Source organism: Balaenoptera ricei, chromosome 5, assembly GCF_028023285.1.
Source record: "Balaenoptera ricei isolate mBalRic1 chromosome 5, mBalRic1.hap2, whole genome shotgun sequence".
Lineage (NCBI taxonomy): Eukaryota > Metazoa > Chordata > Mammalia > Artiodactyla > Balaenopteridae > Balaenoptera > Balaenoptera ricei.
Window position 1 is genome coordinate 82,848,310 of NC_082643.1, and position 72,089 is coordinate 82,920,398.

The following is a 72,089-nucleotide window of genomic DNA, read 5'->3' on the forward strand; positions in this document are numbered from 1 at the left end:
GCAAATATTTCCTCCCATTCTATAGGTTGTCTTTTTGTTTTGTTTATGGTTTCCTTTGCTATGCAAAAGCTGTTAATTAGATCCCATTTGTTTATTTTTTGTTTTTGTTTCCATTATTCTAGGAGACAGATCCAAAAAATATTGCTGAAATTTATGTCAAAAAGTTTTCTGCCTATGTTTTCCTCTAGGAGTTTTATAGTATCCAGTCTTACATTTAGGTCTTTAATCCAGAACATTCTCTAACACCATACAGTTAAACAGTCTTTGAACTCCATTTTAGGCTCTGTATACTGCGGTGCCTACTATTGGTTTGAATTCATTAAAGGACATTTACCTACCAGTATTATTTGTAGTGTTATTAGTAATAATAGCAAAATGGAAACAATTCAGGGGAAAAAAAACTTTTCAAGAAACTTTTAACACCTTTCTGAAATGATAATAAATTATGATTAGCTAATAGCTTTTGAATTCACAACTACTCAATCTTTCATTTTGGTGATAAAGTTCTAAGGTAAAAATGATAAACTTTTATAGAAATGTGAAAACACTTTCTGTAGGCAATTTTGATAAGTGTTTGAAAAGCAATGGGTAGCTTGAAATATAATATTTTTTAGTTCTGCATCTGGCTACACAAAATACCCACCTATGAACTCAGAAATATGAAATCACATCTAGACAAAAGTTACAAACACTTTGGCTATATGTTTTGCTAGATGTTTCTCTAGAGGAAAGAGATATTCATTTCTGTCAATGAAAGTTAATTGTTTCTTTGGCAGAAATAGAAATAATTGTACCTATAGATGTTAAAACACAACAATATTTTGTTCCATTCATGTTACGTAACTAAATGATAAAAATAATTTCATTCTTTGCAAATTTTAAAATTTTTATAGATTAGTCGTATGGATGAATGATGATAAGTTTTTTGTTGAAGGAGTAACTATTCTTATTTGAAGCACATTTATACATGTTTCTTTGTCATATCTTTCAAAAGTCATTAGACATAATGGTTAACCCCAGGACTTCCCATTAGGCTATCTGAAGAATTCTGTGGCAATTCTTAATATCTGTAACCATGGTCATTAATATATAAAACTAAAGGTGGAACTCCTGAGTTATAACACAAAAACCATCATCTTAAAAGCAACATTCAATTCATCTGGTTATGTTCAATTCATCTAGTTACTCTAGAAAGATTTAAAATGTGTGAATAAAAAGTGTCTTTTTTAATACATCAGACACTAAGTAAAAAACAAAGGTGACTAAAACCAAATATTATTTTCTCATAAATAAGCTCATCATGCCAGGTCAAATGAGTTGTATCAAGCCTGTTTTCAAGAAGAGGAAATTTATCCATGTAAGTTCAGGAAGAAATTTGTAACTTAGAATTGGATTAAATGGATAGTGGTTAAGAAAAGTGCCATTGAAACTCGAAAGGCAAATTTGAATATAGCAAAAAGAATTTGTTTTAGTGAAGGAGAGAAAATATCTTAAGGGAAAGCCCCCTGATATATTTATATTTATAATAGAAATGGCAACAGATATACCTAAACCACATTTTTACTCAAGAAATCACATTCAAAGGAATGATCTGGCTTTAATTAGAGTTAGTCAATTTTCCCATCACATCTATACCAGATACAGGTAATTTATCAGAATTATAACCAATCTAGGAAAATAGACACATCACTTCTTATATTCAATATTTTTTTAACAAAGCCTTGCATGTGGTAGCTAATGCATAAGTATTTGTTGAATATATAAGTATTCTGAAGACAATAATAAAAACTTGAAATATTGTTACTGTAATGCAAGAAGTTTACAATATATCATTTTAAATGACTTATGAAAAAGTAATGACTCAAACTGAAAAACCAAACAAGGAAAAGAAATAAATTTTTAAGAAGATCAGAATGATCTTAGAGAAACCAGTAAATATAGAGATAAGCAAAGAGGGGACAACATGTGCATAATGGAAAGCTACAAGTTAGGAAATTAAATCTAGAGGACAAATGTGCAATTATATACTCTTGTGTATTTAAGAGAACTTGGCCTTTTAGAATAACTGCCTTGTAATTAAAACTTTATATGTGAATAATTGATTTAACATTATGCTTTATCTTAAAATCTTATTAAATGTATGCATGACACTACAGCATGGAAGAGAAGTTAGGTTCACTCTATTTGTAAATTTCATTTATTATATTTATAAGAATTATTTAGGTACCTAGAAGATGGCTAAATCTGAAAATCGAATTCTAAAAAATAAATAAAATATATTGAATATATAAATTTTGTTTTGAGTCTGGTTTGTAGATGGGAACAAAATTTCTCAAAGCTTGTTAAAATTTTCTAGATATGTGCATAGTCTCCCGAGATTTGCAAGCTGAGTTTAAAAGTCTAAGACGGAGGTCAAGTTTTGGAACAGCAACTTTCATAAATTGAATGCTAATTGCTTAAGTTGCTTAATAGACTTATCTACATTCAAAAACCATCCATGAGGACAACGACAAAAAGTGCACCAGTAGGCTTGTGGAGTTTTAGTTTTTAGGACATAATTACACCCAAGAAATTATAGATGTGGCTTGTCTGGGAGGCTTTCCTAGAAGGTGGTCACTTATCTTCATTATTAAAATAAAAAAAGAGCACTTGCACATTGTAGAAAGTTTTTTTTTTCCCTTTTGCTGTAACTTCCTGTGATAAGTTGTCTGTGAAACATGCCTACTGCTTAGCAAAAGGTCCACAGCTCTAACTTTCATTCTGCACTGTAGAGGTGGTACAGTACTGAGAGAGGAAGCAGAGTTCAGAACATTGGGGCCAGAGGCCATGAGCCTGCATCATTAGCACCTCAATGGATCACTCTAAAGGAATTAGCATCAATTTGAATGATGTCTGCAGTGCCCTGTTCTCTGGGAGCAACTGCTCCACTTTCCCCTTTTTCGAACTACTTACTTGAAAGAGACAACTATTCTTAAGAGGTGATTGGAGGAGCCAGGACAGACTCCCACAGCAAGAAACCTGTGAGGGAGGAGTGATAACTTACTTTTCAAGGAATGTGCTTTTTTCTCACAAACATACACATATACTGATAGACACTGGTATTTCAATATGCAAATATGTATGTTTTCCTTAATCCAGGGAGTACACTGTTGATTAGAAAAAAGATTTCAAATCTAAAGCTCAAACAAAGGGGAACAATTCAGAATGTTAAATCCGAAAAAAAACTTCAAAGATTATTGACGCTCGTTCTCTCATTTTAGAGTCTGTAGCACAAAAAAGTTAAATAAAATTTCCAATTTTATACCTAACACCCTGTTAGTCTGGGAGAGATATGTTTAGCTTCCAGTTCAGTGTTTATTTGTATTTAGCAACTATAGAGCTAAGATTAAGCTGTTTCTCTGAATACACACAAATTAGATGACAAATGTATAATATCTTACTGGCTTTACTCTCAGGAACCCTATTTGGAGTGTGTCTGTAGAAACTGCACCATCACTGTTACACTTCTTCCTCTTATGTAACTAGATTCATGTTTCCACTAAATTTACAAGTAATGTGTGTGCCTTTCTCGCCTACTGTCCTGTTGCACATAGACTTGTCCTCATTTAATTTATTCTGATATACAGGATTTTTTTAAAAAAATATTTATTTATTTATTTGGCTGAGCCGTGTCTTAGTTGCAGCACATGGGATCTTCGTTGCTGCATGCAGCATCTTTAGTTGCAGCATGCGGGATCTTTTAGTTGTGGTATGTGGGCTCTTACTTGCAGCATGCATGCGGGATCTAGTTCCCTAACCAAGGATCGAACCCGGGCCTCCTGCATTGGGAGCACAGAGTCTTAACCACTGGATCACCAGGGAAGTCCCAGATATACAGGATTTAAAGTTGAGCTTTGCCTGATGTATGTGCATGGGTGATGGGGATATGGATCATAGAATAGAGAACACTGAGCATACCCAAAGCAAGAAAATATGATCTCTGTGCTGTCTTCTTTAGCTCTAGGGGGAAATCCTATTCTTTTCCCAAATCTCTTCCTCCTGACAGAAAGAACCAGGCAATTATGCAACTGATCCATGCCCTCAGTCATTCAGGTGACTTCCCCCTCTGATAAGATCTACGTCTGGCTCATAAGAGTTGGACCAACTAAGAATAAAGAACAATGGGAATTCAGACCAGATTGGCCTATAGGGTTTTCAACATAGCAGAGAGCTTTGTCCTTTTCACAAAAGAACCTCTTTCCCCACTCTCCATCCTGTCAAGCTATTCCTGTAGGACCTTGTTCCCAGTGAATTTCATAAATTATGGCCTTTAAATTTATGTGTGGATAGACCAAGAAAAGCTGTTCTTTTAAAATTTAGTGAGTGAAAGGTCAAAACACTTTGGTTATATGAGGAAAAGACTATGTATGTAAGGTCATGGGTTGCTTCTTGGATTTTGGGCAATGCTATTTTATTCAAGGATGTTGCTTTATTCAATTTGTAAGCAACAATCATGGAATGGCTATATAATCTTCAGTTTAGATAGGTCAGTAATTGGAGAATTTAAGGACCAGGAATCCCTTGGAAGGCCTCTGAAGACTTTTTTTTAGCCAGAAACTCTTAAGGGAATCCCACTGTGGTTTTCAATATGTCATTTCTATATTTTGCAAAGTGAAAATACAGGTGAAAAAATAAACATTAAAATTATTAAAAATTGATATTATTGATTAATAGAAAATTTGTCTTATAGTGTACAAATATTATCAAAGAAACTCTTATTCTTAGAAATAAAGAGTGCTTAAATTATTTTGTTACTTTTAAATAATACTGATAGAAAAACAATCACATCTAATGTTTGCCTATGTCCTTAATTAATTCCTCAGGATCAGTTCCTATAAATAAAAGTGTTGAACCTAATATAAATCACATTTTAAGATTTTAGTGCATATAAGTAATTTTCCCTTAAGAATTATCATTGATTCATGATTCCCAGAATAGTGTATGAAGAGCCCTGAGGAGCCCCTTTACCCTCCCAAATGCAAATGACCCTTAAACAATACAGGAGTTAGGGGCACAGATCCCTGCACAGTCATGTAACTTTACAGTCAGCCTTCTGTATCAGCAGTTCTGTGGCCATGGATCCTACCATTCATGGATAATGTAGTACTGTGTTACTCTTTATTGAAAAAAATGCAAGAAGACCTCAGACTTCCCAAAAGGCAAGAAACTCCCCACGTACCTGGGTAGGGCAAAAGAAAAAAGAAAAAACACAGACAAAAGAATAGGGATGGAACCTGCACCTCGGGGAGGGAACTGTGAAGGAGGAAAAGTTTCCACACACTAGGAAGCCCCTTTGCGGGCAGAGACAGGGAGTGGGCGGTGGGGAAGCTTTGGAGCCACGGAGGAGAGCGCAGCAACAGGGGTGCGGAGGGCAAAGCAGAGGGATTCTGCACAGAGGACCGGTGCCGACCAGCACTCACCAGCCCAAGAGGCTTGTATGCTCACCTGCCGGGGCGGGCGGGGGCTGGGAGCTGAGGCTCAGGCTTCGGAGGTCAGATCCCAGGGAGATGACTGGGGTTGGCTGCATGAACACAGGCTGAAGGGAGCTAGTGTGCCACAGCTAGCCAGGAGGGAGTCTGGGAGAAAGTCTGGAACTGCCTGAGAGGCAAGAGTCCATTGTTTCCTGGTGCATGAGGAGAGGGGATTCAGAGCACCGCCTAAACGAGCTCCAGAGATGGGCACGAGCCGTGGCTATCAGCACAGACACCAGAGATGGGCATGAAATGCTAAGGCTGCTGCTGCAGCCGCCAAGAAGCCTCTGTGCAAGCACAGGTCACTATCCACACCTCCCCTCCCAGGAGCCTGTGCAGCCCGCCACTGCCAGGGTCCCGTGATCCAGGGACAACTTCCCCAGGAGAACACACAGCACACCTCAGGCTATTGCAACATCATGGTGTCCTCTGCCACCGCAGGCTCGCCCTGCATTCCGTACCCCTCTCTCCCCCCAGCCTGAGTGAGCCAGAGCCCCCTAATCAGCTGCTACTTTAACCCTGTCCTGTCTGAGTGAAGAGCAAATGCCCTTAGGCGACCTACACATAGAGGCAGGGCCAAATCCAAAGCTTAACCCCAGGAGCTGTGCTAACAAAGAAGAGAAAGGGCAATCTCTCCCAGCAGCCTCAGGAGCAGTGGATTAAATCTCCACAATCAACTTGATGTACCCTGCATCTGTGGAATACCTGAATAGACAATGAATCATCCCAAAATTGAGGCAGTGGACTTTGGAAGCAACTGTAGACTTGGGGTTTGCTTTCTGTATCTAATTTATTTCTGGTTTTATGTTTATCTTAGTTTAGTATTTAGGGCTTATTATCATTGGTAGATTTGTTTATTGATTTGGTTGCTCTCTTCCTTTTTTTAATATATATATTTTTTTCCTTTTTCTCTTTTACTTAGTGGGTATGTGTGTGCTTTTTTGTGTGATTTTGTCTGTATAGCTTTGCTTTTACCATTTGTCCTAGGGTTCTGTCTGTCCTTTTTTTTTTTTTTAGTATAGTTTTTAGCGCTTATTATCATTGGTGGATATGTTTTTGGTTTGGTTGCTCTCTTCTTTCTTTTTTTTTTTTCCTCCCTTTTCTTCTGAGCCTTGTGGCTGAAAGGGTCTTAGTGCTCTGGCCGGGTATCAGGCCTGAGCCTCTGAGGTGGGAGAGCCAAGTTCAGCACATTGGTCCACCAGAGACCTCCCGGCCCCACGTAATATCAAACAGTGAAAGCTCTCCCAGAGATCTCCATCTCAAAGCTAAGACCCAGCTCCACTCAACGACCAGCAAACTATAGTGCTGTTTATCCTATGCCAAACAACTAGCAAGACAGGAACACAACACCACGCATTAGCAGAGAGGCTGCCTAAAATCTTAATGGTTCACAGACACCAAAAAACACACCACCGGACGTGGTCCTGCCCACCAGAAAGACAAGATCCAGCCTCATCCTCCAGAACATAGGCATCAGTCCCCTCCTCCAGGAAGCCTACACAACCCACTGAACCAACCTTACCCACTGGGGGCAGACACCCAAAAAAATGGGAACTACAAACCTGCAGCCTGCGAAAAGGAGACCCCAAACACAGTAACTTAAACAAAATGAGAAGACAGAGATATATGCAGCAGATGAAGGAGCAAGGTAAAAACCCACCAGACCAAACAAATGAAGAGGAAATAGGCAGTCTGCCTGGAAAAGAACTCAGAGTAATGATAGTAAAGATGATCCAAAATCCTGGAAATAGAGTGGAGACAATACAAAAACGTTTAACAAGGACCTAGAAGAACTAAAGAGCAAACAAACAAGGATGAACAACACAATAAATGAAATTAAAAATTCAATAGGAATCAATAGCAGAAGGAATCAATAGCAGAATAACTGAGGCAGAAGAACGGATAAGTGACCTGGAAGATAAAATAGTGGAAATAACTACCACAGAGGAGAATAAAGATAAAAGAATGAATAAAAATTGAGGACAGTCTCAGAGACCTCTGACACAACATTAAATGTACCAACATTCGAATTATAGGGGTCACAGAAGAAGAAGAGAAATAAAAGGGACTGAGAAAATATTTGAAAAGATTATAGTTGAAAACTTCCCTAATATGCAAAAGGAAATAGTAATTCAAGTCCATGAAACACAGAGAGTCCCATACAGGATAAATCCAAGGAGAAACATGCCCAGGCACATATTAACCAACTATCAAAAATTAAATACAAAGAAAACATATTAAAAGCACCAAGGAGACAAGAGACCTGTATGCAGAAAACTGTAAGACACTGATGAAAGAAATTAAAGATGATACAAACAGATGGAGAGATACACCATGTTCTTGGATTGGAAGAATCAACATTGTGAAAATGACTATACTACCCAAAGCAATCTACAGATTCAATGCAATCCCTCTCAAGCTACCAATGGCATTTTTCACAGAACTAGAACAAAAAATTTTACAATTTTTATGGAAACACAAAAACCCCAAATAGCCAAAGCAATCTTGAGAAAGAAAAACGGAGCTGGAGGAATCAGGCTCCCTGACTTCAGACTATACTACAAAGCTACAGTAATCAAGACAATATGGTACTGGCACAAAAACAGAAATATAGATCAGTGGAACAGGATAGAAAGCCCAGATATAAACCCACACTCATATGGTCACCTTATCTTTGATAAAGGAGGCTAGAATATACAATGGAGAAAAGACAGCCTCTTCAATAATTGGTGCTGGGAAAACTGGACAGCTACGTGTAAAAGAATGAAATTAGAACACTTCCTAACACCATACACAAAAATAAACTCAAAATGGACTAAAGACCTAAATGTAAGGCCAGACACTATAAAACTCTTAGAGGAAAACATAGGCAGAACACTCTTTGACATAAATCACAGGAAGATCCTTTTTGACCCACCTCCTAGAGAAATGGAAATGAAAACAAAAATAAACAAATGGGACCTAATGAAACTTAAAACTTTTGCACAGCAAAGGAAGCCATAAACAAGACAAAAAGACAGCTCTCAGAATGGGAGAAAATATTTGCTAACAAAGCAACTGACAAAGGATTAATCCCCAAAATATACAAGTAGCTCAATATCAAAAAAGACAAACAACCCAATCCAAAAATGGGCAGAAGACCGACCTAAACAGACATTTCTCCAAAGAAGATATACAGATTGTCAACAAACACCTGAAAGGCTGCTCAACATCACTAATCATTAGAGAAATGCAAATCAAAACTATAAGGCGGTATCCCCTCACACTGGTCAGAATGGCCATCATCAAAAAATCTACAAACAATAAATGCTGGAGAGGGTGTGGAGAAAAGGGAACCCTCTTACAGTGTTTGTGGGAATGTAAATTGATACAGCCACTATGCAGAACAGTATGGATGTTCCTTAAAAAACTACAACTAGAACTACCATACGACCCAGCAATCCCACTACTGGGCATATACCCTGAGAAAACCATAATTCAAAAAGAGTCATGTACCGCAATGTTCATTGCAGCTCTATTTACAATAGCCAGGACATGGAAGCAACCTAAGTGTCCATCGACAGATGAATGGATAAAGAAGATGTGGCACATATATACAATGGAATATTACTCAGCCATAAAAAGAAACAAAATTGAGTTATTTGTAGTGAGGTGGATGGACCTAGAGTCTGTCATACAGAGTGAAGTAAGTCAGAAGGAGAAAAACAAATACCATATGCTAACACATATATATGGAATCTGAAAAAAATAAAATAAAAATAAAAAAGGTCCTGAAGAACCTAGGGGCAGCACAGGAATAAAGATGCAGATGTAGAGAATGGACTTGAGGTCACGGGAGGGGGAATGGTAAGCTGGGGTGAAGTGAGAGAGTCACATGGACATATATCCACTACCAAATGTAAAGTAGATAGCTAGTGGGAAGCAGCCTCATAGCACAGGGAGACCAGCTCAGTGCTTTGTGTCGACCTAGAGGGGTGGGATAAGGAGGGTGGGAGAGAGATGCAAGAGGGAGGAGATATTGGGTTATATGTATATGTATAGCTGATTCAATTTGTTATCCAGAAGAAACTAACACAACATTCTAAAGCAATTATACTCCAATAAAGCTGTTAAAAAGTAATAAATAATAATGGGGCTTAATCAGCAAAAGGCCATCCAGCATGTCACTCAGAAAAAAATAAAAATGCATATAAGTGGACCCACACAGTTCAAACCCGTGTTGTTAAAGGGTCAACTCTCCTTCTACATGTACGTTCCCAAATACTTCATAAATTATGTGGATATTGAACTGTGTTTTATTGTTGCTTTTACTATACTGTTTGATAATATTACATTTATTTGAAAATACGCATTGATTATTTCTTCTTTATTGAGTTAATACTTCTTCATATTTTCACAATTTTCAGTTAGAAAATGTGTCATATTTTAACTTACTTGAAAAAAAACTATGTTGTGGATTTTCCTATTATATCTAACATATATTGAAAATTTCCCAATATGCCATTTGATTTTAATTTTTTTGTACTAAAATATTTTAAACTTATTATTGATCACATTTGGCTTGTTTTTCTCTTTTGGGTTTCTACTTTTGCAATGTAGAAAGTCCTTCCCTACCTTCCACCTTCTTAAAAAATATTTTATATCCTTTTATGTTTTAATGTATGAGGACACAAATGCTTAAAAAAATTAAAAATGAAACACATTAAAAGTAAGAACTCCTTCAATTACATTAAGAAAGTGAAAAGGCAAACTATAGAGTGGAAGTAGAAGTTCACAAAACAGATAAAATCTGACAGCCTTGTAGCTAGAAAATATGAAGAACTCCATTAAATCAATAAGAAAACAAAAGTAAAGGGAAAATTCATGAAAGTTGGGAAATTGCCTTTAAAGAAAAAATAATTTATGGCTTAAAATTACTGAAATTTATGTAGAAGTATGCTATGATCTGAAAGTTTATGACCTGCTCCCCCCTCCCCCACCAAATTTATATGTTGAAATCCTAACCCCCCACTGTGATGGTATTAGGAAGTGGGGCCTTTGGGAAGTGATTATATCTTGAGGTTGGAGCCCTCATGAATAGAATTAGTGCCATTAAAAAAGAGGCCTTAGAAAGCAGCTTTGCCCCTTCTGCCATGTGAGGTTACAGTGGAGAGATGGTCTTCTATGAAGTGGCCTCTCACCAGACACCCAATCTGCTGACACCTTAATCTTAGACTTGTCAGGTTTATAAGCCATCCAGTTTATAGTATTTTTTTGTTATAGCAGCCCAGACAGACTATGAGTATCACTCATTTATGATGATAAAATAATATAAAACTTATAAGTACTAAAAGGCTGAAAATCAGCTTGGACTGAGGAAGAAAAAAGTAGCCCTGACTTTATGCCATGGGGCAGGATAGACAGATAATGCCAGAAGCAAAGCTAACAAGAAACCTTGTTTCTCTTAAGGTCAAGTGGAAGTTGTAAAATGTCATTTGAACCCCCTAAGTGATAACTTCTTTCTTACTAGTGATGCCTCAGAACCATTTGGCTTCTTTTATTCATTACTATAAATCCAATTGCTAAGCTACCCACATTTCATGACATTACCCCATCTTTGGTTATTACCCTCTTCTACTCTCACTTAAGAAACAGAATTCAGTCCAGTCTGTTTCCTAATTTAGGCTCTCCTTGTTATCCATCAGCACAAACCCAGAGCTTACAAAAGACACTTCCCTTCAACTCTTGTGAAGCAGTATCTCTGGCTTCCTGTGTAGCCTCTTCCTTCCCTGCATCCAAAGTAAATCTGATGCTGTCAGACTAGAACTTTATTCTGGTGTTCTTGGCTGATTAGGCTTTAAAGATAAAAGCATGATGCCTCTTAAGAGCTGGTTTTTTTATTTTGTTTTGTTTTTTCTGTTATAAGACTAAAGAGTTAAATATCACAGAGTTTGAAGTGAAAACAAATATATTTCTGGAGAATCAAGTTAAATTTAGCATATAAGATAGGAATAACAATTTAAAATATAATAGTAAATAATAATAATAGAACACACTCATTAATGAATTTGTATTGTCAATGAAAAAATCAATAGTCAAACTAAGAAAGAAATGGAAAATTTTATTCAATCCAACCTGAGAATTATAACCCAGGAGACAGTCTTTCAGAAAGCTCTGAAGACTGTTCCACCCATTAGAGGTAAAAACACAGTTATATGAGTTTTTGAGACAAAGGATTATACCTCAGATGATGTGTCAACAGTTCACACAATTCAGATCTGCATGTATAAAGCCAGTAGTGAGCCATCATGACCCCTTACAAGATTAAGAAGGAGGGTTATCTCCTAAGGAGGTCTAATTATTGAAGATGCACAACACACAATAAAGGGGAGAGAGGAGGCGCAAATGGGCAAAGAAAAATTTTATGTTTAAATTTTTCTTGTTTTGACATAAAATATGAATTTTATTTCATCAGTAGTTATGCATAAAATTGTTTTGATTAGGATTAGATGGCTACCAAAGTGTAATTTAATTTTAAAATAAGTTGGTTTTCTGTAAGTGTCTAATTACAAATACATGCTAAACCTTACTTCTTTTATTTATACTGAATGAATGTGTTGCAGGAAAGAAAGTGGGGCTCAGAGGATGGCACATCCCAGGTCTCAGGTGAGTCCCTGGGATGGCCGCCAAGTGTGGGATCTTGGCTTCACGCAGGAAAGAATTCAAGAGCAAGCCATAGTAAAGTGAAAGAAAGTTTATTCAGGGAGATACACACTCCACAGACAGAGTTTGGGCCATCTCGGAAGGCAAGAGGGCTCAGGGTACGGGGTTGTCAGTTTTTAGATGGGTGGGTAATTTCCTAGGCTAGTGAGTGGGAGGATTATTCCAACTATTTTGGGGAAGGGGTGGGGATTTCCAGGAATTGGGCTACTGCCCACTTTTTGACCTTTTATGGTCGGCCTTGGAACTGTCATGGCACCTGTGGGTGTGTCATTTAACATGCTGTTGTATTACAGTGAGCGTATACAAGGCTCAAGGTCTAGTGGAAGTTGACTCTTTTGCCATCTTGGACCTAGTTGGTTCTAACCAGTTTATGTCGTGTCCTCAATGGCTGTCATTCTTTTAAACATTGTGCCCTGCCCCCTTCCTGTACACTCAATGAAAAAAATTTTTTTTTCAGGATGTGTGCTTATATTGGTTAGAATAATATAATGATGAAGTCTGATGAAATTCCACAGTATTAGATTAAAATAAATATTTTGAGAGTTTTTATGTATTATGATTATAAATCTCTAATTTCTTTGCCTTTTTTTCTCTCCTTAACAAAAGTATTAGAGTAACAAAAATATTACAGTAACCAATAGTAGAGTGGAAATTAAATCTGCCATTTATTATATACTGATGTAACATTTAAAAATATGATTCAGGATATTACTACACTGTATACTATTTTTTGATAGGATATTTAAGGTAAATAGAGATTCTTTATAAAATTTACATGGAAAAAAGATATTCGATCTCTGCATAAGTGGAAATGAATACAAATTTTAGCACTTTTTATTAGCATCTTAACTCTTACTTTTCTTCCTTGCTTTCTACGCCCTGAATACCAAGCACTTAGTTGGTAGTAAGTACTTTAACAAGAAAATTGCTTCTTTGCTTCAGGTCAGTGATCAGCAATAATTAAAGTAGCTAAAACACTAGGAAAATAGGCTAGGAAATAGAAGAACATGGTAACTCGATCCAGTTTTAAGTTGTTAATTAAAATAAGCAAAGACACATGCAAAATGAAATATACCCTCCAATCAATAAAGTGCTATTGAATACCTTTAGTTTAATTTAACTTTTAATATTCTTAATGTTTTATATTAAGATCTAACTAAACACATGATAGAGGGATGAATTTTGCTTTGGTCCATTTCATCAAGGAAGGTATCAAACAACTAAAAATTAAAAATGACTGGCATTCACCAGGTAATCTGAATAGCATATAAACCTTCCAAGCAGAGACAAGAATAGGATTAAAGGTATTTTGACTGTAAGGTAGACCAAATTGGGAATCATCGGGTTTCTCTATTTGGGGAAAATAACTCTGCAGAAAGAATTATTTGAAGGAAAAATACTGTATTAAAGATATTTTATTCATTATTTTCTGTTCATTTATTTATTCTTTCAAAAAATATTTGTTAGGCGTTGTATCAGTCATGGAGATAGAACAGTAGGAAAAACAGAATCAGGCCCTATACTGTGAGGGTAAAATATTGACTAATAATAACACAAATGTATAGATATAAACTCATATATATGCCACAGAGGAAAGAATATGGAACCATATTTTTTGTAACATGGATTGTATAATATGGATTAAATAGATCATTATGTTTTATAAACATTATATTTTATATTTTAGAAAGTATTATGCTTAGTGAAATAAGTCAGAGAAAGACAAATACTGTATGTTATCACTTACATGTGGAATCTAAAAAATAAGCTAATGTATATAACAAAATATTTAGAAACAGCTGCACAGATATAGATAACAAACTAGTAGATACCAGTGGGGAGAGGGAAGGAGGGAGGGCCAATATAGGGATAGGAGATTAAGAGATAAAAACTACTACGTATAAAATAGATAAGCAAAAAGGATCTATTGTACAGCACAGGGAAATATAGCCATTAGTTTATAATAACTTTAAAGGGAATATAATCTGTAAAAATATTGAATCACTATGCTATACACCTGAAAGTAATACAATATTGTAAACCAGCTATATTTCAATTAAAAAAACAAAATAAAGTTAAGCACTAATCAATATCTGCATTGAACTCACAATTTGGTACTTACATGTGACTTCCTTAAGTTTTTGTAAGTGTGAGCATTTTGAACAGAAGATCTAACATCTGAGGTTTAATAATAGCCCATGATTGTATGTTTATGCCTTTAGCTGTAAATAGCTGTGTTACAGTAAACCAGCTCTTCAGCATAAATAAATTAAATTTACAAAGCCATAATATAGCATTTGCTGATTTTTGCAGTATAAATATTCCCATAATGACCAATTTCAATCTACTGAACATTTTCACTGAAACTTGGATTTGGGAGAAATGTAGACAGTTGGCATTTGCAAGACAATATAAGCTTGGTTCAGTACAAAACTGGTTTCATCTTTTAAGATACATCTCAACCTAGTAAATCGATATATGTGTGCCCAATTTATTTCTAAACCTATTGCAGAAGTTATAATATTTGGAAAACTTTTAAAATAATGTGGAAATTTAATATACAGTATGACTCCAATCTTCATTCTTTCTTTTTTTTAATTCCCCATCTCATTTGCAAGAGACAAACTGTTTTCATAAAAAGTGAGTTTGTTATTATTTTTTTCCTCCAAAAAAATAACAAATAACAGTCAAAGACAGTGCTCACATTAAAAGTTTACAGAGTTTTGGCAACTCACACCACTCTTTTGGCTTTCTTCCCATGGAGGATAATACTGAGCTACATGTTAATTCTTTTTGGCACCGATTCTGTTGATTTTAGCTTTGTAAATACTGTCTGGTAGTGTTAAAATGTCACTACTCCATGTATCTTGTTTCTTCTTGGAAGGAAATTGTTTCTAGTGATAATGAAAAAGATAATCAAGAGAACCACAGTGAATTAAAAGAAGTATGACCAATACCCTAACATAGTTTTCACTTGGCATCATAATTCAGAGATTAAGGATATCGGAAGTGAGGCAGCAGGAAAACAGTCTACTGCAGGCAGCATGGTATCATCATAATTTAGCAGTGTATGCTGGGATAGGGTTCAAAGAACCAGGAATCATTGTCACTATCCCTCTAAGGCTAGTAACAAATCAAAGAGAAAGAAGAATATGGAATTCATGTTTATAAACCCAAGGGAATAGTATATTATACCGAATCTACATGCAAAGGAAAATAAGAAACCATAAATGGGAAGTGAAAATTATACTATTTTGAGAGATGGAAAGAATGAGTTGTGGATGATTCTTATTAAGTGATGCTGTATTTAAGCAAGGTTTAAAAAAAAGAAATTTCACAGTTCATGGAATAACTGGTCTGCTCAGAGGTTAAAGAGGGCAAGGCATCAGGGGATGGTGGGAGGGAGAGATTTCTCAAAGATACAAAAAAAAAGAATAGGTTATAGTTTAAAGATTCAAAAAGAAAATAAACTTAGGGTGTTTTTTTTTAAGGCAGTTGAAGAATAAATCAAATGAAGGGAAGACAGTTCCAGTAACGCTCTGGCATCTGAAACCTGAAGTATCCTCTCCCTTGCCAGTGATTCTCTTTCTCACACTAATTTGTAACTTCGAACTATAAATTCTGTGCCATTGATTTTTATCCTGAATCTTATCAACTAACTGGCTAGCTTTGGAAATCTTAGTCTATTTTCTCTCTCTCTTTTTTATTTCTCCTGTTATGTAAACTAAGAATCTCTGTTCTTGAAACGTTTTATAAACTTAATGCCTAACTACTGATTATTTAGGCTGCCTGATGTGTGACTTAGAATTGCCCCCTGTGTAGGGTTAACCCAGAAAATATGAATCATTGGAAAGACAACAAAGCTTTTCCCCTGAGAGCAATTATATCTGATCAGAATCAAAAAGAGATACAGATGGATTTGAAGCCAGCCAGAGCGAAACAGATGGAAATTTATTTGCAGGAGTATCTTTATATTATCAGAGATCTAGTTGGTGTGTTAAATTTACTTTTCATTCCTTTAGAATCTTTGATTTTGGAAATCAAAGTACATATTTACAACCAAAAATTCAGCCATTCTTAATTCTCCTTTCTTTCATAACACCATTCATGTCAGGATTCCCATTAACTTTAGATCTTCAAGACATATTGCAGAGCATACATTCAGGATATCTAAAAAGAAGCTTACACAAAAGAAATTACGTACGTCTGTCAAGAACTGCGAAGTGTTTTAGACTTTACCCTATTTGCAAGCCAACAAGTTAGTATGCCACACTTTCCTGAATGCTGGTAGAAGACATAAGTCTCCTGGGTCAGAGAAAAGACAGTATATTAATCACAGCAATGGCACTAAGCATTGTATTATCATTTTTAATTGGCCCTCTGACCACCAATTTTTACAGGGCTATGCAAAAAGGGTCAGAGGATACTTGCACACACAGGGAGCTTCATTATAGGTGGCAGACCCTGAGATTAGGGAACCAAAATCTTTTATAATGATAGTAAGAATGCCTGCCCTTTGCTCTGGAGGGATATATGATCTCTGCACAAAGTCTGCTCACTGTACAAATCTCCTTGAAAAAATAGTCTGGAACAAGATTAAATTACTACCTCTGCTCTAAGATGTGCAGAAACATCAAAAACCCCTAGAGAGTCATCTCCCATCACAAGGTAAGGAAATACATACAAGAAAAGAAATACACTTTTATGTTGTCATTATTGATTAATACAATTTACTATACTCAATTTATACTGGAGGGGAGTATTTTAGGTATGTTTTCTGCTTTAAAAACATACATGTTTTCTCCATCATTTCAGAGAACTAAAGAATTGTTTAGTCTCGGTTATGGAGAGCAAGTATTTAGTTTTTACTTAAACATTTAAGAATCTTGAGGAAACAAGATTACTTTATGTTTCATTTCCAGGCTATTATCTATTTTTTTATAAGGCACTAAGAAATTTTCACTTAGATTGTGTTTAATTTCTAGCCACATGGCTTGTATTTCTAAAACTCGGCAGATTCCCATGCTCTGCCCAATTTCTACTAAATTGAAATCGCCAAGGGAAGGCCTTGGGAACCCAGAATTTTAACTTAACTGATTCTGATGATTAGAACAAGTTGGGAAACTGGCTCAGAGCAACTGAGTTTGTAGCCTCATCTATGAAAACTAAATAAAAAGAATTTGGCCTCAAATCTAAATAATTTAAATGCTAAAATCCAGGTGTTCTTCATCATAATATTCCATGTTTATTAAACTCTGCTCCTCTGGTAGATATGTTGTTAAAGCTTTAAATGCATTATCAAGGTTACCACTCACACTCACCCTTATGAGGCAGGGTAATGTTATCACATCCATCTTCCTGATTGTGAAATGAGCTCAGTGAAGATAAGTAATTTGTCTTAGGTGAAAGGTGGAGTAATGGATGCTTGAAACCAGGTCACTAATTCAGGTGCCTGGGTTCTTCCTGTCTTAATTACTTATTTATGTCTTTAAATTTCTAACAAAAATATCATCCACCTTTGCTTCTTAGTCTAAGTTCATCCAGACATTATAATTGTAAGGACCTGCCCTTTAATCATCTTCTATCCTTGCCTCACTCTAAATCCTAAATGTTAAGTACACGAAATGCAAAAGAATGGTCTATGTATTCCTAAAAATTATGCTGTCATTGTATTGTGCATTTATACGGTAAGAGGTTCACATGCTAATAACATTTTAGCTTTCATTTTACTTATTTGTGGAGAGGAAAGAGAACCCATTCTGGCACTACTAGGTTTCTGATTGGAAAATACCAAATTTATTTTTCATGTTTCACCTGTGACTTAACATAATTACAACATACAAATGTACACTTTCTCTGCATACAGTTCTGCTAATATTTTCTTATGTTTTAATGGTGCTTCAACTTCTAACTACAGGCAGCTTCTTTGAAGGTGGCATTAAATAAACCATTCTTATCAATGGGAGTTTTGAATGTGGCTCGAGGGCTCCTGGTACACAGCAGAGAGTGACTAAATATGGTAAAAATAAGCAAATGTTACACAGATGCTCATAGCTGACTTCTTGGTTTCCAACTTATTAAATGGTCTTTTTGCAAACCTATAGATCGTTATTCACGCAGATTCTCTATCAGGGGTGCTTCAGTAGAGGCTGCCTATTCTGAGTTAATGAGAAAAGTCCTAATTAAGCTGGCCATATGTTCAATTGCATTTATAAGTGGAAAAATAGCCCTTTTTTGCTGCTGATACTACCATTGTTGTTATCTCCTGCTGCTATGGGTGTCACTGAAGCAGTTTCAACAGTTTCAACTGTTTCAACAGTTTCCTCTGTATTCCAGCATGTTCATTCCAGGCCTGCACTCTGCTTCATGAGATATTCTTGCCATGCACAGTTGAATGCCTGCAATGCTTGCTTATGAAAATATCTTTCTAGAGATCTATGTCTGTATTGAATACAACTATATCTTCAGTTTTGCTTTGGATCTCGCAATGCTGCCAAAACATATTCTTCCTTTTCAAGCATTTAATATGTTCTGGAGCATGTGGAGAGCCCAGGAGTCAGGATTGCCCCACATAACCTTTGTCCCTTTTGCCTTGATATTTGGGCATCCTTTGGGGCCTTTTCTTCTGTGCAAAACATTTGCTTGAAACTTTATCATTGAAAACAGGTAAATACTCTTAAGTGTAAATGTGTACTACCTTGAGCCTAAAACTGCTTAGAGGAACATGCTTTCTTTTCAACTACCTATGCCTAAACACTTGAAAGCTGTAAAATAAAATTTTCTAATTTCTTGATGGTGTCAGACCATCAATGTGTAATAGCATTATATTATATATTTATTTATTCTACATTATTTAGCCATATGATAAGCATGTACTGTGCACCCATTATGACCCCTATACTTCCTGGGGAATTAAAAGAATGACTATCATCTCTTTGCAAGGTTTTCATAACCATAGTCATCAGTGATATTTGTGCATATATACATAGGTTCTGTGACAATAAACATACAAAACTATATTAAACATATATAATTAACAGATTTGGATAGCTCAGATGCCTTATCTAAATAAAGAAAAGGAAAATATAATAACATGTGATATGTATAATCACAGTAATGAGATGTTTAATTTTTTGTATCTTTTTCAAGCTACTTAGTCTTTCTCAAATTTATTTTGTTATACGATATGAGGTAGAGAAATTTTTGTTTTTTTATTTTCTGTTATTGTTATCCAATGGAGTGATAACTATCAATAAACTATCCTTTTCCACTTACTGCACTAGATGAAATTAATAGTTCTCCTAGATTTTACCTGATTGTCTTGGGTATTTCAAATGAACTATTATATTGATATCTACTACAAATGATGATGATTTTGTCTTCTTTCAAAATTTATGCCCCGTTTCATTTTTTCAAGTATTTGAGTTAATTTCCACAACAATGTGTAGTGAAAACACCTGCCAATTAGCCTTTTTGATTGTACTGCAACTGCCTGACATTAGCTTTTGATGGCAGAGGCCTCTACTTCAAAAACATCCATCTTGCCAGCTACACAATTAAATAAAGAGCTAGGCTGGCCCACCCATGAAGTTGCTGTTTTGTTTGAAGAGCTCTGGTTGACTTAACTGAATATTTCACTGCTTGCTTTTCCCTTCCTTCACTTTAATTCCCACTCTTGTGTTTTAGATTCAACAATAAATAGTGAACCCACGAAACCCTAGTTACTTCACCATCCATCCCAAGAAAAGCTGAACCCCAGGTCTTCTCTCTCTCTCTCTTTCTCTCTCCCCCCTCCTATGACCTCACTGTGTGGCCCCAGGCATGCCATGGTTCCTCCGGGACCTATGAGTAATAAACTTTGTCGTCTCAAAGTTCTCTGATGGTTGTTGCTGTGGTGAATCTTGTAATCATAATAAGAGCCACAAGGTTTGGTACAGCCACCCACATTGACTTCGGTTGGGGAAATGTCTGTGAAGGCTCCCCACTAATAGTACAGGCCCAGGTGAGTGCCTATGGATTTCTAACTGATAATGTCACTATTGATAGGCTGAGGCCAACACAAAACACAACGTCACATAACATACATATTAAGCATATTTATCTTATATGTGACTTTATTAGAAATTCTACATTTTTCCTGATAGATTTGATGTTAGTGTTTGAATTCACATCATTCCTTGGTGTGTTTAAAAAGTAAATTCCCATACATAGTTTTCCTTTTATCAGTAATGGATTAATGGATGTTGAGATTTTTAACAAACGCTTATAGCTGACAATGTGATATTTCTTTTTTGACCTGTTGATATGATAGAATCTTGTAGTCTAACTTCCTAAGCTATATGAACTTGTTATTCATTCAATAAATCATACTTGATTTACTATTTAATTTTTTAAAATATATCGCTAGATTTGATATTTGATAAATGCTCCTTAAAACGGTTTCCTTGGAATGAGGAAGAAGGAAGACAAGCTAGTTTTAGTCTATCTCATTTTGTCTGCTAATTAGTATAAATGAATAATAGAAAATAATTCCAAGCCTTCTGCTTCAGCTTTTTTTCTCTTATTTCATCTTTTTCAATGTTTTATTACCAAATTATTAGGATTGTATTTTTATATGTATACATACATACTATGTTTGTATATATATATATATCAATATATGTATATCTTAGTCATAAAACATCTGAAAAGGCATATTTGTGAGGGTAGTCTTTAAAAAACTTCTGTTTGCCATTGGTTCCCCAGGAACAAGACTCTAACATGGAGCTTTGATGTAGGAAGATTATTGGGTAGTGCTTTAGAGATCAACACCCCTGGGAGGGTGTGGAGAAAATAAGATTGGTCAGAGTGAGAAGTTGAAATGCAGTACAGTCTTGACGAAGACATTAGCTGATCCTATGATTCCACAGGGAGTCCAATGCCAGAATGGTCCTTCATTATTTTTCCACCTTGGTGCAAGGGGACCAGGCCTATATGTCTTGGCATAGATCAGCCAGTGCAGGATGCTCTGGGGAGGGGCCATGGGAAGATGTCTTTTACTGCTTGAGGCAATTCCTGAAAGCCTTTAATCACCAGCACTTGCTAGCGGCTGGGACTTTGAGTCCTAAGGTGCTGAAATTGGAATTCGAGAGGGACCCTAGAGCCTCCGCTACAACTTCTTACTTTTTTCAGTTGTTCCTTTAACAGATACTGACTGATCACACACTACTTATCAGATATTCTTCTAAGTACAGAGGATATGACCATGAACAAAGCAGACAAAAGTCTCTGACTTTTGGGAGTTTGTAGTCTTTATTGAATAAGAGAACACACTCATACAGAATTTACTGTATTCCAGGCATAACTGTATTTTACATATATTCACACATTTAAATTTTAAAAAACATGAGTTAAGAACTAATATCTCTACTTTACAGATGAGTTAACTAAATTCTAAATAAGATAACTCACATGTCTATTATCATATCCAGTAACATTAGTCAAGATTTGGACCAATGATTTCTGGCTCCAGAGACCATAGTTATAATTTCCAAAATATGCATTCTTCTTTATTGCTAAATAAATATATTTCTGAGATTTATTTTTCCCATTTTTGCTTGATTTGAATTGCTAAAGAATTTTAGTGTTTTATTGACCTTTTAAAAAAATATGCTCCTAGATGTTATCAAACCTGTTACAGTTGACCCTTGAACAAAGTGGGTTTGAACTGCACAGGTCCACTTATAAGCAGCTTTTTTTCAATGGTAAATACTACAGTACTGCACGATTCAAGGGTCGTTGAATCAGTACATGCAGAACTATGGTATTGGAGGAATTTGAGACAGGTCCTGCAACCAGCTTCCCTTGGATACCGAGGGAAGACCGTTATTGTTTTTGTAATTATTTTTGCTTTACCATTATTTTTACTAAACTGATATATGTACATGGACATGCAAACATGTCTCTCAGACCTTCTGTGCAGGAAGTGTACATAATTGCCTGACAGCGGTCTTTACACCTAAGTCACACCTTCAGTGGGCTGTCCCAGGCAATTACTGAGCACTGTATTAGCGCTGGCCCATTACTGCAAGGTAAGAGACTCCAAAACTTGATAACTCCCCATTGTTAAGCAAGTAATGAGGATGGGAAATATGGTCCAGGCAGTATGTATAGTGAAGGCCGTAAAGGTATAAGAAAATTGGTAACTCTAATGAGTCCGTAAACATCCAGTACTTAATCGCATAATGTTTCATAGATATTATTTTTCTATTTAAACATAAGGTCATTGAAAAATTATCTAATGCATTAAATTATAGGGATTTTGTTTTTGTATTTGCAAAAACATGTATTAGGTCATGTGTGACACTGCAGCCTAAAAATGCTACGGAAATTTATCTCTAGTCCAGCGGAAAGCTACCTGGTTGATATTCCTGGTAATATTACCTTGTGTAATAAAGATTAGGTAACTCTCATCAAGAAAATGGAGATATCAACTTCATACTTGATCCAAAGTCATTATAGTATTCTATTAATCCGCCTGTTGATTCTCTTTTTCCATGAGTAATGTTCACCATTTTGACAATATTTTAACATCCAATTGTGTATAAATGCAGAGTTCCTAAAGGAAAATAATATGAAGATCACTTCAATGAAAGTTGCAGGAACTTTTTTAGATGATTTGTCACCTGAGTTAGAATATCGTACACTGGGTCTAAAGATCAATCCTTTGGAAAGAAGCTATTTTTGGTCTTTATTGCATAGATTTAGCCATAAAAATTTAACAGAATAGCAATAATTACTCAAAGTTTTAACAATCTGAGAAGCACTCTAGTTTCATTTTTCCTTTTTAGAAGGGACTGATATTTGAACATGATAAAGAATCACTGAGTGATGTAAACTGTATCTTCCTTACTGTATATACCTGAGCATGTTCTTAAAGATCAGATCTGTGGATCTTTCTGAATATGGTACATTTGATTATTTAATTGGACATCTGTCTCCTGTGATTATATTAATTCCTTTTCTTTTCAAAGCCAGACGTTAGAGATGATTTAAGACATATAAAATTGCAGTTAATGAGTTCATTCAATGCACTCTGGATTTCTTTCTCTCTCAAAGTACGTTGACTTTTGAGAGATTTTGAAATTATTTCTTAATGGGTAGTTTTGTGACATCCTGTGATAATACTGTGTATAGACTGAGTTAATAACTAAAAGGATAATTTATGTCACAGGTTTCAATTGATGTTAATTGTATATGAAATGGTTTAGTAAAAATAATTGTATATTTTTATAAAATAATACTGGCATAATGATTAATATCAAGGCAAAATTTTTAAAAATTGCAATCCAATATAAGGCCCTAATACTGGGTAACAAACTTTCAAAATATGGAAACAGTTATTCATTTAATTATTCAGTATTATTATCAGAGATTGACAGGATGATTAGGATAACTCCTTATCAGTAAAGTAAATACTTCATTAAGTTTTTTGAATCAAGATTCAGGCTATATACAATTGCTCATGGAGTTATTGATTGCATTATATGACAATCTGTAAGAATGTTTATTCTGCCATTCTCTCCAATTCTATATTATCTACTACAAATATTTTAAAATGTGTTATTGGAATATAGTGTCATAAATATATCTCCATTTATAAATTCAGGTTGTCTACATATAAGATAAAATTTATCAGATGTATTATTTTAAAAGACATTATTTCACAAATTTATGTTTTAAAAATGACTAAAGCCTAAATAACCAGCATTATGCCATCTCTAGGAGAATAATTTTAATAAGTTTAAAAAACAAAAAAATTAGAAGAGTAATATAACTGAAAATGTTCTTTTGGAAAATAGACATGTTAAATGAACACTTGTGAAGTATTACGTAAGGAAATAATAGCTAATCTATTTTAGAGACTTTAAAAAATGTAGTGTCTAAAAGTATATATTTACATACATTCCTTACTAAAGGAAATAGAATATATAAAAGTACCTAATTAGTTTAAAACCAATATAAACCTAAAATTTTGTTCTCTTTGGAAACATAAGAACCTTTAAATGGCGTAAGTTTAGAAATGCCTTATTTGACCTAATAATGTCACAGTTTGTAACATAACCACGATTTTTTCCTGCCAGTATATTGTTTAACTATAATTACTTTGAAATTCAAAGGTGTGCAGAAACTTTAACAAGCATAATCTAATCAAGTTTTGAAATGCTTTGCTACAGCTGACCTTTAAACATGTATTCTAATCAGTAATGAAATTTTATTTTGCACCCTGTAATAGTACTCTGAATGGCATTATAGAATAATAAGAGAAAGTATACTTGAACAAATAAGCTTTCAAACATTTTAATACATTTTTTAGATTATGCTCTTAATGCAGAGATGAATATGAAACCTATATGTAAATTACATTTATGATAAAGTGGTAGATTTTAGTTGTTCCTTCTAATTGAGCCTTAATTTAAATAAATATTTTAAATGTATAGTTCTCTTCTAAGTAAATAGTGATTTTAAAGTTCTAGTAGGAAAATTCAGTTCAAAAGTTCTAGTAGGAAAATTCAGTTCAAAATGATCACTTTCAAAATGATATTTCTACTTTTGACATTTAACTAAATATAAGAAGCACGACTGAAATGATGGGATGAAATGGAGAGACAACTAATTTTTAAAATTTGTTAGCTTCAATAATGTCAATATTTTCATGTGTAGATAATTTTTAATATAGCAATAAAATAATGATCAGCTATAATTTCAGTCCCTTAAGATAATCACCTTTAATATGATAGTATATATATTTTGATTATACTCTGTTTATATTGGGCCATTTTTTTGCTAGAAGTAAGGTTGTTTCCTGAACAATGCTGTTTTATCTTAATTCCCATGGAGGTGGCTTGCTGCAAATCACAACATAATCCCTGCCACATTTTCAGTCAGCATACAATTGGGATTCAGTTCTTCCAGACAGCACTAATGTTTATAAGTGTTCTTATGAAATTGCATAGGAATTCCAACAATTCAAAATTTTCTCTGAATTTTACCTGTTTCTGCCATGATTTCCTTAGAGATTCCTTGTGTAGCTCTAACATATGTTTTACATTTAGAATTGTCCTTTTCTTTGGAGGAGATAAAAATCTAACTTCCTGACCATTTATCAGGCAATATGGGTCAAAAATATTCCCTCAAATAAAAATTAAGGCAGAAAAATAGATTATAGAGAAATGAAGGACAAAAATCCAGATCACAGTGAACTCAGGAGAGCACAGGGTAGCATTCACTGACTGAGAGTAATTGCAGTATGCAGAGTTAATAACATTCAGTGGATGAGAATGTACAGTAGAAAGTGCCAAGCTGATTCTCTTTAGTTAATAGTGTATGACAGAAATCTGGGGTGCAGATGCCTATCAAGCTCAGGCGGAGTCCCTGGCGCGCTGGGTGGTGCAGGCAGCGCAGATAGCCCGGCTCTGACCCCAAGGACACCAGGCTGCCCTGTGCGCCTCAGGCCACCATCCTGCCCCTCCGGCGGCTCCAGGTCCCCATTGCTGTGCACCAGCCAGGTGGTTCCAGGGATTTGTAAGTCTGTGTCCTTGGGGGAACATTACTTCCCCTGCCACATGCCCTGTGACTGACAGGGTCTTGGTGCTCCAGCCTGGTGTCAGACCTGAGCCTCTGAAGTGGGAGAGCTGAGTTCAGGACATTGGACCATCAGAGACTTCCCAGTGCCACATAATATCAATCAGTGAGAGTTCTCCCAGAGATTTCTCTCAATGCTAAGACCCAGCTCCACCCAATGGCCAGCAAGCTCCAGTGCTGGGTGCCCCATGCCAAACAATTACCAAGACAGGAACTCAAACCCACTCATCAGCAGAGAGGCTGCCTAAAATCATACTAAGTTCACAGACACCCCAAAACACACCACCGGAAGAGGCCCTCCCCACCAGAAAGACAAGATCCAGCCCCACCCACCAGAACACAGGCATCCGTCCCCTCCACCAGGAAACCTACACAAGCCACTGAACCAAACTCACCCACTGGGGGCAGACACCAAAAAACAATGGGACTATGAACCTGCAGCCTGCGAAAAGGAGACCCCCAAACACAGTAAGTTAAACAAAATGAGAAGACAGCGAAATACGCAGCAGATGAAGGAGCAAAGTAAAAACACACGAGACCAAAAAAATGAAGAGGAAATAGGCAGTCTACCTGAAAAAGAATTCAGAGTAATGATAGTAAAGATATCCAAAATCTTGGAAATAGAAAGAAGAAAATACAAGAAACTTTTAACAAGGACCTAGGAGAACTAAAGAGCAAACAAACAAGGATGAACAGCACAATAGATGAAATTAAAAATTCCCTAGAAGGAATCAATAGCAGAATAACTGATGCCGAAGAATGGTTAAGTGACCTGGAAGATAAAATAGTGGAAATAACTACTGCAGAGCAGAATAAAGAAAAAGAATGAAAAGAATTGACGACAGTCTCAGAGGCCTCTGGTACAACATAAACGCAGCAACATTCAAATTATAGGGGTCCCAGAAGAAGAAGAGAAAAAGAGTCTGAGAAAACATTTGAAGAGATTATAGTTGAAAACTTCCCTAACATGGGAAAGGAAATAGTCAATCAAGTCCAGGAAGCACAGAGAGTCCCATACAGGATAAATCCAAGGAGAAACACACCAAGACACATATTAATCAAACTATCAAAAATTAAATTCAAAGAAAAAATATTAAAAGCAGCAAGGGAAAAGCAACTAATAACATACAAGGGAAACCCCATAAGGTTAAGAGCTGATCTTTCATCAGAAACTCTGCAAGCCAGAAGGGAGTGGCAGGACATATTTAAAGTTATGAAAGGGTAAAACCTACAACCAAGATTACTCTACCCAGCAAGGATCTCATTCAGATTTGACAGAGAAATTAGAACCTTTACAGACAAGCAAAAGTTAAGAGAATCCAGCACCACTAAAGCAGCTTTACAACAAATGCTAAAGGGACTTCTCTAGGCAGGATACACAAGACAAGGAAAAGACCTACAAAAACAAACCAAAACAATTAAGAAAATGGTAATAAGAACATACATAGTGATAATTACCTTAAAGGTAAATGGATTAAATGCTCCCACCAAAAGACATAGACTGGCTGAATGGATACAAAAACAAGACCCATATAAATGCTGTCTACAAGGGACCCACTTCAGACCTAGGGACACATACAGACTAAAAGTGAGAGAATGGAAAAAGATATTCCATGTAAATGGAAACCAAAAGAAAGCTGGAGTAGCAATTCTCATATCAGACAAAATAGACTTTAAAATAAAGACTGTTACAAGAGACAAAGAAGGGCACTACATAATGATCAAGGGATTGATCCAAGAAGAAGATATAACAATTGTAAATATTTATGCACCCAACATAGGAGCACCTCAATACATAAGGCAAATGCTAACGGCCATTAAAGGGGAAATCAACAGTAACACAATAGTAGTAGAGGACTTTAACACCCCACTTTCACTAAAAGACGGATCATCCAAAATGAAAATAAATAAGGAAGCACAAGCTTTAAATGACACATTAAACAAGATGGACTTAATTGATATTTATAGGGCATTCTATCCAAAAAGAACAGAATACACTTTCTTCTCAAATGCCCAGGGAACATTCTCCAGGATAGATCATATCTTGGGTCACAAATCAAGCCTTGGTAAATTTAAGAAAATTGAAATTGTATCAAGTATCTTTTCTGACCACAGCGCTCTGAGACTAGATATAAATTACAGAGAAAAAAATGTAAAAAATACAAACATATGAAGGCTAAAGAATAGGTTACTAAATAATCAAGGGATCACTGAAGAAATCAAAGAGAAAATCAAAAAATACCTAGAAACAAATGACAATGAAACACGACAACTGAAAACCTATAGGATGCAGCAAGAGCAGTTCTAAGAGGGAAGTTATAGCAATACAGTTCTTCCTGAAGAAATAAGAAAACTCTCAAATAAACAACCTAACCTTATACCTAAAGCAGTTAGAGAAAGAAGAACAAAAAAACCCAAAGTTAGAAGAAGGAAAGGAATCATAAAACTCAGATCAGAAATAAATGAAAAAGAAATGAAGGAAACAATAGCGAAGATCAATAAAACTCTGGTTCTTTGAGAAGAAAAACAAAATTGATACACCATTAGCCAGACTCATCAAGAAAAAAAAGGGAGGAGACTCAAATCAATAGAATTAGAAATGAAAAAGGAGAAGTAACAACTGCCACTGCAGAAATAACAAACTGACACTGCAGATATACAAAGTAATCATGAGAGATTACTACAAGCAGCTATATGCCAATAAAATGGACAACCTGGAACAAATGGACAAATTCTTAGAAAAGCACAACCTTCCAACACTGAACCAGGAAGAAATAGAAAATATAAACAGACCAATCACAAGCACTGAAATCGAAACTGTGATTAAAAAGCTTCCAACAAACAAAAGCCCAGGAAAGGTGGCTACACAGGCGAATTCTATCAAACATTTAGAGAAGAGCTAACACCTATCCTTCTCAAATTCTTCCAAAATATAGCAGAGGGAGGAACACTCCCAAACTCATTCTACAAGGTCACCATCACCCTGATACTAAAACCAGACAAAGATGTCACCAAGAAAGAAAACTACAGGCCAATATCACCAATGAACATAGATGCAAAAATCCTCAACAAAATACTAGCAAACAGAATCCAACAACACATTAAAAAGATCATACACCATGATCAAGTGGGGTTTATCCCAGGAATACAAGGATTCTTCAGTATATGCAAATCAATCAATATGATACACCAAATTAACAAACTGAAGGAGAAAAACCATATGATCATCTCAATAGATGCAGAAAAAGCTTTTGACTAAATTCAACACCCATTTATGATAAAAACCCTCCAGAAAGTAGGCATAGAGGGAACTTACCTCAACATAATAAAGGCCATATATGACAAACCCACAGCCAACATCATTCTCAATGGTGAAAAACTGAAACCATTTCCACTAAGATCAGGAAGAAGACAAGGTTGTCCACTCTCACCGTTATTATTCAACATAGTTTTGGAAGTTTAGCCACAGCAATCAGAGAAGAAAAAGAAATAAAAGGAATCCAAATCGGAAAAGAAGAAGTAAAGCTATCACTGTTTGCAGATGACATGATATTATACATAGAGAATCCTAAAGATGCTACTGGAAAACTATTAGACCTAAGCAATGAATTTGGTAAAGTAGCAGGATACAAAATTAATGCACAGAAATCTCTTGCATTCCTATACACTAATGATGAAAAATCTGAAAGAGAAGTTAAGGAAACACTCCCATTTACCACTGCAACAAAAAGAATAAAATACCTAGGAGTAAACCTACCTAAGGAGACAAAAGACCTGTATGCAAGATGAATGGATAAAGAAGATGTGGCACATATATACAATGGAATATTACTCAGCCATAAAAGGAAATGAAATTGAGTTATTTGTAGTGAGGTGGATGAACCTAGAGTCTGTCATACAGAGTGAAGTAAGTCAGAAAGAGAAAAACAAGTACAGTATGCTAACACATATATACGGAATCTTAAAAAAAAAAAACAAAAACGAAAGGTCATGAAGAACCTAGGGGCAAGATGGGAATAAAGACACAGACCTACTAGAGAATGGACTTGAGGATACGGGGAGGGGGAAGGGTAAGCTGGGACAAAGTGAGAGAGTGGCATGGACATATATACACTACCAAATGTAAAATAGATAGCTAGTGGGAAGCAGCCGCATAGCACAGGGAGATCAGCTCGGTGCTTTGTGACCACCTAGAGGGGTGGGATAGGGAGGGTGGGAGGGAGGGAGACACAAGAGGGAAGAGATATGGGGACATATGTATATGTATAACTGATTCACTTTGTTATAGGGCAGAAACTAACACACCATTGTAAAGCATTTATACTCCAATAAAGAAGTTTAAAAAAAAAAAAAAGTCCTATATGCAGAAAGCTATAAGACACTGATGAAAGAAATTAAAGATGATACAAACAGATGGAGAGATATACCATGTTCTTGGATTGGAAGAATCAACATTGTGAAAATGACTATACTACCCAAAGCAATCTACAGATTCAGTGCAATCCCTATCAAGCTACCAATGGCATTTTTCACAAAACTAGAACAAAAAATTTCACAATTTGTATGGAAACACAAAGGCCCTGAATAGCTAAAGCAATCTTGAGAAAGAAAAACAGAGCTGGAGGAATCAGGCTCCCTGACTTCAGACTATACTGCAAAGCTACAGTAATCAAGTACTGTATGGTACTGGCACAAAAACAGAAATATAGATCAATGCAACAGGATAGAAAGCCCAGAGATAAACCCACACACATATGGTCACCTTATTTTTGATAAAGGAGGCAAGAATGTACGATGGAGAAAAGACAGCCTCTTCAATAAGTGGTGCTGGGAATACTGGACAGCTACAAGTAAAAGAATGAAATTTAGAACACTCCCTAGCACCATACACCAAAATAAACTCAAAATAGATTAAAGACCTAAATGTAAGGCCAGACACTATAAAACTCTTAGAGGGAAACATAGGCAGAACACTGTATGACATAAATCATAGCAGGATCCTTTCTGACCCGCCTCGAGAAATGGAAATAAAAAGAAAAATAAACAAATGGGACCTAATGAAACTTCAAAGCTTTTGCACAGCAAAGGAAACCATAAAGAAGACGAAAAGACAACCCTCAGAATGGGAGAAAATATTTTCAAATGAAGCAACTGACAAAGGCTTAATCTCCAAAATTTACAAGCAACACATGCAGCTCAATATCAAAGAAAGAAACAAACCAATCAAAAAATGGGCATAAGACCTAAACAGACATTTCTCCAAAGAAGATATACAGATTGCCAACAAACACATGAAAGAATGCTCAACATCACTAATCATTAGAGAAATGCAAATCAAAACTACAATGAGATAGCACCTCACACCAGTCAGAATGGCCATCATCAAAAAATCTACAAACAATAAATGCTGGAAAAGGTGTGGAGAAAAGGGAACCCTGTTGCACTGTTGGTGGGAATATATGTTGATACAGCCACTATAGAGAACAGTATGAAGGTTCCTTTAAAAACTAAAAATAGAACTACCATACGACCCAGCAATTCCACTACTGGACATGTACCCTGAGAAAACCATAATTCAAAAAGAGTCATGTACCACAATGTTCACTGCAACTCTATTTACAATAGCCAGGACATGGAAGCAACATAAGTGTCCATGGACAGATGACTGGATAAACAAGATGTGGCACATATGCACAATGGAATATTACTCAGCCATAAAAAAAAAAAAACGAAACTGAATTGTTGGTAGTGAGGTGGATGGACCTCGAGAGTATCATACAGAGGGAAGTAAGTCAGAAAGAGTAAAATAAATACCGTATGTTAACACATATATATGGAATCTAAAAAAAAATTTAAAAATGGTTTTGAAGAACCTAGGGGCAGTACAGGAATAAAGATGCAGACATAGAGCATGGACTTGAGGACACGGGGAGGGCAAAGGGTAAGCTGGGACAAAGTGAGAGAGTGCATTGACTTACATATACTATCAAATGTGAAATAGATAGCTAGTGGGAAGCAGCCGCATAGCACAGGGAAATCAGCTTGGTGCTTTGTGACCACCTAGAGGAGTGGGATAGGGAGGGTGGGAAGGAGATGCAAGAGGGATGAGATTTGAGCATATATGTGTATGTATAACTGATTCACTTTGTTATAAAGCAGAAACTAACACACCATTGTAAAGCAATTATACTTCAATAAAGATGTTTTAAAAAAAATTACATTAAGTAATCCTTCAGATTAAATTGTGAGTTTAGCGTATTCTTAGAAATATTTTCTTAAAATATCCTCTCAAGTGTTTAAACCTTTAAAAGCTTTTAACTTTGAAGCATAATATACAACTTCTTTTTGTTTTTCTAAGAAACAGAGATAATAGCATATATTCTAAACTGACGTTTCCCTTGTTTTTATATAACTCTACCATTATACAAATTTTATGCCCATTTTTTTTCTTTGCGGTATTTGCTTTATTTTTTTCCAGTAGAAACCAATGTATCCTAAACAAAATATCTCAGAAATATTATTTTATCTAATGGATGCTTGCATAAAAATATTGTCTCAAATAACATATGAAGTTCACTTTTTAAAAATAATGTGAACCCATAATATGAATAAGCTATGTAAATACATATGTTTTTGCAAATATTATGAAGTCTGAGCAATAAACACATAGTTGTGTTTCAAACAATTTTTATTTTATTTCATTCAACCTGCTAAACTGCTTCAGATACTAGACTCTATTGATGTTTATGTTTCTTTTCATAATCTTTGAAATTAAAAGAAGAACACGGTGATGGGACTTTCAAAGCCACAATAAGTACATATTGAGCCCATATATTACAGTGCTATACCCATAGGCAATATTAAAACAATTGAAAATTTAAAACTTAGGAACATATAATTTACTGAAGGAAAAATACAAATAAATATGTACAATATAACATTAATGTAAATGTTATCCTGACATAGAAATATATGTTTTTCCATACAAATGCCCGGGCAGTAGAGGGTAGGGGTGGGATTGATTTCTACTGGGGATAGCAATTGAGGGAGGAACTTAAGAAAGGCTTTATGTAGAAGTAGAGGTTCAAGCAATGCTACAGAAATGTGAAAGTGCATACCACATACGCTGTAAAATGGCTAATGTAAATGGTATTCAAAGGAAAAAGGCGCTAGTTGAAACAAAAGACATAGACATCAGAAAGGGGATAAGCTTGAAAGATGCGCAAAGGAACTGAGATTGCATGAAGGAAAAGAGACTCATTAGAGGATTTTGATCAGTGGAGAGAGTGACTTTTCTGTTTTCATTAAATAACTCTGATACCATGTGGAGAGAAAACTTGTATAATTTAATTTTTTTAAATTTAATTTTTATTTTTGCTCCAAATAGAAGGCTTGAAGACCTAGAACTCTCTTATTCACTGTCCTATACTCAGCACCTAGCACTATGCCTCTTATATCCTAACACTCTTGCGTTACGTACTGGGTGAAATAAATAAAAGAATGAGTTGGTGAGCACAGTTAAGAGGCAGGACAATTAGAAGAATTCGATTTCTGTCATAAAAGTTTAGGTCTCTGGTCTTTGGGAAACGAATGCGTTTAGTGGCATTGAGAATGGAAACAAGAAGTCTAACATAACAGACATTTCAGAGGTAGAATTAGCACAACTAGATTGCTAATTAGTAACTTCCTATCCATTACTTCATATGCTCAGGATTGACATTCAGTTTTCTTGCCTGGATAAAGTTTAATATGGTTATCTTCTTTTCTCTTTGTCTCTTATGCTAATATTCTTAATCATTATGCAATACTATCTGGAACAATGGTAAAGCCATTGTTTTAAAATGATGATTACAAAAAGAAGTATATTTCCAGTAGAAGAAAATAATTGGTCTTGATAAGAATGTATTGAATTTGAATCACCTGCAACATATCAGCTTGGAGAGTCCCTCTCAGGTGTTGAATAAACATAAAGGACACCTACACCTTTATATTGAGGATTAAACTTCACTAGAGGTATTATCTGAAATTGCAGGAATAGAGGGGATCAGTCAGAGAGAAAGAGTAATGAGGGAAGACTGGACCCAGTGCTCAGTCATTTATTCATGCAGCTATAAACTTCTTAATGGAATAACCCCAATATATCTAACACTGTATTAGTAGCTGGATATTCAAAGATGATTAAATCATAGTCCTTATCCTCAAAAACTTATGTGTGGTAAGGAAAACAAAGTTTATATAGTATAAAAAGATCTATTAAAGTCATATTCCAACTGCATTTTTTATGTTATAAAACATTTGTTTGGCAAATTCAAGAAATCTCTATATAGAAAAAAAGTTAGCAAACGTTTGCTTTAAAGAACCAGTTAGTAAACATTTTCAAGTTTCCAGACAATATGGTCTTTGTCTCAATACTTGACTCTACCAATGTAGCATCAAAGCAGCCAGAAACAATAAGGGATGGATGTTGCTGTGTGTTCCAATAAAACTTTATTTACAAAAACAGGAGATGGGAAGGATTTAGCTGGCAGGCCATAGTATGCCAGCCTCTTTTAATGTAGGACTTGAGAGGGCTGCGTCTGAAAGAAGAAGTAGGAATTTCCTAAGCATATAAAGATAAAATGAAGTACACTGTTTTTTTTCCTCTATTCTAGTAAATTTCATGTTAGTATAGACATCGTTTATTCGTAGCTTTATGTTCAATGGAAGGATATCCTGTATTTTATTACACAGAATAGATGCTCAGTAAATATTTGTTAAATGAATAAATATTTTCCCACTGAGGTTTTTATTTTCCCCTGGCAATTAATAGTATTTGCAGAAGATTCCTAGTAGCATACTCTTCAATTTTTTAATCAAGAGTAGACAGTGAATTATATCAAATATCTCTTCTATCTCTATTGAGAAGTTCTGACATAAACCATTCCTTCATCCCTTAATTCCTCTTAGGTATGTGTTGTGGTTAATACTATTATGGCTCTGTTCCCATCAAAAAGTGGGAGTATCTGCCCTACCCCTTGAATATGAGAGATTTGGAACTGCTTTGACCAAGAGAGTATAGCAGAAGTACCATTGTAATATTTCCAAGACTATGTCATAAAAGGCCATGGAGCTTCTGCCTTGGCTGTAGGGAACTTACTTTTGAACTCCTGAGTTACAGTATGAGAAGTTAAATCACACTGAAATCACTTTGAGGGAGAAGCCATGTGGAGGTAGTCCAATGGGCAGTTTCAGCAATGCTGAAGCTGACTGAATCATCATCCAGCCAAGTGAGTAAGTTATCTTGCATGACCAGCCCTGTTGGGACTTCAGATGACAGCAGCCTCAGGTGACACTCAACTGCAACCAAATGAGAGACTCAAGAGAGAACTTCCTAGCCAAGCTCTTATGGAGATTCTGACCTACAAAATTAGTAACAAAATAAAGTTGATGCCTTAAAGCACTAAGTTTTGGTATAATAAATTTTACAGCAATAGTAAGTATGAGAATGGTATATTTCAATACAGTATTGAATACTATATTTGGTTTGAGCCATACTGGTAAATAGAATTCATTTATGTTTATAATATTTGCCAATTTTGTTGTTAGCATTATACAGAAATATTTATTGCCTTAAATACTCTAACATTTTAGTACCTTACATTTTTGAAAAGACATATTAAAACAATGGACATGGACCTTTCAAGGGAGTAGGGAATATAATAATAATATTAATTTATATGCAAGGCAACACACTAAAAACTTTACATAAACTTTTTTAGTTCATGCAACAATAACAAAAAGCATTATGAAGCAGGTATTTTTATTATGTCAATATTTTTAAAGATGTGGGAACTGGGGCATAAAAATTGCCAAGATTGCAGTATATACTAGAATCTGAAAAAAATCTGATTTCAATGGCCATGACAAGATACTATTCATTGAACTTAAATTTCTTTGATTTCTTCAGATCATTGGTGGTCTAGTAAAGTTTCTGTTGTTGTTGTTAACTTTTTAATGCAGATATGTTCATATAAGTTTTTCTAAAATATCATTTATTTCATTTGGAGTTAAAATTTGCTTAGAGATACATACCCAATTTCCTTTTCAATAATACTCATTTAAAGAAAATTTCTCTGTTTTTTACTTTTTTGAACTTGATAGATACTTGTATGTTCTATCATTATTTTTTAAGTAGACCACTGTATTATTGTAATATGTGTATAATTTGTTTTCTCACTCTCTTAAATGGAGCTTTATATTTTCTCTCTCTTCAAACCTCTAACTCATCTTTCACTACTCATTCTCTGTTGAAGAGCTTGATTCTTATTTCACTACTTCTAGGTTAATAGTTGGATAAGTACAAAAATAGTACACCTTCTATACTTTTCTATAGTTGAACAATGCATGGTCCTAAGAAAACCTTTCTGTTCCTGGATTAAAAACCAACTCATCTCAACAGCCATTTTTCCATGTCCCTTCTGTTACATTTAAAAAAACAAAAAACAAAAAAAAACCCCTCCTCTTTACTTCTCAACTCTTCATTTCAGCATGTAACCATGAAGCTCTTTCTTCCATGGTAAAACAAAAACAAAAACAAAAACAAAACAAGCAAAAAAAAAAAAAAAAAAGAAGAAGGAAAGAAACAAAGAAACTAATTTTTGAACCCACTTCCCCTTTTCCTATCTCCTACTTTTCTTCTTCCACTTATAGCAAAACTCCTTGAAATAACTGTTTATATTGCTGTCTCAAATTTCTCTCCTTTCATTATTTTTTAAACATATTTCAATTGAACTCTCATGCCACCTGCCGTAGTAAAATTCAAAAATCACCAACATGGTGTTAAATATCAATACAAAAATCAATCCTCAGTCCTCATCTATATTAACCTATCTGTAGACATACAAAAAAAAAATCACTGTCATTTCATTGAAACCCTTTCTTTATTGGCCCCAAGATACAGCATACTTCTAGTTTTCCACTTTCATCTCTATCCTATACTATAGGATAGTATTTATTACTATCCTTTGCTGGACTATTCTGATCTCTCCAACCTCTAAACTTTACAATGATGCAAGGATGATTTACTTTTCTATGTTATAGCTGCACTAATGTCCTTGTATATTTCATTTAGTCTCATTGTTTTAAATATCATCTAAATCCTAATGACTCTAAAATGTGTATCTCTTTTCCAGTTCTCTTTAATGCCTAACATATATCTAACAGTGAACTAAAAACATCTGACTGGATACCTATTTGGACTATTAAGTTTATCATGACTTGAACATGAACTTCAAATATTCCCCACATTTGCTTCTCTAAGAGTCTTTCCCATTGCTATAAATGGTAACTTCATTCTTCCACTTGCTTAAGCCAAAAAACTTAGAGTCATTCTTAAATTCTTTCTCTCAAAACCAGTTGAGTATGTCAAGAATCTCATTAAATATATCTTCAAAATATAAAGAAAATTACAATGTCATCCAGTTCAAACCACCATCATATTTTGCCTAGAATGTTGTAGTAGCTTCCTAACTAGTCCCCCTGCTTCTGCCCTGGGTTACCTATAGTTTATTTTCAACCATTAGCCAGGAAAAAAATTGTTAAGATATTAAAGATAAGTCACATCCTGTCATTCCTCCGCTCACAGTCCTCATTCATATCATGGCCAAAATCTCAACAATGACTTCTAAGGATATGTATGATTTGACTCCTTCCTTCCTCACACCAATCCGAGATATTTCTCTGACATCATCTTCTACTACATTATTTATCTTGTTCTTTATCTTCCAACCATATTGCCCTCCTCATTGTATCTTGAACTATCTCAGCAATTTAATAGCTGCTATTCCTTCAGCCTGAAATGTTCTTTTCCCAGAACATTGTTCTCACACTTTCTTCATTTTTTAGTCAAGCATTCTATTTTCACGGAATTCTTTCATGTCTTCACTAAGTGTGCAGATTTTCCTGGCCCTCCTTAATATCTTCTATCCATTCTCTGCTTTATTTTTCTATTTAGAATATGTAAAATATTTTATTTATCTTTATGTTTGTTTTCTCCCTTATAAGCTTAATGAGGATATAGTTTTCATACAGTTTGAGTACTGTATTTTCCCCACTGCTTAAATTTTTTTCTCAATAGTTGGTATTCCTTGAATGAATTATTATCCAATATTTCCATGTATTACATTAGATCCGTGTGTGAATTACCAACACTTTCTCTAAATTTCACTGCTAGAGAGTCAACAATGACTCAGTTTACTGATTTCTTTACTTTTTATTTTTCTTTTATTTTAGGTTGTCCTCTTTCTAATATTTAGTAATTTAATATTTACTTTATTGGATTACTTATGATTTTATTCAAAAATAATATTACTGGTGAATGTTTTTGAATGGTCAAATATATTTTTATCTTGCTTTGATTTTTTTTTTTTTCTTTACTGAGTTTTTTTTTTTAACATCTTTATTGGAGTATAATTGCTTTACAATGGTGTGTTAGTTTCTGCTTTATAACAAAGTGAATCAGTTATACATATACATATGTTCCCATATCTCTTCCCTCTTGCATCTCCCTCCCTCCCGCTCTCCCTATCCCACACCTCTAGGTGGTCACAAAGCACAGAGCTGATCTCCGTGTGCTATGCGGTTGCTTCCCACTAGCTATCTATTTTACGTTTGGTAGTGTATATATGTCCATGCCACTCTCTCTCTTTGTCACATCTTACCCTTCCCCCTCCCCATATCCTCAAGTCCATTCTCTAGTAGGTCTGTGTCTTTATTCCCGTCTTGCCACTAGGTTCTTCATGACCTTTTTTTTTTTTTTTTTCCTTAGATTCCATATATATGTGTTAGCATACTGTATTTGTTTTTCTCTTTCTGACTTACTTCACTCTGTATGACCAACTCTAACTCCATCCACCTCACTACAAATAACTCCATTTCGTTTCTTTTTATGGCTGAGTAATATTCCATTGTATATATATGCCACATCTTCTTTATCCATTCGTCCAATGATGGACACTTAGGTTGTTTCCATGTCCTGGCTATTGTAAATAGAGCTGCAATGAACATTTTGGTACATGACTCTTTTTGAATTATGGTTTTCTCAGGGTATATGCCCAGTAGTGGGATTGCTGGGTCATATGGTAGTTCTATTTTTAGTTTTTTAAGGAACCTCCATACTGTTCTACATAGTGGCTGTATCAATTTACATTCCCACCAACAGTGCATATCTTGCTTTGATTTTTGAAAGACAGAATATAGAATTATATGTTAAAAATTTTTTTCCTCAGCATTTACATTTAAATTACAAAAGTAAAATATATTTATGATGGGATGCTGGAATTAGCTGGACTTTGCTTTAAGGTCCCCATTGAGTCTTTTAGTTCTGTCAACTTCTTGTCCCTCTGGAAGTTAGGATTCACCAGAGCTCTACCCCACATTTCTCTACAGTAAAAATGTCCCCTCTGGAGGTGTACAGATATAGATCTTGAGTTTATTTTAGAGGTCACCATTCTTAAATTTAGTTTGATTGGGAAAATGAAAACTAGAATCCTGAAACTGTTTTCAGTATTTTAATTAATTATCCTCTTCTTCCACTTTCTTTTATGCCAGCTCCACTTCCTATGATTGAAGGATGTTTGTCCAACTTTTATTAGAAAACGCCTCTAATTAGGTAATCTCTCTTTGGCTTAAATGGTGTTTCAGGATTTTTAATTGTTGAGATTCTTGTTAATCCTGCCCCCAACTTATTTTATATATTACAGAAATTTATCATTGTTTCTGTCTGTTGTTTAAGCACTATCTAACTTTGTGGGGCAGTTGACTATATTTATATTTTTTCTTTATTTTGGTTTGCAAAAGGAAGATTGTCTTGGTCTTGAGCATGACGGCTTGTCTAAGTCTGCCTCTTGCTTAACAAATTTTTTACAACTTTATTGAGATATAATTAATATACAAAAAACTGCACATATTTATTATGTGTAATTTAATGAGTTTGAACGTATGTATACACATACCTGTAATGCTAACAGGCACACACACACAAGTAATGTGGTAGAAAAGCATGTTTTAGGGTTAAGATGATAACTACTTTTGGACATACAGCATAACTGTTATCTTTGAGTATTATATTTACAATAATCAAAAATTGAGGCCGGGAGGTCAGGGTTAAGAGTAATCTTGTTCTACTATCTTTTTTGTTTTTTTTTTAACATAAGAAATGTAACCTATGAAATTTAAGCAACTTGATTCCAGGTCAGTATTCAGTAATAATTTCAAGGCTGAGTTGTAAGTCATCTGACAACATTTCATTTTTAGATTCTAGTGCCTTTCTAATGTTTCTCTATTTAGAATACTTCTTTCTTTTTTTCCTGAGCTGTCTCTAAAACTCCCATCAAGTGATATATTAACCTCATTAGCTACTTTAATTTCTGTTCAGAAATTATATTTTATACTTTGTATTATCAGGGCCTGTCATTCAAAAAATTATTACGAATTTAGTTCATTGGAAAATTGCATATTATTTATATTATTTACTCTTTATATAAAAGATTCTTGTCACTGCAATTTTAAAAATCAGATAATGTATCATTACTCACCACACACTGCCAACAATGATGGTCACAACCTTTGTTCCTTTTCAACAAACTATAATTTTGTGACATGATGTTATATGCTCTCTATCATTTAATTTGAGCCTTTCAATAGCAATAGCCAATTGAATATACATCTCAGACTATGAAGTAATAGCCATACAATTATTGCAGTCTGTTAGCTTGAACTGTCTCTATGTGTTGTCTCAAATGCCAATAATGTGTAAGTATCTATAACTCTATATTTATGTTATAAAATTTGTGTTTATACTTAAAAGATAGAAGCCAAGCTCTTTCCAAGAGACAGCTACATGATAGCTAAAAACTGTGTAATTAACTTACTTCTATCTCCTTGAAATATACACATACACATGATTATGAAAAAATATTTCAATTTACATTAGTAAAAAATATACTTGTAGAATAAGTCAAAATTAAATGTAATATATAATGCATCCAATTATTTTTCCTGAATGATACCAATTTCATATATACTGTTATATATCACCATAATCCATTAAAAATTCCCAACATTCTCATATTTTAGCATCCCAGCTACATATGCTATTATACTATTGCATGATCTTTGATGTCAGAGATACTTTTATATACCAGAGGAAACTTTTTATTAGTATTTGTTCAGTGCCCCAAAACCTATGTCTAATTAAACTATTGACAACTGCTTTGCTTGTATCTTTATTGATAATATATTGATTAATAAAATCAGTATACTTGAATAATAGAAATGGCAATCCCAATGGACTTTTCAGTCACCAGAAGATATATTTATATGTGAACACAGTTATTAAAGTGTCATTAATGCTATTGAGTTAAAACTATCTGAACAAATCCCTATAAAAGTTAACTATTTTTCCTATAATATGCCTTACTGTAGTTACAACTTTTAGCATCTCTAGTGTTTAAGTAAATTTGCTAGGTATCACTTTTTTTTCACTTTGTCTCTCTTGAAACCTGGACCTTGTGGCATGGTCAAATCTCATTGGGCTGATTCCTCTCAGACAAAAAAACTATACTTGTTATATAATAGAAACTTTACATGGTTATCTTTCATATAGATTTTAAATTTTAAAAAATGTTGGCTTTTCCATAATGTAAGTATATCTTAACTTGTATATATCCAATGATACCTGGCATATAGTCTTGTCAAGATTATATGTAGAGCTGATTTATTAGCATTGTTAAAAATGTATATTTTTTCTCATTAGTATTTTATAATAATTAGTCAGGGCTGTTATAATTAGAAGAGGCTTAATTTCCTCTGATATGAGGAATTGTGCCTACATATTAACTCTCACCTTTTAGAATATTTGTCTAATTTATCATTTAAATATACTGTTATACCTTCTTTCTAATGAGTTTTTTGTATAACATCCACCAACATAATTTAGATGGTGGACTCTCCTTCCATCTTCATATTTTATACGAGCCCACTAATAAGTACTTTTTATTCTTTGAATAGTTCCTGATATTTGAAGGACTGTTTTAACACAAAAGTTTTTGTTCACTCCTTTATGATTCCATAGATATTTAATGTATACCTACATTTCTAACCAGATACATACTTGAAAAAAATACTAAACCCATAAATCAACTCTTCAACAAATCACTCTTCTAATTATGAAAACCATAAAATATAAATATTATTTCATGCTTTCTTTATAGCTTATTTTTTTATATAACATAAATTAATCTTTACAGTGTCAATCATCATTATGTACTAGTGTCATTTTACAAGTTTACCTTATTATGATACATCTTTTTTATAATGTCAATGTAGTTATTGTTTGTTTTAAATAAAATAGTTATAGCCTCACTAGAGGGTGATGCCTTAACTAGCTTCTTTTGTCATTTTACAACTAATCATGTTGCGATTGAAAGCATAATGAACCTGGACAGCCAGAATTCCAATCGTATCCCTGGTAGCTGTGTAACCTTAGGCAATTTATTTAACCTCATTGTTCTTATCTGTAAAATGGAGGCAATAATATTTCCAACCTTGCAATGCTATAGTGAGGATTAAAGAAGTTAATGCCTGTAAAACACATGGAACAGTGCTTATTAAACAATTATTAATATTAAACATATTTTCTAATGATATGTAGATAGAGACTGATCTACTATTGATTGAAAGACTTTTTCAATAATTCTTATATTTTCACTGAAAAATATACTCATTGACAAAAAAAAAGATAAACTCTGGAGCAGAGACAAATATCAATTCAGTTATTATTGAAAAAATTAAGAGACCCGCCCCCATATTTTAACCTCTGGCATTTTGCTAATAGAAATTACAGAGAAATAAAATGGAGAAAATGGCTAGCAAAGAATCATTTAAAAATACCATTGGTGATTATTTTCCAGATTTAAGAAAAATAAATTTGCAATACGGAAGTGCATTCTAAATCTAGGATTCTTAAATTAAATTGAATCTAGATATGTCTGCAGTATAATTTCAATCTATACCAACATTTCATTAAAACAATTGCACAGAGATTTTTATTTTTTAAACATAGACCAAAGGGTGAAATGGAGAGGAGAAACAGCAAGAAAACTTTGTAGTTGGAAAGGAGATAAATAAGTGGCATGTGATTTAGCAGATACAAGGAAGGCGAATCTCAGAACAGTGCTAAGAAAGTGAAGAACTATCCCTTTTAAAATGCAGAATTCTCAAAAGCATAAAAATATTTGTGGAACCAGTTACCTCTGTTTTAGTTTCTAAATTCAGAGCAGTACTAACTGACTAGTATAGTGTAATTTCTCTCTTAATAGGTAAGTAAAAAATAAAATGTAGCATTTAATGGAACAAGAAAACATGAAAATGGAACGAATGGGAGACCATGAAAGGACGTTACCAAAAGGAAAGATAAGTGTAATAGAGAACGTCATCAGAAATTAGATTATACAAAAGAAAAGAAAATAAAAAACACTAAATTATTTGGAAGAAACTCTGGGATAAAGTTCTGTTATATAATCAATACACCTAAGTTGCCACTTCAGTAATGGTAATAATAAAGTAGTTTTGAGGCTCAAATTAATTATAGATTTGGATATGGTTTATGTTAGTTGTTACTATTATTAGGGGTATTTAACAAGGTCTTGTTAAAAAAAAAAGCTGCTATTTGGTAACTTGTCTAAAATTTATACTTCTTAAAAAGTTATCTTACCATGGGTAGAATTTTTATACTCTGAACAATGGAAATAGGTTCCATCGGTTCGTGTTATAACTGGGCATGTAGCAGCAATGGAAAAGTGAATAAAAGAGTTATGGTTATTTTACATTTGCAACTTCCTTAGGAAGCAAATATCTATTTTAATATTTACTATTCATTCTGTACAGTATGCTTTGTTTTCAAACTGTCATAAAAAATCCTGAAAATGTTTTAGTAATATTTAAAAAAAAATTATAAACAAATTACATTAAGAGTTTTGTGTAACATTATCAGAATCTCAAAATCTTTTTGTTATTATAAAAGCAACTTATTCTCTTTTTTTTTTTTTTAAACATCTTTATTGAAGTATAATTGCCTTACAATGGTGTGTTAGCTTCTGCTTTATAACAAAGTGAATCAGTTATACATATACAATATGTTCCCATATCTCTTCCCTCTTGCATCTCCCTCCCTCCCACCTCCCCATCCCACCCCTTTAGGTGGTGGTCACAAAGCACCGAGCTGATCTCCCTGTGCTGTGCGGCTGCTTGCCACTAGCTATCTATTTTACATTTGGTAGTGTATATATGTCCATGACACTCTCTCACCCTGTCACATCTCACCCCACCCCCTCCCCATATCCTCAAGTCCATTCTCTAGTAGGTCTGTGTCTTTATTCCCGTCTTGCCACTAGGTTCTTCATGGCCTTTTTTTTTTTTTTTCCTTAGATTCCGTATATATGTGTTAGCATACTGTATTTGTTTTTCTCTTTCTGACTTACTTCACTCTGTATGACAGACTCTAACTCCATCCACTTCATTACAAATACCTCCATTTCATTTCTAAAAGCAACTTATTCTCTTTAATGAATATTTGGGGTAAACACTGAATTGTATTAATAAATGATTATAACTACAGCCAAGGAATATAGGTAATATCCACAAATTGTTGTATTTCCTTTTATTTTTCTCTACAGAAATTTTTATATTTTTCAGCTTACTAACCATACTGTTGAAAGAGTTCTTCATCCCATATGTTGTAGAAACTTTCTGTATTGTTACATAGTTATTTCACCTGTAGTTGGATATAGGTATTCTCAGATGTACCATTTTTAGGTACAGTTATTAGTTAGCACATCATGTTTTATTTTGAAAATGCCAAATAAATGCTCCTGATTATCAGAATTGAAAAGAAAACTGGTTTTTAAAATATGGGCTTTAGAGTATGTAGAGTTATCAGTCAGCTTTTTAAAAATTGTATGCAACTGCCTTAATTGGTATATTATCACCAACTCATAATTTTATCTTATACCTGAATAAGAGTAAAGCATACCTCTTTTTTCCAAGCAAAGTTAGGTTAGTATCACTATAGTTGTGGTCTGATTGTTAACTCTGATTGGTCAAAGGATGAATCACTTGTTCTAACAATAATAAAGCCAATTTTGAGCACCTACCTTAATAACATTCATGTTTCATATGTTTTGTCAAATGATGTGATTTTAATAATGTGATTCTGGACTCTACCTTTATAAAGGACTGAACATTTGAGAATTTTTGTCACCTGGATGATATAATTTTAGTTCTAGTTGATAGCACCAGAGGCCTATTTTTAGATAGGTGCCTTATTCCTCAACAGTGGATAGTAGGAATGAAGGATAGTAGGAATGAAGGATAGTAGGAATGACAAATGGCTGATATCACCTGTAAAACAGCCTTATATTGTTCATGAGGCAGTGAGTTAAAATGGCAGTGTAAGCTTTGAGGGCAATGTTGTAGACATCAATCTTAAAGTGTGTCCTGCTTGTAATAAATATTGACTGCATCATAGTTTGGCTTTTCCACTCATAATTTTTGGAACTCTAATCCCTTTAGTATTTATGTCATTTTTTGATTTAACAAATGTATTCATGGAACAACACTATTTTCCAATCACTGGCATGCCCACCCTTCCTACACAATTCCAGAGTAATTCAACCAATGACCACAGTATCATCTAGTCTAATCTCTCATCTCACGTTTCCAGCTCACCTATACTCTTCTCAAGGAGCACTTCAGTTACCATTAGGAAATGTTACAATAAGAAGAAGTGCCCTTTTCCTTCAGTGAGTGTGGAATATAGATGTAAGTAATGATAAATGGATTTATAGACCATTTCTTTCTGATAATACCTTGCCATACTGATTAATAACTGTAGCTGTACTTATAAGGCCAGAGTGCCAAAATTAAGCTGTACACTAGTGACTGAAATTAATTATTGTGTTTACTGAAGGGTGGGAAATTTGGGGATGTTTTAAAAAAAGGGGATAGAAACAGTAAGTAAAGACTGAGTTAAGGTGAGATATCCTGTCCCTGATTAAAATGAAGCAAATATGATTATAAGGAAATTCATTAAGTTAATAAAAGAAGTAATTGAATAGGTTAATCCATATTCTGTAATAAAAGTTATAAACATAGTACTATGCAGAATGAATATATTATGTTCTAACCACATATCAAGTATATTTCTTAGTCCATTTGGGCTGCTATAAAAAAATACCATAAACTGGGTAGCTTGGAAAGAACAGAAATTTATTTCTCACAGTTCTAGAGGCTGAGAATCCTAAGATCCTCACATGATGGAAGGGACAAAGGAGCTCTCTGAGCCCTCTTTCATAAGGGCACTGATGAGGGTGGAACCCTCATGACCTAATCATCTCCCAAAGGCCCCTTCCCCAAATACCATCACATTGGAAATTGGATTTCAACATATGGATTTTAGATTGAAACATTCAGTCTATATGTATAGCAATCTGATATTAGTTTGTAGTGTGCCCTCACTAGTAACTCACAGTAGGCCTGAGCAGTGTGGGGAGGTTCTAGCAATCTGGATTCCTGTCTGTGTTCCCAATTTGTTCTTGTCACACTTGCCCTAATCTACACTGGAATGTCTTGATTTTTTTTTTTTTTTTTAAACATCTTTATTGAAGTATAATTGCCTTACAATGGTGTGTTAGCTTCTGCTTTATAACAAAGTGAATCAGTTATACATATACAATATGTTCCCATATCTCTTCCCTCTTGCATCTCCCTCCCTCCCACCCTCCCCATCCCACCCCTCTAGGTGGTCACAAAGCACCGAGCTGATCTCCCTGTGCTGTGCGGCTGCTTCCCACTAGCTATCTATTTTACATTTGGTAGTGTATATATGTACATGACACTCTCTCACTCTGTCACATCTCACCCCACACCCTCCCCATATCCTCAAGTCCATTCTCTAGTAGGTCTGTGTCTTTATTCCCGTCTTGCCACTAGGTTCTTCATGGCCTTTTTTTTTTTTTTTTTTTTTCCCTTAGATTCTGTATATATGTGTTAGCATACTGTATTTGTTTTTCTCTTTCTGACTTACTTCACTCTCTATGACAGACTCTAACTCCATCCACCTCATTACATATACCTCCATTTCATTTCTTTTTATGGCTGAGTAATATTCCATTGTATATATGTGCCACATCTTCTTTATCCATTCATCTGTCGATGGACATTTAGGTTGCTTCCATGTCCTGGCTATTGTAAATAGAGCTGCAATGAACATTTTGGTACATGACTCTTTTTGAACTATGGTTTTCTCAGGGTATATGCCCAGTAGTGGGATTGCTGGATCATATGGCAGTTCTATTTGTAGTTTTTTAAGGAACCTCCATACTGTTCTGCATAGTGGCTGTATCAATTTACATTCCCACCAACAGTGCAAGAGTGTTCCCTTTCCTCCACACCCTCTCCAGCATTTATTGTTTCTAGATTTTTTGATGATGGCCATTCTGACCGGTGTGAGATGATATCTCATTGTAGTTTTGATTTGCATTTCTCTAATGATTAGTGATGTTGAGCATTCTTTCATGTGTTTGTTGGAAATCTGTGTATCTTCTTTGGAGAAATGTCTGTTTAGGTCTTATGCCCATTTTTTGATTGGTTTGTTTCTTTCTTTGATATTGAGCTGCATGTGTTGCTTGTAAATTTTGGAGATTAATCCTTTGTCAGTTGCTTCATTTGCAAATATTTTCTCCCATTCTGATGGTTGTCTTTTGGTCTTGTTTATGGTTTCCTTTGCTGTGCAAAAGCTTTTAAGTTTCATTAGGTCCCATTTGTTTATATGTGTTCTTATTTCCATTTCTCTGGGAGCTGGGTCAAAAAGAATCTTGCTGTGATGTATGTCATAGAGTGTTCTGCCTATGTTTTCCTCTAAGAGTTTGATAGTGTCTGGTCTTACACTTAGGTCTTTAATCCATTTTGAGTTTATTTTTGTGCATGGTGTCAGGGAGTGTTCTAATCATACTTTTACATGTATCTGTCCAATTTTCCCAGCACCACTTATTGAAGAGGCTGTCTTTTCTCCACTGTATATGCTTGCCTCCTTTATCAAAGATAAGGTGACCATATGTGCGTGGGTTTATCTCTGGGCTTTCTATCCTGTTCCATTGATCTATATTTCTGTTTTTGTGCCAGTACCAAACTGTCTTGATTACTGTAGCTCTGTAATATAGTCTGAAGTTAGAGAGCCTGATTCCCCCAGTTCCATTTTTCGTTCTCAAGATTGCTTTGGCTATTCGGGGTCTTTTGTGTTTCCATACAAATTGTGAAATTTTTTGTTCTAGTTCTGTGAAAAATGCCAGTGGTAGTTTGATAGGGATTGCATTGAATCTGTAGATTGCTTTGGGTAGTAGAGTCATTTTCACAATGTTGATTCTTCCAATCCAGGAACATGGTATATCTTTCCATCTATTTGTATCATCTTTAATTTCTTTCATCAGTGTCTTATAATTTTCTGCATACAGGTCTTTTGTCTCCTTAGGTAGGTTTATTCCTAGATATTTTATTCTTTTTGTTGCAATGATAAACGGGAGTGTTTTCTTAATTTCACTTTCAGATTTTTCATCATTCGTGTATAGAAATGCAAGAGATTTCTGTGCATTAATTTTGTATCCTGCTACTTTACCAAATTCATTGATTAGCTCTAGGAGTTTTCTGGTAGCATCTTTAGGATTCTCTATGTATAGTATCATGTCATCTGCAAATAGTGACAGCTTTACTTCTTCTTTTCCGATTTGGATTCCTTTTATTTCTTTGTCTTCTCTGATTGCTGTGGCTAACACTTCCAAAACTATGTTGAATAATAGTGGTGAGAGTGGGCAACCTTGTCTTGTTCCTGATCTTAGTGGAAATGGTTTCAGTTTTTCACCATTGAGGATAATGTTGGCTGTGGGTTTGTCATATATGGCCTTTATTATGTTGAGGAAAGTTCCCTCTATGCCTACTTTCTGCAGGGCTTTTATCATAAATGGGTGTTGAATTTTGTCGAAAGCTTTCTCTGCATCTATTGAGATGATCATATGGTTTTTCTCCTTCAATTTGTTAATATGGTGTATCACATTGATTGATTTGCGTATAGTGAAGAATCCTTGCATTCCTGGGATAAACCCCACTTGATCATGGTGTATGATCCTTTTAATGTGCTGTTGGATTCTGTTTGCTAGTATTTTATTGAGGATTTTTGCATCTATGTTCATCAGTGATATTGGCCTGTAGTTTTCTTTCTTTGTGACATCTTTGTCTGGTTTTGGTATCAGGGTGATGGTGGCCTCGTAGAATGAGTTTGGGAGTGTTCCTCCCTCTGCTATATTTTGGAAGAGTTTGAGAAGGATAGGTGTTAGCTCTTCTCTAAATGTTTGATAGAATTCACCTGTGAAGCCATCTGGTCCTGGGCTTTTGTTTGTTGGCAGATTTTTAATCACAGTTTCAATTTCAGTGCTTGTGATTGGTCTGTTCATATTTTCTATTTCTTCCTGGTTCAGTCTCGGCAATTTGTACATTTCTAAGAATCTGTCCATTTCTTCCAGGTTTTCCATTTTATTGGCATAGAGTTGCTTGTAGTAATCTCTCATGATCTTTTGTATTTCTGCAGTGTCAGTGGTTACTTCTCCTTTTTCATTTCTAATTCTATTGATTTGAGTCTTCTCCCTTTTTCTCTTGATGAGTCTGGCTAATGGTTTATCAATTTTGTTTATCTTCTCAAAGAACCAGCTTTTAGTTTCATTGATTTTTGCTATTGTTTCCTTCATTTCTTTTTCATTTATTTCTGACCTGATCTTTATAATTTCTTTCCTTCTGCTAGCTTTGGGGTTTTTTTGTTCTTCTTTCTCTAATTGCTTTAGGTGCAAGGTTAGGTTGTTTATTCGAGATGTTTCCTGTTTCTTGAGGTAGGCTTCTATTGCTATAAACTTAGCACTGCTTTTGCTGCGTCCCATAGGTTTTGGGTCGTCGTATCTCCATTGTCATTTGTTTCTAGGTATTTTTTGATTTCCCCTTTGATTTCTTCAGTGATCACTTCGTTATTAAGTAGTGTATTATGTAGCCTCCATGTGTTTGTATTTTTTACACATCTTTTCCTGTAATTGATATCTAGTCTCATAGCATTGTGGTCGGAAAAGATACTTGATACGATTTCAATTTTCTTAAATTTACCAAGGCTTGATTTGTGACCCAATATATGATCTATCCTGGAGAATGTTCCATGAGCAATTGAGAAAAATGTGTATTCTGTTGTTTTTGGGTGGAATGTCCTATAAATATCAATTAAGTCCATCTTGTTTAATGTATCATTTAAAGCTTGTGTTTCCTTATTTATTTTCATTTTGGATGATCTGTCCATTGGTGAAAGTGGGGTGTTAAAGTCCCCTACTATGATTGTGTTGCTGTCGACTTCCCCTTTTATGGCTGTTAGTATTTGCCTTATGTATTGAGGTGCTCCTATGTTGGGTGCATAAATATTTACAATTGTTATACCTTCCTCTTGGATCGATCCCTTGATCATTATATAGTGTCCTTCTTTGTCTCTTATAATAGTCTTTATTTTAAAGTCTATTTTGTCTGATATGAGAATTGCTACTCCAGCTTTCTTTTGATTTCCATTTGCATGGAATATCTTTTTCCATCCCCTCACTTTCAGTCTGTATGTGTCCCGAGGTCTGAAGTGGGTCTCTTGTAGACAGCATATATATGGGTCTTGTTTTTGTATCCATTCAGCCAGTCTGTGTCTTTTGGTGGGAGCATTTAATCCATTTACATTCAAGGTAATTATCGATATGTATGTTCCTATTCCCATTTTCTTAAATGTTTTGGGTTTGTTATTGTAGGTGTTTTCCTTCTCTTGTGTTTCTTGCCTAGAGAAGTTCCTTTAGCATTTGTTGTAAAGCTGGTTTGGTGGTGCTGAACTCTCTCAGCTTTTGCTTGTCTGTAAAGGTTTTAATTTCTCCATCGAATCTGAATGAGATCCTTGCTGGGTAGAGTAATCTTGGTTGTAGGTTTTTCTCCTTCATCACTTTAAGTATATCCTGCCACTCCCTTCTGGCTTGCAGAGTTTCTGCTGAAAGATCAGATGTTAACCTTATGGGGATTCCCTTGTGTGTTATTTGTTGTTTTTCCCTTGCTGCTTTTAATATGTTTTCTTTATATTTAATTTTTGACAGTTTGATTAATATGTGTCTTGGCGTGTTTCTCCTTGGGTTTATCCTGTATGGGACTCTCTGTGCTTCCTGAACTTGATTAACTATATCCTTTCCCATATTAGGTAAGTTTTCAAGTATAATCTCTTCAAATATTTTCTCAGTCCCTTTCTTTTTCTCTTCTTCTTCTGGGACCCCTATAATTCGAATGTTGGTGCGTTTAATGTTGTCCCAGAGGTCTCTGAGACTGTCCTCAGTTCTTTTCATTCTTTTTTCTTTATCCTGCTCTGCAGTAGTTATTTCCACCATTTTATCTTCCAGGTCACTTATCCTTTCTTCTGCCTCAGTTATTCTGCTATTGATCCCGTCTAGAGTATTTTAAATTTCATTTATTGTGTTTTTCATCGTTGCTTGGTTCCTCTTTAGTTCTTCTACGTCCTTGTTAAATGTTTCTTGCATTTTGTCTATTCTATTTCCAAGATTTTGGATCATCCTTACTATCATTATTCTGAATTCTTTTTCAGGTAGACTACCTATTTCCTCTTCATTTGTTAGGTCTGGTGTGTTTTGACCCTGCTCCTTCATCTGCTGTGTGGTTTTCTGTCGTCTCATTTTGCTTATCTTACTGTGTTTGGGGTCTCCTTTTCACAGGCTGCAGGTTCGTAGTTCCCGTTGTTTTTGGTATCTGTCCCCAGTGGGTAAGGTTGGTTCAGTGGGTTGTGTAGGCTTCCTGGTGGAGGGGACTAGTGCCTGTGTTCTGTTGGATGAGGTTGGATCTTGTCTTTCTGGTGGGCACGTCCACGTCTGGTGGTGTGTTTTGGGGTGTCTGTGGCCTTATGATTTTCGGCACCCTCCCTGCTAATGGATGGGGCTGTGTTCCTGTCTTGCTAGTTGTTTGGCATAGGGTGTCCAGCACTGTAGCTTGCTGGTCGTTTAGTGAAGCTGGGTCTTGATGTTGAGATGGAGACCTCTGAGAGATTTTCGCCGTTTGGTATTACGTGGAGCTGGTAGGTCTCTTGTGGACCAGTGTCCTGAAGTTGGCTCTCCCACCTCAGAGGCACAGCCCTGATGCCTGGCTGGAGCACCAAGAGCCTTTCATCCACACCGCTCAAAATATAAGGGAGAAAAAAATAGAAAGAAAGAAAGAGGATAAAATAAAATAAAATAAAGCTATTATAATAAAAAATAAGAAAAAAAATTATTAAGAGTAAATGTATTCAGAAAAATTTTTTTTTAATTTTTAAAAATAGATTTATTAATTTTTTATAGTAAAAAATAAGAAAAAAATTTTTAAAAAAGAAATTTATTAAAAAAAATTTTAATTTTTCTAAAATAAAAAATATGAAAAAACTTATTAAAATTTTTTTTAATTTTTAAAAATAGAAAATACGGAAAAAATTATTAAGAAAACATATATTCGGAAAAAAAATTTTTTTTTTAAGTTAAAAAAAACAAAAACAAAAACGGACGGACCTAACCCTAGGACTAATGGTGAAAGCAAATCTATACAGACAAAATCTCACCCAGAAGCATACACATATACACTCACAAAAAAAGGAAAAGGAGAAAAATTAATATATTCTGCTCCTAAAGTCCACCTCTTGAATTTGGGATGATTCGTTGTCTATTCAGGTATTCAATAGATGCAGGCACATCAAGTTGTTTGTGGAGCTTTAATATGCTGCTTCTGAGGCTGCTAGGAGAGATTTCCCTTTCTCTTCTTTGTTCTACAGCTCCCAGGGTTCAGCTTTGGATTTGGACCCGCCTCTGCATGTGCGTCGCCTGAGGGCGTCCGTTCCCCGCCCAGACAGAACGGGGTTAAAGGAGCAGCTGCTTCGGGGGCTCTGGCTCACTCAGCCCGCAGGGAGGGAGGGGTACGGAGGAGGCGGGGCGAGCCTGCGGTGGCAGAGGCCTGCGTGACGTTGCAGCAGTCTGAGGCCCGCCGTGCGTTTTCCCCGGGAAGTTGTCCCCGGATCACAGGAGCCTGGCAGTGGCGAGCTGCAGCGGCTCCCGGGAGGGGCGGTGTGGAGAGTGACCTGTGCTCGCACACAGGCTTCTTGGTGGCGGCAGCAGCAGCCTTAGCGTCTCCTACCAGTCTCTGGGGTCCGCGCTGTTAGCCGCGGCTCGTGCCCACCTCTGGGGTCCGCGCTGATAGCCGCGGCTCGCGCCCGCCTCTGGAGTTCGTCTAGGTGGCGCTCTGAATCCCCTCTCCTTGTGCACCGCGAAACAAAGAGGCAAGAAAAAGTCTCTTGCCTCTTCGGGGCTGCAGACCTCCTCTCCGGCTCCTTCCCGGCTAGCCACGGCGCGCCAACCCCTTCAGGCTGTGTTCTCGCCACCAGCCCCAGTCCTCTCCCTGCGATCTGACCGAAGCCCGCGCCTCAGCTCCCAGCCCCCGCCCGCCCCGGCGGGTGAGCAGACAAGCCTCTCGGGCTGGTGAGTGCTGCTCGGCGCCGAGCCTCCTTGCGGGAATCTCTCCGTTTTTCCCTCTGCGCCCCTGTTGCTGTGGGATCTGCGCTGATAGCCGCGGCTCGCGCCCGTCTCTGGAGTTCGTTTAGGCGGCGCTCTGAATCCCCTCTCCTTGCGCGCCGCGAAACAAAGAGGCAAGAAAAAGTCTCTTGCCTCTACGGCAGCCGCAGACCTTTTCCCGGACTCCCTCCTGGCTAGCACCGAAGCCTGAGCCTCAGCTCCCAGCCCCGCCCGCCCTGGCGGCTGAGCAGACAAGTCTCTTGGGCTGGTGAGTGCTGCTCGGCGCCGAGCCTCTGTGCGGGAGTCTCTCCGCTTTGCCCTCCGCACCCCTGTGGCTGCACTCTCTTCCGTGGCTCCGAAGCTCCCCCCTCTGCCACCGCAGTCTCTGCCCGCAAAGGGGCTTCCTAGTGCCTGGAAACCTTTACTCCTTCACGGCTCCCTCCCACTGGCGCAGGTCCCGTCCCTATTCTTTTGTCTCTGTTATTTCTTTTTTCTTTTACCCTACCCAAGTACGTGGGGATTTTCTTGCCTTTTGGGAGGTCTGACGTCTTCTGCCAGCGTTCAGTGGGTGTTCTGTAGGAGCAGTTCCACGTGTAGATATATTTCTACTGTATCTGTGGGAAGGAAGGTGATCTCTGCGTCTTACTCTTCCGCCATCTTGCCCCTCTCCCTACCGAATGTCTTGATTTTTGATTCAGGGTTGTTAGTAATTTAATTTTCAACTTTAATCTTTTAAATATATCAAAGTGCTGTGGCATTTAGATTTGGTTGAAATGTTTAAATAAGTCATGTAGCAATTTTATTTTTAAATTTAATATTTATAGGACATCAGAAATTACATCTACAACTAGTTACCTTTATGACAGCCATTTTTCATGTCAGCCTAAACATATGTGAGGGGATATGTACACAGAAACACACAAATATTGAAAAATGTATGTATTCAAAAACATGTATTCAAATATATATATTCAATATTTTTTCAAAATCCTTCAGGAAATATTAAAGCACAAGAATTCTAAAGGCAATGGTTTAAAGGTTATTTAACACTTTTATATTCCTTAGTCAGAGGTTCTTAAGTGCAAGTAGATGTGTAGTCTGTGTACCTTAAGAATTTAAATGCAAAATTTAAGATTAGGTGTTTTTTTTTCAAATTATTTTCTAGTCAATAATTATCATGAGGTTCTCAGATCAGCAAGCCAAAGTTGTATAAAATCATATCATTATATGTCCATAAGTCCTAAATGGAATCAGATTTCTCAGTTTTTACAAATTAGTGATATTATAAAAATAAAATTTAACACTAAATTTGTTGAGATTTGTCTTTATGAAAACTACGAACACATGAGAATTGAACACATGAAATGTCTTGGCTTTAAAATCATTATTTGCAAAGCAGTCACCTTCCTTTATGTGTTTTGATGTCCCATTAAAATTTAATTCATAAATCATATACAGAAACTATTTCTGAAGAAAAAAGTTATTTCTTCTCAACTATCTGGTTAATTGTTTTTTTATTATTTTATCTTTTTGTGTTAAGAACACTTAACTTTAGATCTACTCTCTGAAAATGTTAAGTGTATAATACATTATTGTTGGCTATAGCTACGCTGCTGTACATCAGATTTCCAGAGTTTATTCATCTTGCTTAACTGAAACTTTTTGGCCCTTGACCAGTACCTCCACAATACCCCCTCACTCTAGCCCTGGCAACCGCTATTCTATTCTTTGATTCTATGAATTTGGCTATTTTAGATATGTCATATAAGTGGAACCATGCAGTATTTGTCTATCCATACCTGATTTATTTTACTTAGCATAACGTCCTCAGGATTCATCCATGTTCTTGCACATTTCAGAATTTCCTCATTTTTTAAAACTCGAGTAGTATTCCATTGTATGTACATAGCACATTTTCTTATTCATTCATACGTTGGTGGACATTCCGGTTGTTTCCATATCTTGGCTGTTATGATTAGTGCTGCAAGGAACATACGAGTGCTAATTAATATCTCTTAGAGATCCCGATTTCAATTTTTTTGGATAATACTCAGAAGTGGGATTGCTGGATCATATAATAGTTCTGTTTTTAATTTTTTGAAAAACCTCTATACTGTCTTCTATATAAGCTGTACTATTGGCATTCCCACCACCAGTTTTGAAAGTGGTCAAATTTTCTCCACTTCCTCTGTTTAACATGTTTCTTTCTTTTTTTTTATTTTAATTTTTGTTTGTTTGTTTTTTGGTGGTGGGGGGATAACAGCCATCCTGACTGGTGTGAGGTGTCATCTCATTGTAGTTTTGATTTGCATTTCTGTAACGACTGGACATTTAATCATCATGGAAATGATGTTGAACATTTTTTCATATACCTTTTGGATATTTGTATGTCTTCTTTGGAAAAATATCTATTCAAGTCAATAGCCCATTTTTGAATCAGGTTATTATTTTGGTCTTGTTGTTGTTTTCAAGTTATTGAGTGGTAGGAGTTTCTCATATAATTTGGGTATTGACCCCTTACCGGATATGTAGTTTGCAAATATTTTCTCCCAGTCCATAGGCTGCCTTTTCACCCTTTCCTGTGCAAAAGCTTTTTATATTTGATATATCGCCACTTGTTTATTTTTGCTTTTGTTGTCTGTGCTTTGGTATCATAACCATGAAAGTATTGCCACAACGACTGTCATGAAATGTTCCCCCTATGTTCATTTCTAGAAGTTTTACAGTTTCAGGTTTTACCTTTAAGTCCTTAATTAATTTTGGGTTGATTTTTGTGGACGGTATAAATAAGGTAAGGGTTCAGATTCATTTTTTTTCATGCGGATATCCATTTTTCACAACACCATTTGTTGAAGGTACTAACCTTTCCCCATTGTGTATTCTTGGCACCCTTGCTGAAGATCAGTTGATCGTGGATTGTGTGAGTTTATTTCTGGGTTCCCTTTTCTTTTTTCATTGGTTTCTGTGTCTGTTCTTAAGCCAGTACTATACTGTTTTGGTTACTGTAGTTTTGTAATATATTTTGAAATCAGGAAGTGTGATGCCTCCACCTTTGTTCTTCTTTCTCAAGTTTGAGTTGGCCATTTTTGGGGTTTTTTGAGGTTCCACATGAATTTTAGAATTTTTTTGCCTATTTCTGTAAAAAGTATCAGTGGGACTTTGATAAGGATTGCATTGAATCTGTATATTATTTTAGATAGTATGGACATTTTAATATTAAATATTCTAAATCATGAACATAGGATATCTTTCCATTTGTTTGTGTTGTAATTTTTTTTATTGTAGTTTGTTGTTAGTGTGTAGAAATGCAACTGATTTTTGTTTTTTGATTTTGTATCCCGTAACGTTATTGAATTAGTAGTTCTACCAGGTTTTTAATGGAATCTTTAGAGTTTTTTATATATAAAATCACGTCATCTATAAAAGGGGGCATTTTATTTCCATTTTTATTCCTTTCCAACTTGGATGGCTTTTATTTATTTTTCTTGTCTATTTGCTCTGACTAGATTTTCAGTACTATGTTCAATAAAAATGGTTACAGTGGGAATCCTTGTCTTGTTCCTGATTTTATAGGAAAAGCTTTCAGTGTTTTTATCATTGAGTATGATGTCAGCTGTGGGCTTTTTATATATGGTCTTTATTACATTGATGTAAATTCCTACTATTCCTAGTTTCTTGAGAGTTTTTATCTTAGAGAGTGTTGAATTTTGTAAAAGTTTTTTCTTTCCCATCTATTGAGATAATCGTGTGACTTTTATACATTATTCTATAAATGTAGTGTATTATATTAATTGATTTATATATGTTGAATCATCCCTGCATCACAGGGGTAAATCCCACTTGGAAATGATATGTGATCCATTTAATCTGTTGTTGGATTTGGTTTGCTAGTATTTTGTTGAGATTTTTTTACTCTGTATTCTTTACAGATATTGGCCTGTAATTATCTTTACTTGTGGTGTCTGTCTAGCGCTGGTGTCAGAGTAATGATGGCCTCGTAAAATGACTTTGAAAATCTTCCCCCCTCCTCTATTTTTGGAGTAACTTGAGAAGGATTGGTGTTAATTCTTTCTTAAATGTCTCATAGAATTTACCAATGAAGCCACTTGTTCTTGAGGTTTTCTTTGTTGGAGGTTTTTGATTGCCAGTTATATTTGTTACATCTTCCTGATGGATTTATCCTATTATCATTACATAATGTTTTTCTTTGTCTCATGTGAGAGTATTTTATTTAAAGTCTCTTTTTTTCAAATACAACTATAGCCATCCCTGCTCTTTTTTAGTTACCATTTTCATGGAGTATCTTTTTGACCCTTCACTTTCAGCCAGTGTGTGTTCTTAAATCTAAATTGAGTTTTTTATAGACAGCATATAGTTGAATCTTACTGTTTTTATCCATTCAGCCACCTTATGACTTGATAGGGGAGTTTAGTCCATTTACATTTAAAGTAATTATTGATCATGAAGGACTTATTATTGCCATTTTATTGGTTGTTTTCTTGTTAGTATTGTAGTTCCTTTGTCTCTCTTTTCTCCTCTTGTCATCTTCCTTTGTGTTTTGTTGAATTTTTTGTATTGAAGTGCTTTGATTCATTTTTATTTTTTATAACTTTACAGTTATATTTTTCCTAGGGGCTTACATGAAATATCTTCCAGTCTCTTGAGTGGCAGTCATTAATAAAATAAGCAAATTGACATATGTGATAAAGGGGATGAAGAAAATAAAAAACTAATGCCTCATTTGAGTTGAGTTGGGATGGGAGTTGGACAGTGTACAGAGTAACAGCATATACAGAGGCTCTGAAACAAGAAGTAGTGTGCAGTGTCTGAGGAACTGAAAATACTTCTGTGTATCTGGAATGTAGAGGAACAATTATGCACAAATGACTCTGTAGAGTTAGGCAGTGGGTATGTCATGTAGGACCATATAGGATTTTGGACGGGGTTTTCAAAACCGTGGAAAGCTACTGACAGGAATCAAGCACGTTGGAAGGTGGGGGATGGCATGATCAGATGTACATTTCTCAGATACTAGTTTAGAGGTGGATGCAGAGACATTAGTCCATAGATATTAATGCTGTCTAGGTGAGAGATGACATTAGTTTGGCATATGTTGGTGGGTGAAAAAAATGCTGAACAGTGGGTAAAATGCAGAGATATTAAAGAATTAAAAAGTAAAACTTACATGAGTTTTCATGAGATAAGTATGAAAAGTTGGGAAGTAAGAAATAACAAGAAGGGTTTTTTGATTTCTATGACAAGCAGTTGAATGAATTGTGAAGAGTAGTACTGTATCCCTGGCCTCTCAAAATATATAGACTACATCCTAATAATGTGAGGCACATTCTTCTAACCAGAGGGTGAAATATCAGCCCCTTGATTTGTTAAGAACCAGCAACTTCCCAAACATGTTTGTTTATATATTTTTAAGCACATAACATACTTGTTGACACTTATTCTGAATTTCCCGTAATTAGTGTTGAGTTTAAGAGCAGTGAGGAGTCTGGCTTGTGGTTAAAAACCTATGTATGATTTTTCAAGTCCAACTGTAGACAATTACAAAGGTTTTATCTGGTAGGTCTCAGGAGGAAAGCTGCCCTCCCACCGGACTTGGTGCACAGCCATTGCATTGCAGTCTCTGAAGAGAGCTGCAGTCAAGGACTCAGGCCCTTCCGGAAGGTCATGCTCTTTATGCATTTTTGTATTCCTAGACTAGACACCTTTATTCCTAGATTTCTTTATCAGGAGCCTTTGGTAGAGATCTTTCTCAGATGTTTCTGCTGAGGCCTCCTTATGAGGAGAGAAGGGGTAAAACTTAAAGACACTTTCCCCCCTCAGACTCAGTGCCCAGTACTTTTCTGCTCCTAACCTTTCTCCTCCATAGCCCTACCCCTACCCCCGGGTCCAGAAAACCACCAGGTCATTTTTGGGAGTCTCTCTCAACAAAATAAGACACAAATGAGAAGACCCCACATCCGTGCTGATCCATCAGACCCTTGAATGGTGTGCCCTTCAGTGGGGGGAATGAAACAGCGGGGAGTTGGTGCCTCTTCCCTTTTTAGCATCTTGCTTTACTTTTGCTGTGATTAGAGGCTTCAACATGACTTTCATTTTCGCTCATGATTGCTTTAATTGGCTACTCTAGCAGCTCAGCTCTCTCTCCAGCTCAGCTGAGCTCCTTACAAATACATATATTTCTTTGTAACCGTTTACATTTTGTAACCAGATTAAGTTAAATATGAATCTGAATTTAATAAAAACATTTGTACTTCCAGAGTATATGGAACCATGAAAGGGAGAAGAAAACACCCCAATATACAACCTATATTGAATTTTCAAAGCAACTGTTGTTTTTTGGAAGGCAACTGCATATTAGGGCAACATGTATCATTCTATATGATAAATGCATGTCTTACATATACATTAAAATGAAACTTTAAAGAAAAGTATTTATGAATTATTTTTTGTAACATTCCTTAGGGCCATTTAATTGCCTTGCAGTTAGAGGGTCATATGTTTCAGTGACTGCTCTACAGTATATATATATATATATATATATATATATATATGTATATGCATGTGTATGTGTATGTATATATATAATATATATGTGTGTGTATGTATTTATGTGTGTATATGTGTATACATATATATATATATACATATAAGATTTATTTTAATGATCAGAGGGAGACCTGTTGCTTAAAATGGATGATTGATCCTTGCCCATCATTTTCTTCATCTACATTTGGCTTTTCCTCCCTGGCTTCTTGGGAAATCTAATTTGTGCGCTGCATGGGATTGATTCTATTACAGTATTTTTACTGAGTTTCTGTTTTTCAGTGCCATCTTTCTCATAGTTGTTATGATTGCAGTTTTCGGTGATTTTTCCTTCTTCTTTGTGTTCTACTTTGTAGTTCCCCAAGGCAGTGAGTCATTCTGGAAGTATTGTGTAATTTGTTTTGTTCAACAGATTTCTTGCCATGCATGTACTGTGTATTTAGCTTCTTTCAACTCTCCTTCCACATGTTGTTTTCATCTAGTAATCACTTTCACCTTTTTTAGTACACTGCTTGATGGCTGAGGCTGGGATCTTTTTCTGTCTTATTCATTGCTATGTTCCAAATAGAAGGGTACCTAACACAAACTATATGTTCAGTAAATACACATCGAGGCAATGAATTAAAGTGAGCCTCCCCTTCCTATTTCAATTTTCCACGTTGTCTTATTTGTGATGACTTATGAAGATACTTACTATTACTTTGGTAAAAACTTTTGAATTTCTCTATTTGTGCTACTGCCGTTTGTAGTTTTCCAAAGGCACTACAGCTTTCTGTGCCTTTGTTCTTAAATCAATGAAGAAAACTTCCATTCTGATTTTAATTTTGAATTAAAGAATTAAAGTTAAAAAGTTAGTAGAATAAATATAGTTTTTATTATGTAATATCATAAATTACCTTATAGTCTCTAACATGGTGTACTGTTCCATAATTTATCACTCTCCTGACACCATTATAATTCAGTAATGTTTTGCTTTCACCCATTCTTGCCTCTCTAAAGACCCGATTATCCCCACAGAATTAAAAATCCCAGAAAATAATTGAGATAGCAGAAACACACATTCATTTAAAAAATACAAACAAAATAATTTTTCCTCTGTAACTAAGACATATATATGTATGAATGCATATATGCATGTAAGCACTATATATATCTAATATATTTTGTAGTTTAGATAATTAGAATGTATTTATATCTTCTCAATAAAGAATTTCTCTTCTTTTAATATCTGTTGCTAAATACCAGGAGGGACACAGTTTTTTTCAGTTCCTTCTTAACCTGAGATGGAGGAACCAGGTATACTCTCCACCTGAGTTGCTCTAATATAAGTCTGGCCTGGGCTTACGTCTCAGTGTTATATAGCTGAACCCAGTGAGTAAGTAGACATAGAGTTTTTTCTTGGGGTTTTGCCCTTCACAGTTGATGGTGCTTTTACAAGTTAAACACAAAGAGACTTTAAGTACCAAGCTGCCCTATAAAAACAAGTATTGACTGAAACAAATAGACTACCAGATATTTCCCCAGCAAAGATGGGTTTATTCAGGATCCACAGAGAACTACAATTTGGGGTCTGCAAGCATGGTGAAACACATACAAGTCCTCATCCCCAAGGAAAGAACATTTTTATAGAGAAGAGAAAGAAGTTGGAAGGGCTGTAGTAAACAGAGTCCCTAGCTTTTCATTGGCTGAGGCTTTGCCAGGAAAGAAGTGAAGTCTTTCTTCTTCCTGTTGGGCTCTGTTATTGTCACAGGGAGTGAGAGCCCCCCCTCTGGTCTCCCAACTTTATTTAATTGAAGTTTCTGTTAATTAATTTTCTTAACGTTTCCCTGTTTTGATCAAGATCTTTCTCTGAAAGTATTGCTGATCTAGAGTCAGATTTTCTAGTTTCAGCAGCTTTTTGTCCCTCAATGTTAGTAAAGATCTATTCTGGATGTAGTGTATCATTTCAGAGGGAAAATGCACATATTGGAAATCTATTAAAGTCACATCTGAGTAACAAAGAGGGGTAGGGGGAGAACTCTCAGGCATTTTTTAATCTAAAGTCCATACGTTATCAAGATTAAAGAAACTGGAGATCATCTGAAGTGTTATGTCATCATCAAAGGTTTGGCAACAAACTTCTAACAGCCCTGGTCTGGAAATATTAGGAGAACTGTTTCATTAGATGTCGTCTGCTTCGATTCCAGGAAATCTTTACTTTCAGGTCACCAAAGATGTGCAGGTCCAGTCAAGGTTTGGTGCTTTGTTTAGGTGTGTCACAGAATCCAAGAATCATTTCCTTGGAGTTTGGCAGCACAAGGGTTGGTTAGCAGTTCTTGAAAGGGGCCTTTGCAGTGAGGTTGAAGAGAGTTCTTCTGGAGGTGTATTTTCCAATAGACAAAATCTTCAGGTTGCAAAGCGTGATGTTCAACGTCTTCATCTCCCAAGGGTTCACTGTGAAAAGATTGCTCTACCAAAACATGGTTATTTTTAATAGATGCAATTAGACCTTTGCAATATTGGAGTATCTCTCCTTTTATCAGTCGTGGGTCAAAAGAAGCAGGAACCAAGTGCATTGAGCATCCTATTACTATCTCAAAGGATGAGAGTTCATGAGTTCCAAAACGGGTGGGTCTGAGATTTAGAAGGACCGATACAAATACTTTTGTCCACGATGTTTCGAGGGCCTCCACACATTTTGCCAGTTGAGTCTTAATAATGCCATTAATGTGTTCAACTAAACCAAAGGATTGAAAGTGGTAAGCCCAGGGAAAGTGCTATAAAACCAGCCAAATAGCACAGACTCGTCGAAGCATATGGCTAGTAAAATGGGCTCCTCGATCACTATAAAGTTTGAGAAGAGTTTTCCAGGTAGGGATAATCTTTTCCTATAGGACTTTAGCCACAGAAGAAGAAGTAGCCTATCTGCAAGGGAAGACTCTACACCAGAGTGAAAACATACAGACCATGACTAAAACATATTTATATCCCATTAGATAGAGGGAGTCATATGAAATCCATTTGATCCATTTGCCAGAACTTAAATGGTTCATTAGGCAGTTTAAAATATCCAGGATCAGTATGAACAGGCTTCCCTGTTTGTACTTTGGACAAGTGGGACAAGTGAAGTAGGCACTTTTTGTGGCTTTGTTAATGTTTCCCCACCAATATTGATTCATGAAGGCTATCATTTTGTCAGGAGACCAATGGTTTAATGCATGTGTAGTGGTGAAGAGTGGGAATTTTAGAATTTCTGGTAGGACTGGGTTGTTAGTTGGTCAAAACCAGAGCTTTCTCTTTTTATCAAACGACTGTTGAATTTCTAACCTTGTTTTTCCTTTTCTGAGGTCAATATTTGGGCCTCTCTAGCCAGTTTTTCTCAGTTATCATTTGAGGAAATATCAGAGACAATGGACAATGACAGAGGTTTGGCTACTATTGTCCCCTTAAGGACGGCATTTCTTACAGAAATATCAACAAGGTGATTTCCCTTAGCTTCCAGAGAGTCAAAGTTAGAATACCCTGAAATCATAATAAAAGCTAAAACAACAGGTAAAAATATTGCATTCAATAATTCCTAAGCATAGGGGCCATTTTAAATTTTGCTTCCACTGGAAGTAAGGGAACCACATTGCTCCCACAACATTTCAAAATCATGAGCTACTCTGAAAGCATATCTACTATCAGTATAAGTATTGGGAGTATTGCTCTTGGCTAAAGTAAAAGCCTGTGTAAGAGTGCATATTTCAGCCTGTTGGGCAAAGTAGCCATAGGTAAAGATGCTGCCTCAACAACATCAAAAGAAGTTGTAATAGCATATTGAGCACAGTATTTGTCATTGTCACCTTTTAAATAAGAATCATCAGTGAACCTTGAGAAATCAGTGTTACCCAGTAGAATTTCCTGTAGGTCATCATGAGGAGTCAGGAGGTGTTTTGTCAGTGTTAAGCAGTGTGAAGGACTTTGTTGGTGACAGAAGGGAGAAGAGTGGCTAGGTTAATGTTATTACAATGTAAAAGAATTATGTGAGGAGCAGTTAACAAAAGGACTTCATAGGAGGTGAGGCAGCTGGCTGAGAAATGTTGAACATGATGAGAATTTAGGAGAGCTTCTACTGCATGAGGTACAAAATGGTTAAATGGAATGCCACAATGATTTTCTCTGTGGCCTTAACCAAAAGGGCAGTGGGCTTAATGACTGTAAGACACGAGGGTATCTCCATGCCACAGGGTCCAGTTGCTGGCTGTAATATTTTATGTGTTGATGGTGTTCCCTGTGTTTTGGGTGAGAACCACAAGGGCATTCCCTTCCTTTTCATACACAAAAAGGAAAAAGGGAATCTGATAATTGAGAAGCCCAAGGGCAGGTGGGTTCATCAAACTCTTTTAAGGCCTTAAAGACTATATCATTTCTTTCTTCTGGGTCGGGCTTGTTACTGTTGAGTAAAACAAATAGAGGTTTGGCTGTAAGAGAAAATTTGGAATCCAATTTTGACAATAACCAACTAACCTGAGAAAACCTTGCAGTTGGCATATAGTTTTGGATTGGGGGAAACTTAAGACACCATGAAGTCTATCTGGATACAGGTGTAGCCCTTGTTCTGGGCTACCCCAATTATCTAACCTAGGTTTGGGCAAACTACAATTTTTCTTTGGTGACCTTATGCCCCTTTAAGGCTAAAAGGTTTAGCAAGCAGATGTTGTCAATCCTGTGAGGAGGCCTGAGAAGAAGAACAAAAAACCAAATCATTTCCATATTGCAACAAAGTAGAACCTCTAGGGAACTTTATGTCATCCAGATCAGCCTTCAGGATCTAGGAGAAATAAGGACTCTCAGTATAACCCTGAGGCATTACTGTCCAGGTGAATTGTTTTCCTTCCAAAATGAAGGCAAAAGATATTGGCATGATTCATCAACTGGAATATTAAAGAATGCACTGCACAAATTACAGTAATGAATTTACTTCTGGCTGGTGGCAATGGATTTTAGTAATGTACGGGGGTTAAGAACTATAGGGTGTTGACAGTAAAAAATGATGTTTATTGCTCTGAGGTCCTGGACAACCTCCACCCTCATCCCTTTTCTCACACGTAAAATGGGAATGTTATAGGGGCTAGTACAATAAAGCCTTTAGTCTTGTAATTTTGTATTATGGGTGCTATGCCTTGAAGAGCTTCTTTACTTACAGGATATTGATTAATTCTCGGAAGAATTTTTGAGAAGTTTATTTACATCTTGATGGGAGTGCACTGTGAATTTTGCCAACATCAGTCGGAGATTTTGCCCATAAGGAAAGTGGTAGCTGATTCAATGTTTCGAGATGTGTTCAACGATCAATGTTTCCAGAATCAGCTCTAGTATCATCAGAGATGGAAAAAAATTAAAGATATCAAAGAGTCATTTAATTCACCTGGTGGGTTACTTTGATGAGTACTCTCAATTTCTAGAATTATTTCCCCCTTTGGGGAAAAAGAAATTCCAGCATGATAATTCTCTAAGAAGTCTCAGCCTAATAAATAAATAGAGTCAGAGGAAATAAGGAGAAAAGCGTGTGTATTTCTGAAAGGGCCTAAACAAAAGGGAATAGGTTCAGAAACAGGAACCTCTTGAGGTTCATTAGAGATCCCCATAATTTATGCTATGTTAGTACTCTGAAACTGGGTCTATTTTTTAGTAGTGGGGTTGAGCACAGAGAATGTGGCTCCAGTGTCAATTAGGACTGGAAGGGATTCATCCCCATCTGGAGAAATGTTTCTCCAGTCTGATTAAGAGGAAGGGATTGGGGAATTCCCTGGTAGTCCAGTGGTTAGACTCCAAGCTTTCACTGATGAGGGCCTGGGTTCAATCCCTGGTCAGGGAACTAAGATCCCACAAGCCATGTGGCACAGGGGGGGGAAAAAAAAAAAGAGGGAGTATTGGAAAGAGCTTCTGTAGGTGCTTGGAGCCCCATCATTAAAAATTAGGAGGATGTTGGAAAGGCTGGTTAAAGGGCTGAAGGTGCCTAAAGCACTTACGTTTGTAACAATCTCTTTTCCAATGTTCCACCTTTTTTTGTTTGCAATAATAGCAGAAACTAGGAGAATTTTGGTTTCGTTTAGGAACCTTCATTTGGTGGAGTTGAAGGTTAAGAATTTTAACAGTCTTCCTCTGAGATGACTGAGAAAACTGATCTGCAGATTAACTAAATCTGGAGTGGACATAGTTTCTCATTCCATCCTGGTCCTTTTTACTGAAAGGGAAAGGTGCTGATTCAGCACATTAATAAACAGAATTAAAAGCTACCCAGGTGAAATCAGCTTCTGAAGGAAGACCAGAATTTTCCTTAAAAACAATCTGAAGTGGATTGTAATTTTCGTGAATGAGCTTGTCACACTTTTGTGTGTAAGCCTGAATTTTGTTCTGATCAACAGGCTTTGTAAAAGCCCTGGAAATTGCTCTAGGAATTGCTCAATGAAGTTGCCTAAGGCTGATCATAAAAGTTTGCAGGCTGTTGGCCTGGTTGTAATTCTAGAGACGTTTCAGGATTTTCTTAATTAGCAGTTTTTATTCAATGCTGGTCCAAAACCTTTTTTTTTTTTTTCCCCTCTTTGTTAGCCAGTCTCCAGAAGACAGACCTTCCAATAGGCTGAAGTCTGAAAAACCATTTCAGAGAAACAACCCCTGTTCCCGATGGAATGGGTTGAAGGTTAGCCAGCTTCAGGAGAAGCAGCCCTTCTTCTGAAGGGAATAGACCAAAGCCAGTCAATTTCAGTGAAATAGTTAGATCTCAAAATCAGACCTAAATGCCAAATGAGTACTTGTATACAGAACAAAGCCTTAACAAAAAAGACAAAACTTTTGAATAGATCCTGAATAAAGTTGAGAGCTTCAAATACAATGAGGGCATAAGCTCAGATCCAGGAGAAAGATGCACCTTCAAACCCCAGAGTCATTGAGAAAGCAGTGAGCCGCAATGGGTTCATTTGTGAATAGAGCACCTGTTTGCTCACCAGCCCTGGAGCCATCGGGAGTCTTCTGTGGTCCCCATACGGGCCACCAAAATGTTCTCTTAAAACAAATAGACTGCTAGATATTTGTCCAGCAAAGATGGGCTTATTTGTGATCAGCAGAGAATTGCAATTCAGCATCTGCAGCCATGGTGAGCAAACCCTGTGTAGGTCCCCAAACTGAAGGGGAAACTTTTCTACAAAGGAAAAGGAAGTTGAGAGGGCTGCAGTCAACGAAAAGTCCATGGCTTTTCATTAGCTGAGTCCTTGCCAGGAAAAAGAGGAGTTTTCTTACTGCTGGGCTGCTATTGTCACAGGGCATGACAGCTCCCCCTTCTGGTCTCTCAACTCGATTTAGTAGAGATTTCTCTATTTTTTTACACTTGGCAGCCAAATTCTATTAATACGTGATTATTTTCAAACTAATAGGACTGACTAAACCCTTAATTCACAGGGCTCATATTAGTGAAGGGAAACACATAAACAAAATTAAATAAATAAACTATACAGTGTGCTAGATAAGAACAAATGCCCTTGAGAAAAATTAAAGGAATGGATGACTTTCTGGGAAGGAAAGTGTGTGTCTGGAAGGGGTTTTGATTCTCAAACGGGTAGTCATTCAAAGCCTTAATGTGAAGGTCTTTTTTGAGCAAAAATTGAAGAAGATGAGCGAGTTACCTATATGGATTTCTGGGGATACAGTGTCATAAGTAGAGCTGGCTACATAATTTTTGAGGAGCAGTATAAAATAAAAAGTGAGGGCCTTCTGTTTAAAAAGCAGCGAGAAGCTTTTCTTTTTCTCCCATGATGTGTCTCAACTTGCCGTGGGTTTTATTTGCTATTTAATGTCACAGTGCTTTGGGCAGGGGATACTTGCTGTGAAAGTGCAGACCCTCACAAGCCCAGCCTCTTTCCTTTGTGTCCTGATTTACCTCATATCCACATCTAAGCCCCCATTGGGGGCAGAAGGTGGCAGTGGTTACTGGGTGGGGAGAGAGGAGTGGGTGCTTGAGAATCTCTCCAGCCAAGAGAGAGGAGGCAGGAGAAAGGACCTCACATGAGCCAAGACTCCAAGTCTATGACCTATGCATCATATGCCCATTGGGCTTTATTTATAAAACATATATGCAATGATAAAATAATTAATAATTTCAAAAGTGTGGCTGTAAAGCATTAAACCCCAACACAGGGGCCCTCTTCTGAATGTGGGGTTTTGTGGAACTGCACTGGATGCACACCATACAGCCATCCTTGGTTACAGGCAGAGGAAACATCAAGTATAAAAGCCATGAAATGGGACTATGCCAGAGCGAGCAAAGGGGAGAATAATAAGAAACAAAACTAGAAATATAAGAGGGCTTCAGATTGTGTAAGGCCTTGTTGTCATTGTTAAAACTTTGAACTTCATTCTCAGTAAAATAGATAGTGAGAAGTGATGGCGTTTTGGACCAAGATTATAGTGGTGAAAGTGACTTGTTTCTAGTTAGATTTTGAAGGTAGAGACCACAGGCTTTGCTGACTACTTACCTGTTGAGTATAAAAGAAAGAGGGGAGCCAAGGATAATTCCAAGATTTTGTATTGAGGTCTACTGGAGTTGCCACTGAGTTCAGGCAGATGATGGAAGGGGCTTGTTTTGGAGGGGAAGGGAGTGGAATCTGACATTTGATTTTATACATATTAGTTTGGGAAGCTTGTTAGTGATTCAATTAAAGAAAAATATTATGGATAGCTCAATAAATCAATCATTAATCATCTGTTGAACATCTCAGTCTAGAAATGAAGGGAGAAGTCTGTGTGGGAGATATAAATATGGGAACCATCAGCCTTAGTGTATAGATAATATTTAAAGCTATGTAATTGAATGAATTCAGGAAACAAGTAAGTGAAATTACAGAAGAGATACTAGGACTGCGTCCTGGGATACTCCAATAATAAGCAATCAGGAAGATAAGGAGGAACAAGGAAGGGTAGTGAGAAGGGCCAAAGATGGAAGGGAAAACAAGGAAAGTATAGTTTCCTGGAAGCCAGTGGAAGAAAGTGTTTCCAGGGTAAAGGAGCAATCAATCAGCTAAGTCAAACACTACTGACAAAGACTTGAAAGACTTAGACTTAACCATTGAACTCAGCAACCTTGGTGACATTAACAAACTTGGCAAGAGCAATGTCTGTGGAATGGTTGGGAGAAAATACCAGTAAGAGTCTTGGGAAAGAATAGGAGAATGAAAATTGGAGACAACTGAGTTTTTGACTACTTTACAGAGGTTTTTGTTTGTTTGTTTTGTTTTGTTTTGTTTTTGTTTTTGAATGGAAATGGAGAACTGGGTAGTAGCTAGCATAGACTGGTGGTAAGATTATTTGTTATTTAGCAAGTACTCATTTTGATACCTGATAGGACTGTAAGCACCTTGTGGGCCAAGGCTGCACCTTACAGTTCTTACATATCATCTGGTGCTAATTCCAAATAGCAACTTAAGTGAGGTGTAGAGTACTGTGCCTATAGAGAGGAAGATAGGAAAGTGTGCTGGGGCAGGAAGTGCTAGGTACCAACTGTTTGACTAGTTTGGTGGTTTTAATTTTATATTTTTGTACTTAGAAAAGCTGTTTTCTAAGTAGAATTGTATTTAAGAATATAATTCTATGTATCCAGTAAACATTATTTGTATATAACAACGGGAACACTGATGATATTGGCCATGCTGTTATCAACCTATTTATAATATGGAATATTATAGATATGATACATAAAGCCATGTAGGTGACACAGTTCAGATAAGTCAGTTAACCAGTGGTCAGTAGTGTTTTTAGAAGCCACCCATCCCTCGTTTCTCCAGGAAGACAACAATAACAATGGAGGAAAAATGGCCAGAGCTTTGTAGAGATTAAGGCTTCATGGGGAGTGAACATGTAGTTCAACACAAGGTTTTAATTTAGGGAATACAGTGCTGCAAAAGAAATTCCATGCAGAATCTCATTTAATTTGTACCAAAAAGACATGGAATTTAGAGCAACACAACTGGGTCGTAATGGCTGGTAGAACCAAGCATCTTCATATCTGAACTGTGGTTTGGGGGCCCACATACAGAGAAGTATTTGGATACAGGCATTAAAAACTATATTTTAGCAGACCTGAAAATGGTCTGAACTGATACTTAAGCAGTAGGGAAATTCAGAGTTCATTTTAATCTGTGAAGAGTTTCTTATAGGAAGTAGCATTTAAGATGATGTGGGAAAGGTTGTATTTTAGTAATGATGAATGTTTAGAATACATCTACAATTACAAAAAAAGAAATGTCATACTAGCATATTCTAGTTAGTTGAATAGTCTAGCAGCACCTAACTAAATACCCAAGTTGCTTCAAACAAGCCATTTCATCCTCTGTGCCTCAATTTCATATTTGTAAAATAATGAATCAGACTAGACAATCTCTAAAACATTTTTTACCTATCATATTTTATAATTTACAAGATTACTTTGAAGCTGATGGCTTTGGGAAATACAAGATGCACTCTGAGGGGTGGGGGAGACTAGAGTTGGTGTGTGATTCAATATATAGCTATTTTAAAAGGAAGTTTTATAAAAAGTTTTTTTTTAATTTAAATATTGATAAAAGTGTGAGAGGATAGAAGGAAGGGAGGGAGGAAGTGGGGAGGGACTAGTTAACTTAGCATCATGGAGTCTGAGGCTGGAAGATAAACAACAGTTAAAAGAAGCAATACAAAAGAACTAAACCTAGAGTCTAAATTTGGTCAAATAGTTCATGGGGAGTGAAAGGTAGTAAGGAATGTATTGGCAGAATATAGTTATTTCCACAAATGACCTTTATGCTGAGGAAAAACAAGGATTTCAAGTGGGAATGAGTAGTTCCAACTCAGCATGTTACATTTTAAATACTAATGTAAAGGTGTTCATTTCAAGGAAATGTACAGAAAGTTCTTTAAACCCTACCTAATTAACCATTAACTAATAGAACCAAAAAGGAATTCAGATGAGACAAAGCTGTGATTTAACACGTGTTCTGCTTATTGAACTACCAGGTAAGGATATTTCTATTGTGATTTGAGACTCGGTTCCTTCATGTTTCCGTGAAGAAGTGATCCCTACAGTTAACATCTTGTTCCCTTACTCAGTTCCACGCTGGGAAGGGATCCAACTAAAAATTCAGGGCAAGAACTAGGCGTGTGTAACTCAAAACTCCTAGATTACTTTGGGGGTAAGTCTTCCTAGAAGAAGCATGCATTCCCAATAGTTCTTGACTCTTGTTAAGCTGAGCCAGTACAAGCCCTGTTCCTGTGATTAGCCTTAAATTTGACCATTTGCCTTTGTATGGGTGACGAAATTTGCCATATTCATTGCTGAAGAATTAGCAAGTACCCTTGGCTCAGCGCCAAATCTGCATTCATCAAAAAACTTCATTAATAAAGAAAATTATATTTTACCTCCATTTGTGTAACTTGAACAACTATCTCCCAACTGCTCCAACATCAGGCAGGGAAATGGAATGTTGCTTACACAAACCTCAAAGGTGCCTCACCTTTCTGTATTCTTTATGTAGTGTGCAGTGAGCTCTGTGGCATATCCACAGGTTAAATGGGTCCACTGGGGTCTCGAGTAACAATGAAGGATGCTGTAGGCTCTCCTTCATAAAAGAAAACATATGCTCAATCATCTTTTCATCTGAAGCAGTTTGCTCAGTTCTAAACCTCTTTCTGCCTCAGCTCACAAACATGCAACAAAAACAGAAACAATAGAGAAAGGACATCTGAAAGAGATAGCATTTTTACTTTTTTGGTCTTTGTGATAGCTCTGTTAATTATATCTCTCTACCTCTGTGGAACTTAATTTCTGCTTCAGTCACAGTGACCTAAAGTCTTATTATGCACCCATACTGAGTATGTGTGTTTTCAAAGCAATGGTTCAGAGCATTTCAGAGGGGTGTCAAACCTAGTTTGGGGAGGGTCAAAAGAAGATTCCTTAAGAATAATGGTATTTAAAACAAGACCTAATTTATAAAATAGAATTTGAGAGCTGGCTTTTCAGGAAGAAAAG